Source organism: Aegilops tauschii, chromosome 1 (assembly GCF_002575655.3).
Source record: "Aegilops tauschii subsp. strangulata cultivar AL8/78 chromosome 1, Aet v6.0, whole genome shotgun sequence".
Taxonomy (NCBI): domain Eukaryota; kingdom Viridiplantae; phylum Streptophyta; class Magnoliopsida; order Poales; family Poaceae; genus Aegilops; species Aegilops tauschii.
Window position 1 is genome coordinate 389204683 of NC_053035.3, and position 72089 is coordinate 389276771.

The 72089-nt window shown below is 48.6% G+C and overlaps 1 protein-coding gene across 1 annotated transcript; it reads right to left on the reverse strand.

The window, feature by feature from the left end:
• Positions 1–10723: 10723 nt before the first annotated feature.
• Positions 10724–13086, reverse strand: LOC109782682 (uncharacterized). The gene is made up of 5 exons (XM_020341332.4): positions 12703–13086; positions 12252–12608; positions 11842–12160; positions 11617–11724; positions 10724–11536 (listed from the first exon to the last, which is right to left on the reverse strand). Exons 1-5 carry the CDS (start codon positions 12898–12900, stop codon positions 11442–11444), a joined length of 1077 nt encoding a protein of 358 aa, XP_020196921.1. The 5' UTR covers positions 12901–13086; the 3' UTR covers positions 10724–11441.
• Positions 13087–72089: the final 59003 nt, after the last annotated feature.

The following is a 72089-nucleotide window of genomic DNA, read 5'->3' on the forward strand; positions in this document are numbered from 1 at the left end:
AGTAGAGGTAAACTCTCTCCATAGATTTGATGAAGGTGATATTCCTCATAATAAGTCTGCTAGTCAATACTTGGATGAGTTTCATAATTTTATTGTTAAACAAGAAAATTTCAATGCTTATATTAGTAGACAATTGAAACATAATGCTTACATGCTTGACCAGTTGCGTGATTATATGAGTAGAACTGTTAATGATCTTAAGCTCATTAGTAAACGTGCTTCCATGGTTACAACTCAAGTAGAACAAGTACTTAAGGCACAAGATGATTTGCTTAATGAACTGAATAGTAAGAATAATGATAATGTTGTTAGGGTTATTACTAGAGGTGGTAAGATGACTCAGGAACCTTTGTATCCTGAGGGCCATCCTAAGAGAGCTGAGCAAGATTCTCATAGAATTAATATGGATGCACCTAGTCCTTCTAATAAAAAGAAAAGGAAACTGATAGGACTTTGCATGCTAGTGAACCTGCTATAGATACACCTAAGAATCCCAATGATATTTCTATTTCTGATGCTGAGACACAATCTGGTGATGAACATGAACCTAGTGAAAATGTTAATAATGATGTTCATGTTGATGCTCAACCTAGTAATGATAATGATGTAGACATTGAACCTGTTGTTGATCTTGATAACCCACAATCAAAGAATCAACGTTATGATAAGAGAGACTTCGTTGCTAGGAAACATGGTAAAGAAAGAAAACCATGGGTTCAAAAACCCATGCACTTTCCTCCTAAGCCATCCAAGAGAAAGGATGATGAGGATTTTGAGCGCTTTGCTGAATTGATTAGACCTATCTTTTTGTGTATGTGTTTGACTGACATGCTTAAAATGCCTCCTTATGCTAAGTATATGAAATATATTGTTACTAATAAAATAAAGATTCTGGAAGCTGAAATTTCCACCATGCTTGCCAATTATACTTTTAAGGGTGGAATACCAAAGAAACTAGGAGATCCAGGGGTACCAACTATACCATGCTCCATTAAAAGAAACTATGTTAAAACTGCTTTATGTGATCTTGGAGCCGGTGTTAGTGTTATGACTTTCTCTTTATATCGTAGACTTGAATTGAATAAGTTGACACCTACTAAAATCTCTTTGCAAATGGCTGATAAATCAACTGGTATACCCATCGGAATTTGTGAGGATGTGCCTGTTGTGGTTGCAAACGTTACTATCTTAACGAACTTTGTTATTCTTGATATTCCCGAGGACGACAGTATGTCGATCATCCTTGGTAGACCCTTTTTGAATACTGCAGGGGCAGTTATTGATTGCAACAAAGGCAATGTCACTTTTCATGTTAATGGTAATGAGCATACGGTACACTTCCCGAAGAAACAACCTCAAGTTCATACTATCAATTCTATTGGCAAAATTCCAAGTATTACTATTGGAGGTTTTGAATTTCCTATTCCTAGTGTCAAAAGGAAATATGATATTCTTATTGTTGGGGACATGCATATCCCCGTTGAGGTAACCTAGTGCTATTCGAAAGTTCTCCGGTTTCATGTCGTTTAGAAGAAGTTTGTTAATAAGACTTGATCAACCTTATTGATGGATTCCTTTTGATGAGCATGAGATGGATGAATTTAGAAGACACAACTTTCTGTACCTATCTTTTACTTTCTGTTATTTAGATTAAATAAAGCAAAAATAGTATTTTCTGTCTGTTTTCTGAATTATCCGTGCAATAAAAAATACCCCGAAAATAAAATTTCTCCAAACGCCCTAAAAATTTAGTATGATTTTTATAGAATATTTGAGAATTTCTGGCACTAAACACACACCAGGGGGCCTCACCAGCTGGCCACAAGGGTGGAGGGTGCGCCCTACCCCCTGGGCGCGCCCCTGTCCTTGTGGGCCCCACGTGGCCCCCATCCACTTATTCCAGCACCCATCCACTTCGTCTTACTCCAGAAAAAATCATCCCTTAGATCAAACTCGTGTTCTTGCTCATCTTGCTGCCATTTTCGATCTCCTTGCTCAAAGCTCCATTCACAAAATTGCTTCAGGGGATTGTTCTTCGGTATGTGACTCCTCCAATGGACCAATTAGTTTTTTTCAAGTGCTTTATTCATTGCAAATTTTTGCTGCTGTGGTGACCTTGTTCTTGAGCTTGCATGTCAAATTTTTATGGTCCAAAGTAGTTTTGATGCATGATATAGCCTCTAGGCACTTGTAGGAGTAGTTGCTATCAATTTTGTTGAGTTTGATTCACTTTTATTTTGAGTACTAAAAATTTTAGAAACTTTTTCAGAGAAAGAAAAATGTCCAGAAAAATGTATCAAGGTGGTTCTTTGAGGAAGCAAGCACCGAGGCGCGCGATACGCTAACCGGACCTAGAACCACCAAGGGAAGCTCAAGTGAAGCCATGTGAATGGCCATCGGAGGAATTTATGGTTCGTGCAGGTTTCAAGGATGAGTTCTATGCGTATGTACAAAATGCTGGCCTTGAGGATTTCTTGTCGGACAAGTGCCTACAATATTATTATCTCACCGATTCCTTTGTGCGGAGGTTTGAGGTTTCATCTAAGAGTAATACTCATACTATCATGTTTGATCTTTGTGATGAATCTTATACCATGGACCTAGATACTTTTGTGATGCATGCAAAATTCCACAATGGGGCCTTCTTAGTGAGCCTCACAAATCTGAATATAATGATTTCCTCGCTAGCATCACCGTTGGAGAAACTAGAAATATCACACAAGCCACCATAGGGAGCATTCATTTTCCTGCTATACATTATTTTGCTCTCTTCATAGGAAGATGCATTATTGGTAAACATGACCATAGCCACCTTTGCGTTCCAAATCTTAGTGTCCTTAAGTGTGCGGTGATAGGTGATAAGCGATATAACTTGGGGGCTATTATTGCGAGGAGGTTACATCATAATGCTAAAGATGGAGATTTATTTGGTGGGATTTATGCAACTCGTTTAGCTAATTATCTGGGTGTACCTATAAGAGGGTATGATATTGAGTTGCCACCTGCTTTTTGAGATTATGATCCTATGGTACGCTACCAGTTTCTTGAGAGGAACAAATAGTCCCTCCAGTATCAACTAATCCTTGACAGACGGCGTGCCGTCTATGTTACCCTTCCGGCTCTTGCCTTCTTTAACTTTCAGGTAAATGGGAGATATTTTATAACTAGAGAGGAGGCAAACAAGTTTGAGAGAACAGCGGAGGCTGCTCACCTTCAGGAGGCAGCTCGCCAAGCGGTAGCTACCGCAGCACAATACGACCCCAACTATGATTTTGGATATCATCCGGGCCAGTGGTGGCCGTAGACCAACTTAGGCCAAAAGCCTAAGCTTGGGGGAGTACGTATTTCTCACCGACATTACATTCATGTTCACACACTCATTTCAGTTGTCGGTGTTCATACTTTTTCATTGTATTATCCATGTTAGTTTATTTCTTTTTCCCAGCTTCTTCTTGTGTGTTTGAGAAACTTTAAGAAAAACCAAAAAAATAGTTGTAGTTAGTTTACTTTCTATGCATGCTTAATTGTAATATTAAAAGAAAACCCAAAAAGATTTCTCGTTCTTCTTTTGCTTGTTGGGAGCTTTCCCGTGTAAATAGTTTTTCTCGTTCTTGTTTTACTTTCTTCAGAAAAACAAAATCTCCAAAAATATTTCAGTGTGTTTCTTTGAATTTCTTTCCTTTTCTTTGGGGGTCGAGAGGAGAAGACCAGGATGAAAATGTCGAGTGGTTCTCATATGCATTATTGTTGATCTAACAAAGAGCCCATATTACCTTGTCTTCTCCTTTGAATAAATGTTTGCAGATTCCAGCTTAGTCCAATGCACGTACACTATTATTATTATTCACACCGTTCAGTCGTGTAAGTGAAAGTCAATAATGACGATATATGATGAGATGATTGAGATGAGGAAAAGCTAGTATGAACTCGGCCTATCTTGTTTTTGTAAATATGATTAGTTCATCGTTCCTGATTCAGCCTATTATGAATGGAACATGTTTTGCAATGACAATTAGAGATTATAGTTACTCATGCCATGCTAAATTAGCTAGGAGTTTATAATGGTTTACCTTGCGTGCCAACATGCTTTTAAAACGGTTGTGATGTAGTATGATAGGATGGTATCCTCCTTTGAATGATTCGAGTGGCTTGACTTGGCACATGTTCACGCATGTAGTTGAAACAAAATCAACATAGCCTCCACGATATTTATGTTCATGGTGATTTATATCCTACTCATGCTTGCACTCAATGTTGGTTAATCTTAATGCATGTTTATGACTGTTGTCGCTCTCTAGTTGGTCGCTTCCCAGTCTCTTTCTAGCCTTCACTTGTACTAAGCAGGAATACTGCTTGAGCATCCACTTCCATAAACCCAAAGTTGTTCCATATGAGTCCACCATACCTTCCTATATGCAGTATTTACCTGCTGTTCCAAGTAAATTTACAAGTGCCAAACTTTAAACCTTCAAATGAAATTCTGTTTTGTGTGCGTGAATCGCTCATGTAGCGACTGGGGGTTGTCAGTATCTTCCATGCTAGGTGGGTTATTCTCACGATGAGTGGACACCGCTCATCATTCACGAGAAAATGGCTGGTAACCGGTATGCCGAGTCCCATGCTCAAATCAAATCAAAACAATTGCAAACAAAAATCCCCCAGGATTGTTGTTAGTTGGACGGTACCCGTTGTTTCGGACCAGCCGTGGAGTGTGCTTGTTGGTGGTGGGGGAGTATAAACTTTACCATTCTGTTTAGGAACCGCATATAATGTATGTAGCATGGAAGATACCGAGATCTATTGGTTGTTATGTTGACAATGAAAGCATGCCGCTCAAAATATTATTTATCTCTATTTTAAAACTCGAGCTCTGGCACCTCTGCTGATCACTGCTTCCCTCTGCGAAGGGCCTATCTATTTACTTTTATTGCTGAGTCATCATCCTCTTCTAAAAAGCACCAGTTAGAGAGCACCACTGTCATTTGTATGCATTGCTATTAATTTATATCGAGTATGACTGCGACTGGATATATTTTACCATGAATTACAATGTCTAGTCAGTCCTTGATCTTTAGGGGTGCTCTGCACTTATGTTTTGCGGTCTCAGAAAGGGCTAGCGAGATACCATTTTATTATATTATATCATGATTGTTTTGTAAAAGTGTTGTCATCTGAGATTTATTATTATTGCTCGCTAGTTGATTATGTCATAACCTAAACATTATTGTGAATATAGTTAGTTCATAATCTATATTGAAAACTTGAATGCTCGCTTTACATATTTGCAACAACAAGATCAAACAGAGTTTGTAGAAGTTTTTCTTTATCACTTTCAGTTTATCAACTGAATTGCTTGAGGACAAGCAATGAGTTAAGCTTGGGGGAGTTGATACGTCTCCGTCGTATCTAATTTTCCAAACTCTTTTGCCCTTGTTTTGGACTCTAATTTGCATGATTTGAATGGAACTAACTGGACTAGCGCTATTTTCAGCAGAATTGCCATGGTGTTATTTGTGTGCAGAAATAAAAGTTCTCCGAATGACCTGAAACTTCACGGAGATGATTTTTGGAATTAATAAAAAATATTGGCGAAAGAATCAAGTGAAGGGGGCCCACACCCTGGCCACAAGGGTGGGGGCGCGCCCACCCCCCTGGGCGCGCCACCCGTACTTGTGGGCCCCCTGGACCTCCACCGACCTCAACTCCAACTCCATATATTCATGTTCGGGGAGAAAAAAAATAAGAGAGAAGGATTCATCGGGTTTTACGACACGGAGCCGCCGCGAAGCCCTGTTCTTCCTCGGGAGGGCAGATCTGGAGTCAGTTCGGGGCTCCGGAGAGGGGAATCTGTCGCCATCGTCATCATCAACCATCCTCCATCACCAATTTCATGATGCTCACCGCCGTGCGTGAGTAACCCCACTGTAGGCTTGCTGGACGTTGATGGGTTGGATGAGATTTACCATGTAATCGAGTTAGTTTTGTTAGGGTTTGATCCCTAGTATCCATTATGTTCTAAAATTGATGTTGCTATGACTTTGCTATGCCTAATGCTGGTCACTAGGGCTCGAGTGCCATGATTTCATATCTAAACCCTTTATGTTTTCATGAATATATTTGTGTTCTTGATCCTATCTTGCAAGTTATAGTCACCTACTACGTGTTATGATCCGGCAACCCCGGAGTGACAATAGTCGGGACACTTCCTGGTGATGATCGTAGTTTGAGGAGTTCATGTATTCACTAAGTGCTAACGCTTTGGTCCGGTAGTCTATTAAAAGGAGGCCTTAATATCCCTTAGTTTTCAATAGGACCCCGCTGCCATGGGAGGGTAGGACAACAGATGTCATGCAAGTTCTTTTCCATAAGCACGTATGACTACACTCGGAATACATGCCTACATTATATTGATGAACTGGAGCTAGTTTTGTGTCACCCTAGGTTATAACTGTTGCATGATGACTGCCATCCGACATAATTATCCATCATTGATCCATTGCCTACGAGCTCGTTTCATATTGATCTTTGCTTCGTTACTTTTCGGTTGCCACTGTTACGATTGCTACAAAACTGCTACTGTTACTTTTGCCACTGTTACCGCTACTTCCATACTACTTTGCTACTAAATATTTTGCTGCAGATATTAAGTCTTTGAGGTGTTGTTGAATTGACAACTCAGCTGCTAATACTTGAGAATATTCTTTGGCTCCCCTTGTGTCGAATCAATAAATTTGGGTGAATACTCTACCCTCGAAAATTGTTGCGATGCTCGATACTTGTGGGTTATCACGTAACAGGTTAGCGGCGCCCCGGTGGCACGACGACCATGATCGTGCTCTAATGCCCCTGCCGTGTGACGGCGCGTATGGGCGCCAGCTTTACGACGGCCGGCAGACGCATGGCGGCGACCGAAGGCCAAGTCCTCCTCGTCACTCGAAGGACGCCCGAGACCCGCCGTTTAACGCGAGATCCTTTCTCGCTCAGAACTTGGTCGACAAGGGGCGGGCTCTAAGGGAAGGCCTAGATGCTGAAGTGCCGAGTGGTTCCGCACCCTCCGGTCCCGAGTGCTTCAGTCGGTACATTCGGGCTGCTGAGATTCCCAACAACTTCAGATTGGCCACAGGGATCCGCAAGTTCACCGGCGAGTCCAAGCCGGAGATATTGTTGGAGGACTACCGGGTGGCTATTCAGATCGGCGGCGGTAACGATAGTGTGCCTATGAAGCACTTGCCACTCATGCTCGAGGGATCTGCCCGAGCCAGGCTCACTCAGCTCCCGTCGGGCAGTATATTCTGCTAGGATGACCTAGCACGGGTGTTCGTCAAAACTTTTGAGGGCACATACAAGCGACTGGGTGGATTGGCCGAGTTACAGCACTGCGTTCAGAGGCAAAACAAGACTCTCCGAGAGTACATTCAGCGGTGCACTGAAAGCACAAGTGCTCCCTGGGTGATTTTGATAATTAATGTCAACATTTATTTTGTTGGACTAATAGTTTTTATCTAGTATATTTCAGAAAAGTTTGACAGTGGCGTGGCAAGGACTAGAGGATGTGGAACCCCTTCAAAATGCTAAGGACAAGGATTATTGGCAAAAGCTCAAGACTCTACATTTTTTTAAGTGATCCAAGATCGCATTGAGTCCATAGGAAAGCCAATACTATTAAAAGGGGATGATGTGTTGCTTAATGGTCTTGTTGCTCAAGTTCTTAGTGACATTGCTCCAAAACCCTCAGCCACTTTCTCTATCCAAATATGTCCAAACCGTATTTCCTACCCGGATCCATCGAGTTCATCTGGACTTAGCCACTGCCAAAACCCTAACAATTCGGCCTCACTGATACGGATCTCGATCCCACCGAGATGGCCTTGACATCGCTCTGTGACTTGTTGCAATTACTTCGGCCTCACCAAGATATTGCAATCGGTCCCACCGAGTTGGCTTCACCGATTCTCTGTTACTTATAGGTTCACTTCGGTCCCATCGAGTTAATGCACTCGGCACCACCGAGATGAGGTTTTCCCTAAGCCCTTGCACATCGGTCCCACCGAGTTGTTCCCGTCGGTCCCACCGAGACTCCTAACGTTCATATTTGTGCACAGATCGGTGCCACCGAGTTTTCTGATCGGTGCCGCCGAGATGGGTCAAAAGTGTGTAACGGTTGGATTTTGTGTGGAGGCTATATATACCCCCACCCTCCTCTTACTATGTGAGAGAGCCATCAGAACGTGCCTACACTTTCACCATTCATTTTCTGAGAGATAACCACCTACTCATGTGTTGAGATCAAAAGATTCCATTCATACCATTTAAACCTTGATTTCTAGCCTTCCCCAAGTTGCTTTCCACTCAAATCCTTCTTCCACCATAGCCAAATATGTGTGAGAGAGTGTTGGGGAGACTATCAGTTGAAGCACAAGAGCAAGGAGTTCATCATCAACACACCGTCTATTACATCGCAAACACCTCACTCCCCACCTCCGCTCCCCGTCTCCTCCTTGTTTATTTAAACAAGGCCAAACGTCGGCAAGAACTGCACGACACCTCCGCTCCCCATCTCTTCCTTGCACCATATTTTGCACACTTTCCATGACATTCGGCGAGCAGGAAGAGGGGTACTACGGCATAAAAGCTGGTTGGGTGGCCCGCCGAGCCCGCCTCTTGCGAGCTAGGAAACTCGCTGCTCTACCTCCCCCCCCCCACCCCAGGGCGTCAGTACCATGGGCGAGGCTACAGGCGGGCAAGAGGAGGAGCATGCCGCTGCTCCAAGCTTTCCCCAGCAACTCGCCGCTCCAAGCCAGATTGCATAGGAGTGGCCAGTTGTTCCACGTCGGCACGCGGGGGAGCACAATGGCACAGGCACCATGGATGTTCTGGCTTCTGCCGTGTCATCACGCTCCTCCCACACCTAAGGCCGCGCCGTCCGCCGCAAACGTTGGCAAAACGGCACCCTGCCGGCAGAGGCGGCCAACATGTTCGCGGTCGCCGCTCACACCGAGGAAAAGTAGACCATGGGAGGCCACCGCCGCTCGGGTCCCATGTTGGCCATCGCCACCGTGTCGCCTGCATACACAGCCGATGTCTTGCCCGGTTCAGCGCAGACCATCGACGACCCCCACCTCGGCTTCACGGGAGTGGATTAGGGGCACTCTTCCCCTCCGGCTGAAGCATGGCCACTCCGAGGAGCGGCGCGACCGGACATAAGGAAGATATGGCGGAGGCGGAAGCCACAGAGGCTAGCCATGTCGTGGGAATGGAGATCCGCCGCGGCCATCATTAGACTAGGTGATTAGTTGAAGTATGTCCGGAATTATACCTTCAGAGTTGGACGAGCTCCGCTTTTAGCTGGAGTATGTCCGAAATGTAATGAATTTGGGACTTATTAGTTTAGGGACTTAAAAAAGCCCCTATAAGTCCCATCTAAACCAAACAGGAGGGATTTATAGGGACTTAAAGTGGGCATTTGGGACTTAAAAAGTGAACCGGCCTGAAATGGAAATAGTAGGGAGACTTCTAGCGCCACTAGTGCTGTAGCACCGGTGCGGTACTCAGCAAGAGTCGTCGTACAGCTAACCTAAAAGCGGCGGCAGCCGAGGAGTTGAGTAAGTTGCAGTCCACCCACAACGCATCTCCCGTCCCGTGCGTGCATCAAACGTGAGAACAAACCCGAGGAGATCCAAGATCCGGCGGTGGTGGTGGCCCTCGCCGCACTTCACACCGACTCACCCTCCTCCCTCCCCACCGCAACGACTCAACGTGACGGCCCACATGGCCGCTGGTTGCGCGCAACCATCTTTCCACCGATCACGACGCCCCAACTCCACCGTCGCAACCCCACTCCCCCTCTACATTGTTCGGCACAGGCCACGCACCACCCATGGCTGGCGCGGTCGTGCCCACCACCCCCAAACGAAACACACCGTCGTCAAGCCGGAGTCACGGCAGCGGCGAGTAGAAAACCTTGGGTTGGGTACCGTGCGGTTTACCCTGCTGGAAAAAGCGACAGGATCATGGTAACAGGGCCCGAGGCGATGGCTCCTTTTCGGGCTCCCGCCGGCGGAACCCGAGGAGGCCGCTTTCTCTTGGAAACACGCCTTTTTCTCCGGCGACCGATGGGTGCGCGAGCCGACCGATGGCAGCCTTCGAATTTAAAAACCGCGGCGCAGCACCGCACAGTACACACCCGAAGCGTCGCAGCGAAAAAGAAGCCAGAGCTTTGACCGGATGGAGGACGCATGCGACCAAAGCACCGCTCACCTGGCCGCGAGATGCGCTACATGCAGATCAACACGCAGCCATGCTGATAATAAGCGGTGGGGTTTTTTATACTACGGTGCATTTTAAGGTCCGGATACGTCTCAGCGCCGTTAATGGCAGTGAGAGCTCAGTGTGATGGGGGTCGGGCAGGCGCCGGAGCCACCCGTTCCTTCCAGCTATGCCTACGCTGGACCGTCCCAGCGAGCCAGCAAGGTGAGGAGAGGCCACAGGCGTCGTTTTCAGACGGGGGAGGGAGATGCAGATCCCGTGCCCCACCACCGTCGCAGATTCTCAGGCGGTTGGGCGCGCGCACCGGACAAAACCGTTCTACTCACATGCTGTCACGTACCACGCCACAGCCGCGGAAGCACAGCGCACACATGACACCCCGATTAAGATAAAACCCTAGTGCCCCTCAGATGCACACAAGCGGAGAAACACCTTGATTAAGATATGACACGCATCATTACCAAATAAATGAGACCGCCATACGCTTCCATTCATTCCGAGGAACGAGTACAATTCCATTATGATCATTAGTATTATTATAAAGCCGAGCCCAACTTTGCGGCGGTTGCCGCTAAAGCAACGAATGAAACGAAATATTACTCCAACTAGCTATTACAAGAAAAACCATGAAATTTTATTTCTCGTCATTACACAACGAACGCCCTTATTCATGGATCCCACGGCAAAGCTTCAGGCGCAAGCAAAAGGCTGCAAAAGGGGGGAACAGAGAGGGAAACCTTAGCTGGATGTGCGCTGGGGCTCCTTGCCAAAGCGGCAAAGCCATGGACGGAGACGGAGAGATAACATGGGCCTTTTATTTCTGCTTCTTCAAGATTAGCCTCATTTCACTCCCAACATTATCATCTCTAGCGCTTGCTACAAACAGCTAAAACATCTCTCGCGCCTCCGAAAGAGACCCACTTATTGCTTCTAACAAACCAACTACTACTACTAGACATGGATCTCTTGCTTGTTCATCCATCTCCACTGCTTATCGCCGGCACCCCAAAACCAATGTGTCACCAATCCAAAATACACACCTGCTAAAACTGACGCTACTGCTACTTCTATTACTAGTGCTACTACAACCTAATACAGATCACTGCTGGTACTAATTTTTATTTTTGAAATTAAATGGGGCCAAGAACACGGATTGTTCCGGCGGGCGACTGGGTTCACGAACTGTGGCAGAGCGCCGGCGGCGCCGAGCTCTCCGCAGCCCGCATCTTCTGGCTTGCGAGCATGGCGTTGCTCCGACCGATCAAGGCCTCTGTGCACCAACAGAGCTCGCTGTCAGATTAACTTGCCATTAATTAACACCATAAGCTATGTTCAGGACGAGATGCTTACCATGATCAAGAATGATGCCGCCGGCGTAGCGAGGCTGGGCGCCGAGGTCGTCCAGGTTGAGATTCAGAGCATGCACGACACGGGCGGGGACAAGAACCGTCGAGCAGCCTGCAATGACGCGAAAGACACCAAACGGGGAGAATATTTAGCCACCAACGACGAACGCCAGCCCCGGTAATCAACAACCAGAACGGCCAAAACAGGTGTTACGAGGGACACACGCACCAGACTTCTTCCTGGGCTCCGCGGGGGCGCCGGCCGGGCGCGGGAGGAAGACGCCGGTGCCGTTGCGCTCGCGCTTGGCACCGGGCGGCGTGAGGAACACGGCCCGCATGCCGGCGGCGGCGGGATGGGTGGGATGGGGTGCAGGCGTGTGCTGCAGCTGCGTCTTCAGCAGCGGCGGGAACGACGCCGGGCTCAGGTCGATAGGAGCGGCGCCGGCCCGCTTGGCTGCCGCGTTACGGCGCACGCCCCATGCGGCGGCCGCGGCCAGCTGCCGGTCCCTCTGCTGCTTGAAGAGCTGCTGCTGTTTGAGGAGATGAAACTGCAGAACACAAAAACAAACGCAGATGTTAAGAACAAGAAATCTTCAGGTAGGAGACGCAAAGAAGAGCGCCATGCAACTGAAATCTCACCCTGGCAGCCTGTATCTGGCGCTGCGTGATGAGGTGCGCGAAAGGGTGATAGTACACGCCGCCCGCGGCCGTGCCGGCCGGCGCAGGCACGTGAGGCGGCGGCGGCGGAGGCGAGGCCTTCCGCGCAGGCGGCACGAAGCCACCGCGGCCGTGCAAGACGTAGGGGTGGCCCGGCGCCGGGATGCTGTTGACCTGCCCGGCAGCCTCGTAGAGGACGTCCCACGGGTCTGCCGGCTGCTGCTCCAGCGGGGACGACGGCGGCGAGTTCCCCTGGGACGCGCCGCTGTTGGGGCTCTCCTGGCCCGACTTAGGCAGCCCACACAGCGTCGACTTCGGCGACCCCGCAGTCACCTCCTCCTGCCAAAGAACGAAGCGAACAATCAGGAACCGGCGCAGGTACAACGCATAACGAACCACGCGAACAGAAAGATTGAAGGAACAAGAAACCAACCTTGGCAGGCGTGACGGCGAGTTTGTCGCCGCCGAGGAGGCCGGCGAGGCGGCGCGAGAGGCCGGCCAAGCTGTCTTCCTCATCACTCTCGCTCCGCGCGGCCACCGCGGCCTTCTCCTCCTCGGAGAAGAAGTCGTCGTCCAAGAACTCGTCGGGAAGCAGGAACTCCTCGCCGCCGTCCGACCACTCCACCGCCATTTGCTCCACCGTGAAGAATCGTCGTCCGGGCAATCTGAGCGAGAAGGCCGTCCGTCGAATGAAAGGCAGAGGAGTGCTGTGCTTATCAGCGGAAAGAGGTTGGGGGTCGTGGGACGGAGAAGGAGAGGAGAGGGGAATGTTGATGGGTTTGAGCTGGGGTTGCAAATGCTGCTCACCCTCTCTCTCCCCCCGTTGGGTTTATAAAAGAGAGGCCAGCGGCGAGGTTTGTGGGGAAACAATCATTAAGGAGGTCTCATTTCTTTTTTATTAACCTGCCGTGCATTTGTGAGTGGAGTGAGCTGTGCGTGTGACGGTGTGTGTGAACCGTAGCACGGTACGCTCAGCTCGCATACCTCGTCTGTGTACAATTTCTAAAGTATATTCCGACTTTTTTCTTCAGAGTGAATTGTGCTCCGAACTTTTTCTTCTACACAATTCTATTTAGATTATAAATTGTGCTCCGATTTATTGCACGGACCATTTTGCACTCTGGCTGCTGTAATCTATCGTTCTACTATAACAAGTTTTGCCCGACTCTGGCGAGGAAGGGATGTTGACGGCGCTGCGCCTTCGGCTCGCTTCAGTGCTTATAGTCATCACTAGATGGTTTACGGACCTGGATATAATTTTTATTATTTCTGATGTCCTCTGTATTACCATGATTGAAGATGAATAGATTGAAAGTTTTCTCAAAAAAATCTTATATTGTATTCTAGGTTATATTACTATTACATTTATTATGTGCGCCATGTCAATGGCATTTCACCCACTCGCCAGATTGTTAAACGGTAGCTGAACCCACTCTACGACCAAAATCAGAATAGCGGGAAAGGCAAATTTTCTGTCTTCGTTAGGCACTGACCGAAACCTAAACCAGTGCAGTGCAGTGTCTTCGTCAGGCACTGACCTAAACCTAAACCAGTGCAGTGGAGTGCCTGCCGGGCGGCCGGCCAGTGCCGCAAGTGCAACTGCTCTGCCTCAGCCGAGGTTGGGTTTCAGGCCATTAAATTGGGCGGGAGTAAAGAAGCGGCGGGAGTTTTTGCGATGCGGTCACGAGAATTGCATCCTCTCGAGATTTCTGTAGATAGGCTTTGGGAATTTAAGTTGTGTTCTTTGTACTGCTGCAGCGCATTAAAGTCGCGGGCGCTTTAAAGGCGGGTGTGGTATACGGAGTGGAAAAGGGAAAGGGCGTGGGTCGATGGCGTGATGTCGGGTACGGGCTCGAGTAGAAAACTGGCCAAATGCTGAGCTGCACCCAGACCCAGTGGAAATACACGGCGCGCGCCCGGTAACCTGCCGCTGTAAAGTGAAGTGAAGTGAAGTGGGCGGCCGATGCGATCCGGTGGAAGGTACGTACTTGCGCGAGACAGCAGTACTGTACTGGTGGTCGTGGTACTGGCCCGGCGGTTCATGGCGGCGCCGGAATGGACGTGACTCGGTAACCCGACCCGGCGCTGTCGTAGCGGTGCGGCGGTCGGCCGGCGACGAGTGCCCATCCGCCGCTTGGTGGCCTAATTTTTTAGGCTTTTTCACATATAACCAGAAAAATGCTACTCGTCCGATCCATATTAATTAATACATGAATTAGAGAGAGGACTCAGTTTTTTCAAAGAAAAATGATACTCCTATATGCTGAGAGCTCACTCTTTTGATAACTCTGGATAAGAAGGACAGAGGCAAACGGGAAACTGTAGTAGTACGATGTGCAGCGCCGGCCAGTTGCTTAGGCCGGACCCCACCTTTTTTTTTAGGTAAAGGCCGGACCCCACTGTCATCGGACTGCTGGCGCCACCGGAGCGGGCTCTCGGAATCCTGTGAATCTCTGCGAACCGAACGCCGGAGATCCCCGCACCGCCAACGAGCTGCCGTGGCCCCCACCACATCGCTCTCCCCCGCGGCCCACTTTGGTCTCTCTCTCGTCTGCCGCTTCGTTGGGCCTACCCAACCGCTTCTACCGACGGGGCGGGCCCTGCCAGGGCCCCCGAGCCTCGCGGACGCCAGCCAGGAATTATCATCTCCAGTTCATTCCCCTAAAAAAAAAATCTCCAGTTCATTTTCCTCTCACTCTTGTTTTGGCGGGGAAATTTCACTCTCAATTTACTGATACTCATTTTGTCATTTTCTCAAAACTATTGTTTTTTACTTTTTTTTCTCTAGAGAGCTCGGATGGTTCTTCATGGCCAGCAAAAACGGCGCGGCGTGAGCTTGTTTTTATCTTCCTACGGCTTATATTGTGTGCATGTGTGGTGTGAGGGAGAATGGCCGAATAGACCGCCCATGAGACCTATTGTCTTATTGTACTGGCTCATTTCACTACTTTGGGTGGCGTTTGGTTCGAAGGCAAGTATGGGTTGGCTCAGGATGTCCTTAGCCACCTGGTTAAGGATAGCCACCTTTTGTTGTTTGGTTAAATGGAGTTGGCTGGGTTGGATAACCACATTTTGTTGTTTGGTTGGAATGATGAGAATCTTTGCTGTAAGGTGAGATTACCCATATACATGCATTTTTAGTTCAATTATTTTCAAATATCATCAAATCATATTCTTGTCCTAGTGCTCGTTTTGTTTACATTCGAAATCATCACCTTGTTTTTTTAACTGAAAAATTGTCACCTATGAACTGCATTTGATAGCACAATCAAGTGATGCAAGCTAACAACGCCCGATTCTCAGATTTTCATCACGTAATACAACCTCAAAAGAGCATCAGCTTCCAGTGATGTGCTAGTGCCTCTGTTTAGGAAAACAACAGACATTCTTCATACACAAACAAGCTAGCTGCAGAGAAAGGAGAGAGGTACAGATCAGGTCATAGCACAAAAAGAGAAGAGTGCTCTGCTTCTCCATGGTTGATGCGGAGAAACGAGGAGAGAGATCATATCAGAGCATAGAAAAGAACAGAGGAGAGGAGAGAAGAAAGGCCTCGCGATTCCAACGTTCACCGAGCCCAATCAACACTGCTTCCCGTCCAACGCTCTCAGATCCCCCGATTCGCCGCCGCCGCCGCCGCTGCCCCTTACTTGCCCCTGGCGCCCGCCGAGCGCAGCCGCCACAGCTACTCACTCCACGCTGCAGGATCCTCCGATTCCCCACCGCCGTGGCCAGATCCCGATCCAAAATCTGCCACACGCCGCCGTTCTTCTGTCGCTCGGGTGAGGGAGATGAAGAAAACGTTTCGGGGGCTGCGGGAGGTTACCGAAGCGCTGCGAGCGCGAGTGGCTGCCACCATCCGCCAGATTTTCGCGGACAGCGTCAACCAGATTTTCGAGGGAATATTCCGAAATTATGGCTGCCCACAACCACTCCATTCTCTCACCCAAACAACTGCTATCCCCTGAAAAAGTGGCTATCCCAGCCTAGGATAGCCACCTAACCAGACGCCACGTTGGAGGATGGGTTTTCCCCCCTTTGGTTCGCAAAAGCTCTAGCCCATCGACAAGCTCCATCCAAATTGGAGTTGATATGAGCACTTCCGGATTATTACTGGAGTGAGTGGGAGGTGTTGATGCGGTGAACGTGGGGACGTGCGTAGCATACCAGCCGGACAGCGACCGTTCTCTTTTACCCTGCTGTTTGTTATCCCTGCGTAAAAGTTTGGCGGCAAAAGAAAGTAACCCCGGTTGGCGAGTTAAACTCGAAGCATCTCCATCGACTGATTGCAACCTCCGTCGAGCGGCTGCATGGTTGGGTACTCGGGCGGGTAAAGAATATGCTACGTAGTGTCGGATCCCCACTCGCTGCTCCACGTCCCGTGACGTCGGCTGCGACAGCTACGTGCTTTCCGTTTCGGATCAACATCGACGAACAGCTCGTGCCCAGATTTTATACTTGCTTAACTTAATGCACGCTGGTTAGCAGCATAGTTTTTTTCTCTCGGTCTCTCTCTTTTTGGTAAGAGATAGCGGCGTGGTTTGTCTTGGAACGGAAATCCAGTCACGCATTGGATGCCCTTTGTTTGCTCTTTGCCGTGCGAGTGAGACGGCCAGAGCGGGACGTAGACACGTACTGTATATCCTTTCGGTAAAGCAGCTACTAGAGAGCAGGGACCCCGGGATTGTCCGGCATGCCGAGCGATTCAAGCAACCAGAGCTTCGTGGCGAACGATTACTTCGCGCTCGCCCACCGTGCTTTGTTTCCGCGCAAAACTCCAGCACGGAGGGAAGAAAGGCCGGAGCGAATGGTGGGAAAGGATTGTCAAAAAAAAAAAAGACCCGGCGAAAGTTTGAGAAGCGTTTGGGCGGGACGAGGGGTTTTGGTGTCTGTCTCTGTCTCCAGGCCGGCCTGCACGCTCCCGCTGCGCGCGGCGGCTGGCGGCTTCTCTTTCTGGGCCTCGCTCCGCCGCTGAGGCCAGACTGCGGCGCCTGCCTGCCGCCTCGTGACCTAATTACTCTAGGGTTTTGCAGTGCGCTGCGCGCGCATGGCGCTGGCCTTGCGGCCGTAGAGTCAAATTAGTTTAGTGGAGTCAATGGGCATGGTTAAAGAATCGGGCGGTGTTCTCGTGGGACAATCTGTCCCCTCTGCGCTCGGTTTAACTGCAGAGATTGGAGTGCAGACAACGGCATGGGGCCGTGGGCTAGAGAAATCGAACGGGAGACTGGCTGGCACCTGCGAGTGAGAGGGGGGTGACAGCGCAGGACGGTGTGTTTTGGAGATATTTATGTCGGCGCCAGGTAGATAGGCCACGGGCACGCCGACGGACGGTAGTTGGAGCAGCGTGCTCGTCTCGCTGCGGTGGTCGCGGGGCCAGCTGTCGCCGGTCAAACCTCAAACGCAGCTTGGCGCCATCGGGCCTCGCTTTCCCGCCATTTCTGGAGGAGCCTCGAGCTTTTCCCGCGCGAATGATGGCGCCTGCTTTGCGGTTCCGCGGGCGGGGCAGGGCGCGACGGTCACGCTCACCTTGCTCCTTTGTTCGCCGCTGCATTACACTCACAGCGTCATGATGCCTATCTCTGACTGTACATTATAGCTGACAGCAATGTGGTGTATGAATGCGTACGCTATGTGTGGATACTTGGATACGTAGCGGTAGCGCTGCCAGGATTGTACACGCATGAGTCGAATTGTGCTTGATTGGGTCATGCTGAGAACAGAGGATAACTCACTAGTTACTCAAACATGGCCTTCGAAATCAATGTGCCCGGCAGCACGGAGCCACAGATAAAAAGTTCAGAAGATAAAGGGTGGCCTGACTATTTACGCCCCAGCATGTGTGTGTGCCGTTGTACGTCCAAACCGATAAATCTGTAACTGTTCAAAGAGAAATATTATACAGACGGCATTGATTTTTTGGATGGTACTAATCATACGCATGTACAGTTCCATAGTACCAGGATGTACTACTGTTGCCGATGTTTACCCAAGATTCACGAGCTGGTTGCTGTCATTTTTTCCCTGTGTCCTTGGCCGAAGGGATTTAGGATTCAGTATTGTTTTTAGAAGAAGAAAACAGGGGTGAGCCCCGGGCTTCATTATCACGTGAAACAACAGCAGTGACACCGTAGGCCCATGTTGTTTTTCCACCAGGAGACCAGAAGAAAGAAAACATGAAAGCGTAGTGCATGTAGGCCCTGTTTGGTTCGGCTGTGGATTTCTAAAAGCAGCTGTGAAAAATCTGCTGTGGAAAATCTGATGTGAAAAAGATGTAGGTCATCTAGCAAACCAGCTGATACAGCTTTTTCAGATTTTGGCCCGCAGCGGAATCAGATTTTGGAAAGCACATCCTCGACTGCTTCCGCTTTTGGTTCAGATTTTGGCAGCGGATTTCTGTAATCGGATTCTACTGGGTCCGCCCTTTGGTTCAGATTCTGCTGCGCGGCAACGGAATCCGTCGATAAAAGCTGAACCAAACAGGGCCTAGTCAACAGAAACAGGTCGTCGGTCAATGTCGTTGGAATTACTCTGACAGTGAATACTAGGATACGAACAAGGGCTAACCCTAACTACAATGAAGATGTGACACAAGGGTTACGAGTTCAGACCCCTCACGATGAAGGTAAAGACCCTACGTCTCGAGGTCTGGAGCTGTTTGTTTCTCTTGCGTCTGGATGGTTACAATGAATGCTAACCGCTCTCTTAGAGCTACAGGGCAGCTTATATGGAGTGCGCCGCCCCTTGGACTAGCTACGTTATAGAGGGGTTTGATGAGTGGTGATTATTACACGCGTTACTCTTGGTAATTGACATATTAATGGCTACTAACTCACGACGACGTGCGTCTCTCGACGTTCTGGATTCCTTGTTGCCTAATCGTCCGAGTGGTTGCGCGGTAGCCGAGTGGACCTGACGTAGCTAAGTAACGTGCTATTTTCGGGTTAGAAGACTACAACTGCTTACCGAATGGAATGATGACCCTCGGGTCTTGACATCTGGGGTTGTCGGCCCTTCGTTTGGTCTGGAAAGTACCTCTTATAACCCTACTCGTGGTAGGTAAACCCAACATTAGCCACCGAATCGGTTAATGTTTTGTATAGCGAGTTTACTAAGAACTCGATTTGGCTCGAGTGCCGCAGGAGCACTCGGCGTCTGTTGTCAAGCTTAATGAACTGCGACTTGAACAAAACTTCAACGAATTCTGGATTCGGCGCTTCTCGATTGATCGAGTATACTTGAGTGCAAGGTAAAACTTGGTGGCACTCATTTATCTCTCGAAGGAGACTAACTAGTGATCCGAGTGTGGATGTGTCATGAAAACCCTATACTTGTGGGTCATCATCTACCCACAAGGAGAAGTGGGAGATGTAGCCTCTTCATACTTTTGTGCCCATATCCGAAGTGGGTGCGGTGGTCAAGTGGGAACTTCTGGAGGGAGGATATTCGAATCTGGAGCGGGCCGTGTTGGGAATCGTAGCATAATTTAAAATTTTCCTACGCTCACCAAGATGCATCTATGGAGTCTACTAGCAACGAGGGGAAAGGAGTGGATCTACATACCCTTGTAGATCGCGAGCGGAAGCGTTCCAATGAACGTGGATGACGGAGTCGTACTCGCCGTGATCCAAATCACCGATGACCGAGTGCCGAACGGACGGCACCTCCGCGTTCAACACACGTACGGTGCAGCGACGTCTCCTCCTTTCTTGATCCAGCAAGGGGGGAGGAGAGGTTGATGGAGATCCAACAGCACGACGGCGTGGTGGTGGATGTAGCGGCTCTCCGGCAAGGCTTCGCCGAGCTTCTGCGCGCGAGAGAGAGGTGTTGCAGGGGAGGAGGGAGGCGCCAAAGGCTGTAGTCTACTGCCCTCCCTCCCCCCCCCTTTATATAGGCCCCCAAGGGGGGTGCGCAGCCCTTGGAGATGGGATCTCCAAGGGGGGGGGCGGCGGCCAAGGGGGAAGGGGTTGCCTTGCCCCCCAAGGCAAGGGGAAACTCCCCCCCTAGGGTTCCCAACCCTAGGCGCATGGGGGGGGGGAGGCCCAAAGTGGCGCCCCAGCCCATTAGGGGCTGGTTCCCCTCCACTTTCAGCCCACGGGGCCCTCCGGGACAGGTGGCCCCACCCGGTGGACCCCCGGGACCCTTCCGGTGGTCCCGGTACAATACCGATAACCCCCGAAACTTTTCCGGTGGCCAAAACTGGACTTCCTATATATAATTCTTCACCTCCGGACCATTCCGGAACCTCTCGTGACGTCCGGGATCTCATCCGGGACTCCGAACAACTTTCGGGTTTCCGCATACATATATCTCTACAACCCTAGCGTCACCGGACCTTAAGTGTGTAGACCCTACGGGTTCGGGAGACATGCAGACATGACCGAGACGCCTCTCCGGTCAATAACCAACAACGGGATCTGGATACCCATGTTGGCTCCCACATGTTCCACGATGATATCATCGGGTGAACCACGGTGTCGAGGATTCAATCAATCCGTATGCAATTCCCTTTGTCAATCGGTATGTTACTTGCCCGAGATTCGATCGTCGGTATCCCAATACCTTGTTCAATCTCGTTACCGGCAAGTCTCTTTACTCGTACCGCAATGCATGATCCCGTGACTAACGCCTTAGTCACATTGAGCTCATTATGATGATGCATTACCGAGTGGGCCCAGAGATACCTCTCCGTTTACACGGAGTGACAAATCCCAGTCTCGATCCGTGCCAACCCAACAGACACTTTCGGAGATACCCGTAATGCACCTTTATAGTCACCCAGTTACGTTGTGACGTTTGGCACACCCAAAGCACTCCTACGGGATCCGGGAGTTGCACGATCTCATGGTCTAAGGAAAAGATACTTGACATTGGAAAAGCTCTAGCAAACGAAACTACACGATCTTTTATGCTATGCTTAAGTTGGGTCTTGTCCATCACATCATTCTCCTAATGATGTGATCCCGTTATCAATGACATCCTATGTCCATAGTCAGGAAACCATGACTATCTGTTGATCAACGAGCTAGTCAACTAGAGGCTTACTAGGGACAGGTTGTGGTCTATGTATTCACACATGTATTACGATTTCCGGACAATACAATTATAGCATGAATAATAGACTATTATCATGAACACAGAAATATAATAATAACCATTTATTATTGCCTCTAGGGCATATTTCCAACAGTCTCCCACTTGCACTAGAGTCAATAATCTAGTTACATTGTGATGAATCGAACACCCATTGCGTCCTGGTGTTGATCATGTTTTGCCCTAGGGAGAGGTTTAGTCAACGGATCTGCTACATTCAGGTCCGTGTGTACTTTACAAATATCTATGTCTCCATTTTGAACACTTTCACGAATGGAGTTGAAGCGACGCTTGATATGCCTGGTCTTCCTGTGAAACCTGGGCTCCTTCGCAAGGGCAATAGCTCCAGTGTTGTCACAGAAGAGAGTCATTGGGCCCGACGCATTGGGAATCACCCCTAGGTCGGTAATGAACTCCTTCATCCAGACTGCTTCCTGTGCTGCCTCCGAGGCTGCCATGTATTCCGCTTCACATGTAGATCCCGCCACGACGCTTTGCTTGCAACTGCACCAGCTTACTGCTCCTCTATTCAAAATATACACGTATCCGGTCTGTGACTTTGAGTCATCCGGATCTGTGTCAAAGCTAGCGTCGACGTAACCCTTTACGACGAGCTCTTCGTCACCTCCATAGACGAGAAACATATCCTTAGTCCTCTTCAGGTACTTCAGGATATTCTTGACCGCTGTCCAGTGTTCCTTGCCGGGATTACTTTGGTACCTTCCTACCAAACTTACGGCAAGGTTTACATCAGGTCTGGTACACAGCATGGCATACATAATAGACCCTATGGCCGAGGCATAGGGGATGACACTCATCTCTTCTATATCTTCTGCCGTGGTCGGGCATTGAGCCGTGCTCAATTGCACACCTTGCAACACAGGCAAGAACCCCTTCTTGGACTGATCCATACTGAACTTCTTCAATATCTTGTCAAGGTATGTACTCTGTGAAAGACCAATGAGGCGTCTTGATCTATCTCTATAGATCTTGATGCCTAATATATAAGCAGCTTCTCCAAGGTCCTTCATTGAAAAACATTTATTCAAATAGGCCTTTATACTTTCCAAGAATTCTATATCATTTCCCATCAATAATATGTCATCCACATATAATATGAGAAATGCTACAGAGCTCCCACTCACTTTCTTGTAAACACAGGCTTCTCCATAAGTCTGTGTAAACCCAAACGCTTTGATCATCTCATCAAAGCGAACGTTCCAACTCCGAGATGCTTGCACCAGCCCATAGATTGAGCGCTGGAGCTTGCATACTTTGTTAGCATTCTTAGGATCGACAAAACCTTCCGGCTGCATCATATACAACTCTTCCTTAAGGAAGCCGTTAAGGAATGCCGTTTTGACGTCCATCTGCCATATCTTATAATCATAGTATGCGGCAATTGCTAACATGATTCGGACGGACTTCAGCTTCGCTACGGGTGAGAAAGTCTCATCGTAGTCAACCCCTTGAACTTGTCGATAACCCTTAGCGACAAGTCGAGCTTTGTAGATGGTCACATTACCATCTGCGTCCGTCTTCTTCTTAAAGATCCATTTGTTTTCTATGGCTCGCCGCTCATCGGGCAAGTCAGTCAAAGTCCATACTTTGTTTTCATACATGGATTCTATCTCGGATTTCATGGCTTCTAGCCATTTGTCGGAATCTGGGCCCGCCATCGCTTCTTCATAGTTCGAAGGTTCACCGTTGTCTAACAACATGATTTCCAGGACAGGGTTGCCGTACCACTCTGGTGCGGAACGTGTCCTTGTGGACCTACGAAGTTCAGTAACTTGATCTGAAGCTTCATGATCATCATCATTAACTTCCTCCCCAGTCGGTGTAGGCACCACAGGAACATTTTCCCGCGCTGCGCTACTTTCCGGTTCGGAAGGGGTGACTATCACCTCATCAAGTTCCACTTTCCTCCCACTCAATTCTTTCGAGAGAAACTCCTTCTCTAGAAAGGACCCGTTCTTGGCAACGAAGATCTTGCCTTCGGATCTAAGGTAGAAGGTATACCCAATAGTTTCCTTAGGGTATCCTATGAAGACGCATTTTTCCGATTTGGGTTCGAGCTTTTCAGGTTGAAGTTTCTTGACATAAGCATCGCATCCCCAAACTTTTAGAAACGACAGCTTAGGTTTCTTCCCAAACCATAATTCATACGGTGTCGTCTCAACGGATTTAGACGGTGCCCTATTTAAAGTGAATGCGGCAGTCTCTAAAGCATAACCCCAAAATGAAAGCGGTAAATCGGTAAGAGACATCATAGATCGCACCATATCCAATAGAGTGCGATTACGACGTTCGGACACACCATTCCTCTGAGGTGTTCCAGGCGGCGTGAGTTGTGAAACTATTCCACATTTCCTTAAGTGTGTACCAAATTCGTGACTTAAATATTCTCCACCACGATCTGATCGTAAGAATTTTATTTTCCTGTCACGTTGATTCTCGACTTCACTCTGAAATTCCTTGAACTTTTCAAAGGTTTCAGACTTGTGTTTCATTAGGTAGACATACCCATATCTACTTAAATCATCAGTGAGAGTGAGAACATAACGATATCCTCCGCGAGCCTCAACGCTCATTGGACCGCACACATCGGTATGTATGATTTCCAATAAGTTGGTCGCTCGCTCCATTGTTCCGGAGAACGGAGTCTTGGTCATCTTACCCATGAGGCATGGTTCGCACGTGTCAAATGATTCGTAATCAAGAGACTCCAAAAGTCCATCTGCATGGAGCTTCTTCATGCGCTTGACACCAATGTGACCAAGGCGGCAGTGCCACAAGTATGTGGGACTATCGTTATCAACTTTACATCTTTTGGTATTCACACTATGAACATGTGTAGCATCACGTTCGAGATTCATCAAGAATAAACCATTGACCAGCGGGGCATGACCATAAAACATATCTCTCAAATAAATAGAACAACCATTATTCTCAGATTTAAATGAGTAGCCATCTCGAATTAAACGAGATCCAGATACAATGTTCATGCTCAAAGCTGGCACTAAATAACAATTATTGAGGTTTATAACTAATCCCGTGGGTAGATGCAGAGGTAGCGTGCCGACGGCGATCACATCGACCTTGGAACCATTCCCGACGCGCATAGTCACCTCGTCTTTTGCCAGTCTCCGTTTATTCCGTAGTTCCTGATTTGAGTTACAAATATGAGCAACCGCACCGGTATCAAATACCCAGGAGCTACTGCGAGTACTGGTAAGGTACACATCAATTACTTGTATATCACATATACCTTGGGTGTTGCCGGCCTTCTTCTTGTCCGCTAAATATTTGGGGCAGTTCCGCTTCCAGTGACCACTTCCCTTGCAATAAAAGCACTCAGTCTCGGGCTTGGGTCCATTCTTTGACTTCTTCCCGGTAACTGGCTTACCGGGCGCGGCAACTCCCTTGCCGTCCTTCTTGAAGTTCTTCTTACCCTTGCCCTTCTTGAACTTAGTGGTTTTATTCACCATCAACACTTGATGTTCTTTTCTGATCTCTACCTCAGCTGATTTCAGCATTGAATACACCTCGGGAATGGTCTTTTCCATCCCCTGCATATTGTAGTTCATCACAAAGCTCTTGTAGCTTGGTGGAAGCGACTGGAGGATTCTGTCAATGACCGCGTCATCCGGGAGATTAACTCCCAGCTGAGACAAGCGGTTGTGCAACCCAGACATTCTGAGTATGTGCTCACTAACAGAACTGTTCTCCTCCATTTTACAGCTGAAGAACTTGTCGGAGACATCATATCTCTCGACCCGGGCATGAGCTTGAAAAACCAGTTTCAGCTCCTCGAACATCTCATATGCTCCATGTTTCTCAAAACGCTTTTGGAGACCCGGTTCTAAGCTGTAAAGCATGCCGCACTGAACGAGGGAGTAATCATCAGCACGCTGCTGCCAAGCGTTCATAACGTCTTGGTTCTCAGGGATTGGTGCTTCACCTAGCGGTGCTTCTAAGACATAATCTTTCTTGGCTGCTATGAGGATGATCCTCAGGTTCCGGACCCAGTCCGTATAGTTGCTGCCATCATCTTTCAGCTTGGTTTTCTCTAGGAACGCGTTGAAATTGAGGACAACGTGGGCCATTTGATCTACAATACATAGTGTAAAGATTTAGACTAAGTTCATGATAATTAAGTTCATATAATCAAATTATTTAATGAACTCCCACTCAGATAGACATCCCTCTAGTTATCTAAGTGAAACATGATCCGAACTCAACTAGGCCGTGTCCGATCATCACGTGAGACGGACTAGTCAAGATCGGTGAACATCTCCATGTTGATCGTATCTTCTATACGACTCATGCTCGACCTTTCGGTCCTCCGTGTTCCGAGGCCATGTCTGTACATGCTAGGCTCGTCAAGTCAACCTAAGTGTATTGCGTGTGTTCCGAGGCCATGTCTGTACATGCTAGGCTCGTCAACACCCGTTGTATGCGAACGTAAGAATCTATCACACCCGATCATCACGTGGTGCTTCGAAACGACGAACCTTCGCAACGGTGCACAGTTAGGGTGAACACTTTCTTGAAATTATTATAAGGGATCATCCTACTTGCTACCGTCGTTCTAAGCAAATAAGATGCAAAAACATGATAAACATCACATGCAATCGAATAGTGACATGATATGGCCAATATCATCATGCTCCTTTGATCTCCATCTTCGGGGCACCATGATCATCTTCGTCACCGGCATGACACCATGATCTCCATCATCATGATCTCCATCATTGTGTCTTCATGAAGTTGTCACGCCAACGATTACTTCTACTTCTATGGCTAACCGTTTAGCAACAAAGTAAAGCAAATTACATGGCGTTATTCAAATGACACGCAGGTCATGCAAAATAATAAAGACAACTCCTATGGCTCCTGCCGGTTGTCATACTCATCGACATGCAAGTCGTGATTCCTATTACAAGAATATGATCAATCTCATACATCACATATATCATTCATCACATCTTCTGGCCATATCATATCACATATATCACTTGCTGCAAAAACAAGTTAGACGTCCTCTAATTGTTGTTGCAAGTTTTTTCGTGGTTTGTAGGTTTCTAGCAAGAACGATTTCTTACCTACGTATGACCACAACGTGATTTGCCAATTTCTATTTACCCTTCATAAGGACCCTTTTCATCGAATCCGTTCCGACTAAAGTAGGAGAGACAGACACCCGCTAGCCACCTTATGCAACTAGTGCATGTCAGTCGGTGGAACCTGTCTCACGTAAGCGTACGTGTAAGGTCGGTCCGGGCCGCTTCATCCTACAATGCCGCCGAAACAAGAAACGACTAGTAGCGGCAAGAAGAATTGGCAACATCAACGCCCACAACTTCTTTGTGTTCTACTCGTGCATAGTAACTACGCATAGGCCTGGCTCATGATGCCACTGTTGGGAATCGTAGCATAATTTAAAATTTTCCTACGCTCACCAAGATGCATCTATGGAGTCTACTAGCAACGAGGGGAAAGGAGTGGATCTACATACCCTTGTAGATCGCGAGCGGAAGCGTTCCAATGAACGTGGATGACGGAGTCGTACTCGCCGTGATCCAAATCACCGATGACCGAGTGCCGAACGGACGGCACCTCCGCGTTCAACACACGTACGGTGCAGCGACGTCTCCTCCTTTCTTGATCCAGCAAGGGGGGAGGAGAGGTTGATGGAGATCCAGCAGCACGATGGCGTGGTGGTGGATGTAGCGGCTCTCCGGCAAGGCTTCGCCGAGCTTCTGCGCGCTAGAGAGAGGTGTTGCAGGGGAGGAGGGAGGCGCCAAAGGCTGTAGTCTACTGCCCTCCCTCCCCCCCCTTTATATAGGCCCCCAAGGGGGGGTGCGCAGCCCTTGGAGATGGGATCTCCAAGGGGGGGGGGGCGGCGGCCAAGGGGGAAGGGGTTGCCTTGCCCCCCAAGGCAAGGGGAAACTCCCCCCCTAGGGTTCCCAACCCTAGGCGCATGGGGGGGAGGCCCAAAGTGGCGCCCCAGCCCATTAGGGGCTGGTTCCCCTCCACTTTCAGCCCACGGGGCCCTCCGGGACAGGTGGCCCCACCCGGTGGACCCCCGGGACCCTTCCGGTGGTCCCGGTACAATACCGATAACCCCCGAAACTTTCCCGGTGGCCAAAACTGGACTTCCTATATATAATTCTTCACCTCCGGACCATTCCGGAACCTCTCATGACGTCCGGGATCTCATCCGGGACTCCGAACAACTTTCGGGTTTCCGCATACATATATCTCTACAACCCTAGCGTCACCGGACCTTAAGTGTGTAGACCCTACGGGTTCGGGAGACATGCAGACATGACCGAGACGCCTCTCCGGTCAATAACCAACAGCGGGATCTGGATACCCATGTTGGCTCCCACATGTTCCACGATGATATCATCGGGTGAACCACGGTGTCGAGGATTCAATCAATCCGTATGCAATTCCCTTTGTCAATCGGTATGTTACTTGCCCGAGATTCGATCGTCGGTATCCCAATACCTTGTTCAATCTCGTTACCGGCAAGTCTCTTTACTCGTACCGCAATGCATGATCCCGTGACTAACGCCTTAGTCACATTGAGCTCATTATGATGATGCATTACCGAGTGGGCCCAGAGATACCTCTCCGTTTACACGGAGTGACAAATCCCAGTCTCGATCCGTGCCAACCCAACAGACACTTTCGGAGATACCCGTAATGCACCTTTATAGTCACCCAGTTACGTTGTGACGTTTGGCACACCCAAAGCACTCCTACGGGATCCGGGAGTTGCACGATCTCATGGTCTAAGGAAAGGATACTTGACATTGGAAAAGCTCTAGCAAACGAAACTACACGATCTTTTATGCTATGCTTAAGTTGGGTCTTGTCCATCACATCATTCTCCTAATGATGTGATCCCGTTATCAATGACATCCTATGTCCATAGTCAGAAAACCATGACTATCTGTTGATCAACGAGCTAGTCAACTAGAGGCTTACTAGGGACAGGTTGTGGTCTATGTATTCACACATGTATTACGATTTCCGGACAATACAATTATAGCATGAATAATAGACTATTATCATGAACACAGAAATATAATAATAACCATTTATTATTGCCTCTAGGGCATATTTCCAATAGGCCGCACATTGGTCCTCATGGTATCCGGCTGGCGCAAACACGCGAGATTATATATAATGCAATGCAGTTATGTAATAATGTAATGAGATTTTATATGCAATGCCTTCACGTAATGTAATGTGATTTCATATACGATGCAATTATGTAATGTAATGTGATTTCGTATGCAATGCAATTATGTAATATAACAAGAATCCATATGATGCAACGGAACTTTTTTTAATTCTGATAGACTAGATAGTGGTGTAGACACGAATTGAACGCCAGCAATCACAAAAGTACCTCCGGCATTGGCCAACGCACGCCTGTAGTTAAACGATTATCAGCGGCGTTGGGGGCCAGTGCGTGTAATACGATGTCTCTACCTGCGTTGGCGATAAACGCCGCTAGTGAGACTTATCACATGCATTATACTACCGGCATCTTGACTCCACAACGGTAACCACGTTTTCGGAACGCCGCTACTAAGCTTTTTCCTACTAGTGTGCACAACATCTTTTGTTCTACCCTTCCATTTCAGCATGATCCTAATGGAAATTAAGAGTAATTAAGGTGCTCATTTTCATAGAGAATCAGACCAAAGCATTAACCAATAGTGAATACATGTAATCCTCAAGATAAAGTCATTACAATTGATATCCCAATTATTGTTACCCTGGGTCTCGGGTTCAGACATTAACAGGTGCGTACAACTTTGTGACGCAGAGATAATTAAGCTACAGTAACCCTCTACTAATGATGCCACATAATCAGGATTACTATTGATAAACTCGCGTTGATTCAAAACCCGTTCAAATTCAAATTTCAAATCAAGTCAACTATAAAAAATTTCAAATGTCAAAACTAAAATGTTCGTCATGTGGCAAATAATCCCTAACCAATTTTGGTGGTGGAACCGACTTTTTATAAAATGATTTAATGCCCTTAAATAAATAAAACAGTGACCAAAACAAATAATTAAATGCCTTTTTAATTAATAAAATATTAAACTATTTTATTTAGTTGCCTAAATCTAATGGTCAGTGGCATAATTATTAATACTAATTTTGGGACTAGGTTTATATTTTATAAAACTAGAAAGGAAACAGAAAAGTTTTAAAAAGAAATTTTGAAAAGGAAAAGGGAACAGAGGAGGGCTGACGGGCACTGTGCACTTAGCCCTGCCAGGCCCAGTGCACAACCCAGCCCACTTGCCCCTCCTTCTTCCTACTGCTCCTATGCATGCGGTGCCGCCGACCACTCGTCCGTGGTCGCGGATGGCCACGCGGCGGCCATCCGGCGCTCCCCCCATCAGCTACTAAGGTCACCCCCAACCTTAACCCTAACCCTAGTGCCCCAGTTACCCCCTCTCGCCCCAGATCCCCATCTCCCCCCTCACCCGAACGCTCTGCTGCCATGGCCGCCATCGCACCTGAGGCCACCGCCCTTCCCTCGCCCGTCCGACGCACCCTCCAGCTCCGCCACGTCCTCCTCCTCTTCGCCGCCAAGCCACGCGGACTTGGACGCCCTCTCGACACCGCCCCGAGCTCGGCTTCCCCCTTTGCTCCATTGTCACCATCGTCGGAATCTACCACCCCGAGCCGTCCCCGAGCCCGATGTGCACGCCTACAGGGCACTGTGAGCCCTCGCATCCTCCTCTCTCCCCTTGAGCTCTGGCTCCCCCCTAGCTAGCCCCGTCGCCGCATCTGAGAACTAGCCGCCGCGGCCACCGCGAGCCTGGCTCGCGTTCGAGCATGCATGCGTGTTCCTGGGTTCACCAAGAACCCGTGGCTACCTTCCGTTTGTCCTCCCGTGCCTCCTACCGCCATCTGCGTCGAAGCCGTGCTCCACCACCAGCCCTGCTCGCCGCCGGTGCCTTTTCTGGCTGTTCCCGGCGAGCTGATGTGGCTTGAACTACGTCGATATTTCCCCCAATAGGAAGGGATGATGCAGTATAGCTACGGTAGGTATTTCCCTCAGTTATGAAACCAAGGTATCAATCCAGTAGGAGAACCAAGCAACACTATGCAAACGGTACTTGCACACGAATAGCAAATACTTGCAATCCGACGCGTCAGAAGGGTTGTCAATCCCTCCATGGGCAAAAGATAGATAAATTTGTGGTAGATTGGATAAATAGCTCTCGATAAAATGCAGAATAAAGTAAGTAATAAAAAAGTGCACAAAGGTATTTTTTGGGTTTTTGGAATAATAGATCTGAAAATAAAAGCGAATAAAAATATATCTGAAAGCAAATATGATAAAGAATAGACCCGGGGGCCGTAGATTTCACTAGTGGCTTCTCTAGAGAAAATAGCACACGGTGGGTAAACAAATTACTATTGGGCAATTGATAGAAGTTCAAATAATTATGACGATATCCAGGCAATGATCATTATGTAGGCATTACATCCAAGATTAGTAGACCGACTCCTCCCTGTATCTACTACTATTACTCCACACATCGACCTATGTCCAACATGCATCTAGTCTATTAAGTTCATGGAGAAACAGAGTAATGCAATAAGAACGATGACAAGATGTAGACGAGATCTATTCATGTAGGAATAGCCCCCATCTTGTTATCCTTAATAGCAACGATAAATGCGTGTCTTGCTGCCCCTTCTATCACTGGAAAAGAACACCGCAAGATCGAACCCATCACAAAGCACCTCTTCCCATGGCAACAAAAATCGAACTAGTTGGCCTAACTAAACCAAAGATTCAAAGAAGAAATACGAGGCTATAAGTAATCATGCATATAAGAGATCAAAGAAAACTCAAATAACTTTCATGCATATAGATCTGATCATAAACTCAAACTTCATCAGATCCTAAAAAACACACTACAAAGGAGTTACATCAAATAGATCTCTAAGAGACCATTGTATTGAGAATCAAAAAGGGAGAAGAAGCCATCTAGCTACTGCCTACGGACCCGTAGGTCTATAATGAACTACTCACGCATCATCAGAGAGGCACCAATGAGGATGATGAACCCCTCCGTGATGGTGTCTAGATTGCATCTCGTGGTTCTGGAACTTGCGGCGGCTGGAATTGTTTTTCGTCGACTCCCCTAGGGTTTCTGGAATACTTGGGAATTTATAGCGCGAAGAGGCGGTGCAGGGTGCCTCCGAGGTGGGCACAACCCCCCTGGGCATGCATGGGCCTCCTGGCGCACCCTGGTGGGTTGTGCTCCCCTCGGGCTCCCTCTCCGGTACTTCTTTCGCCCACTGGATGTCTTCTGGTCCAAAAAAATCTCCAAAATTTTTTGCTGCGTTTGGACTCCGTTTGGTACTGATATTTTACGAAGTAAAACAAGCAAAAAACTGCAAGTGGCACTGGGCACTATGTCAATAGGTTAGTCCCCAAAAAAATATAAAGTTGCTATAAAATGATTTAAAACATCCAAGAATGATAGTATAACAGCATGGAAAATGAAAAATTATAGATACGTTGGAGATGTATCATGAGCCACCACCCCCCACTCGACTCGGCACTCCACGGTGGTTTGAACACGCCCCCACGCGCTCGTTTTCGTCCACCGCAGCCAAGTCCCGACGCCGCCCGAGCCACTCCGCCGTGTTTTCGGCCACCGGCGGCTAAACGTCGGCGTGCCACCGTGTGTGGCGCACTGCCAGGTGGGCCCAGCCCAATTAACCACTAACCAGGACCTCTAGCACTCACTGACAGTGGGTCCCGCAAGGCTTAATTAACCGACTAAGTAAAACTGTTTAAATTAACGAAAATTACTCACTCACAACTGGGGCCCACCTCTAAGTAATCCATGTTTAATCTAATTAAACTCTAATTGCTCTACTGTGTATGACATGTGGGCCCTGTCCATTGTTCCAATGGATAGGGTTGACCGAGTGAGCCTGGTGACTGGGCAACTAGCCCCACCGGTGAGCCTCTGCTGACTTGGGTGCTGACCCAGTCAACAGGGCCCACCAGTCAGCCCTTGTGTGTGTTGACTGGGTACAACTCTGGGTGCAAACAACATTTACTGTTTGGATAATTCAAATTTAAATATTTAAAATAAATTTAGAAAATATTTAGAACTTTGAAAATTAATATAAAATAATCCGTAACTCGGATGAAAATAATTTATATATGAAACTGATCAGAAAAATGTGACAATTCTGAATATGCCTTGTGTTCGTTTGTCATGTGCCCCTAGCATAGCGAACATGGAACCGCCCCCTCCGTTTCATTTCTTCGAAAATGCCAAACTTTGAGAGAACATTCTCGGATGTTTTCCCCCTTCACCTATATCATGTAGCCCTATGTTAGAACACCCCTCGTTCTAAGTATTGTGATGTCATGCACTTGTTTGATGTATATTTATTGTTTCTTCCCCCTCTTCTCTCCGGTAGACCCCGAGACCGATGCTGCCCGTGTGATCGACTACGTCACCGACGACCCTTCTCCCTTTTCAGCAGAGCTTCCAAGCAAGCAAACCCCCCTTGATCATTTCGATATCGCCCATTCTATTCTCTCTCATGCTTGCATTAGATTTTGCTATTGTACTTGATTGCTCCTATTCTGATGCATAGCCTGCTTTTGTAACCTGCTGTTGTACCTTACCTGCTTATCCTAAACTGCTTAGTATAGGTCGGTTAGTGATCCATCAGTGACCCCTCACCTTGTCCCAGTTGCCTCGGCTTGATGACCGATGACTCGATCAACGTGATCGACGTCCAGATGCTCGACACATCACATCACACCCCCTAGTTGTATGACTCTGCTGAGCTACTATCGAGTGCCGAGGTTGATAGCTCGTAACGCACTCCTGATGATAACTGTGTAGTGTAGCTATTCGGTCGTGGTCGCCGAGGGTGATTTCTCCTTTCACCACTCCCGATACGACTCTGTCATGCAACACTTCATGTGTGAACCTCGAGGGTGATTCCTCATTAAAAGGATCGATATAGTTGACTAGAGGGGGGGGGGTGAATAGGCAACTAACAATTTTTAGCTTTTCTTTACCAAAATAAACTTTGCATCAAAATAGGTTGTCTAGATATGCAACTAAGTGAGCAACCTATATGATGCAATGACAACAAGCATGCAAGCAAATAAGAGATATAACACGAGTAAACTTGCGAAAGTAAAGGGACGAGATAACCAAGAGTGGAGCCGGTGAAGACGAGGATGTGTTACCGAAGGTCCTTCCTGAAGTACGTCTCCGTTGGAGCAGTGTGGAGGCACAATGCTCCCCAAGAAGCCACTAGGGCCACCGTATTCTCCTCACACCCTCACACAATGCGAGATGCCGTGATTCCACTATTGGTGCCCCTGAAGGCGGCGACCGGACCTTTACAAACAAGGTTGGGGCAATCTCCACAACTTAATTGGAGGATCCCAACGACACCACAAAGCTTCACCACAATGGACTAAGGCTCCGCGGTGACCTCAACCGTCTAGGGTGCTCAAACACCCAAGAGTAACAAGATCCGCTAGGGATAAGTGGGGGGAATCAAATTTCTCTTGGTGGAAGTGTAGATCGGGGCCTTCTCAACCAATCCCGAGCAAATCAACAAGTTTGATTGGCTAGGGAGAGAGATCGGGCGAAAATGGAGCTTGGAGCAACAATGGAGCTTTTGGGGGAAGAGGTAGGTCAACTTTGGGGAAGAAGACCTTATATAGTGGGGGGGACAATCCAACCGTTACCCCCCACACCAGCCCCGCAGAGAGCGGTACTACCGCAGGAGGCAGCGGTACTACCGCTGGGCCCAGAGCGATACTACCGCGGTGGTCAGGGCGGTACGTACCGCATACGAGCGGTACTACGGCCCCCACTGCCGCGACAAGTACCGTAAAATCCGACACGAAAAAAGACCCCTCGAATCGAGGCAGTACTAGCACGAGACCGCAGCGGTACTACGGCTGGGGCTACCAGCGGTACTACCGCTCTAGAGCGGTACTACCGCTTGTAGCACCCAAGCGGTACTACCGCTCCGGCCCGCGGTACTACCGCTGGGACCAGAGAGGGCACATTGAGAAGGGGAACGAGCCCATCATAGAAGCGGAAAGGCTCGGAGGGGGGCAAAGGAAGTGTACGTGATGATTCCGCCCTAGCCTTTCCAAAGCGGACCCCCTCTTGATAGTACGGTGATCCCTATGAAACTAGTCCACCAAACTAATTTAAAAGGACTACACCGTCTTCGCTTCAAGCTCCGAGGGGAGGGAATCGTCTCGTGCCAAAAGGATGAATCTCTGAAAACACTCAATGCACACGATTAGTCCGCAAAAGCATTGTCATCAATCACCAAAACATCTTCGGGATAAATATGCCCTTACAATCTCCCCCTTTTTGGTGGATTGATGACAATACGGGATTTGCACAAACGGGAAAAGACAAAGGACATAAGCAAACCCCAAATCTCTAAAATATAGACGGGCTCCCCCTAGATGTGTGCCATCAAGATAAGTGCTTTGGACTGCACGACACACATACTAGGATCAACACTCCCCCTGTATTTTAGAGACCAACAACCTAAGCGAGATACAAGAGAGCAGGATATATAACATAATAAGCATGCAACTCATGAGATACCAAATGACTAGAGACATATATAAAGATATGATAAGGATAAGGTAGCATATGTCTCACACCATATGACTGGAACTAAGGTCTCACTGAACACAAAACCAAACAAAGCACAAGGTAGCAAACACAACGAAAGCACAAAGACAAAGACACACTCGCAACACAACGACGCAAATCCCTAAACTCTCTCCCCCTTTGGCACTGAGACACCAAAAAGGGGCAAAGAGCTAACCTACGGCTCCAGGTGAGAGCATGCTGAGGATCTCGAACATCAGGAATCTGCGTGATCATCTGCACCGCCGTCCTCGGCCAGAAACTGCTCGGCATCTGAATCGGTCCACGGACAGTGCTGCTGGATCCACTCCTCCTCCTCAGTGATCTGACCCTCAGAACCGCTGGTGACTGTCGCACCCAACTGACGCATAAGCTCCTTGTGACGTTCCCTTGCCTTCTTCTTAGCCACATGAGTCATGTACTGACCGTGAGACTCCATGCAGAACAGCTTCTTCATCTTGTGTTTGAGCTTCTTTGCCCAAGAGGGCTCTGCCGCAGAAGGCTCTGTCCCAGAAGGCACATAATCCTCATCGTCATCATCGGCATCAGTCTCGCCCTCGGTCTCCATGGCAGCAGCAGAAGATGGAACTCCAGATCTAGGAATGCCCCAATTATCCTTCTTCCTCAGACGCTTGATCTCATGAGAAACCAACTCTCCAGTTTCCAGCTGCTCCTCAGGATAGGTACGTCTCCAGGCCTTCTCAATGAGCAACATAATGAACAGACCATAAATCGGGCACTTGCGCTCAGAAATAGCAGCAAGAAGTTCAGACCACATAACATGAGAGATGTCCAGGGACTCGCGAGTGTTTGCTTGCTTCTCACGCTGGCAGAAGAGAAGCATGTCCACGAGATAAGAGTGTACCATGTCCAGATTCCCGATACGAGGGAAGAGAGTCTCGCGGAAGATACGGTGAAGGATGTCCAGATAGGCAGACAACTCATAGTTTCCTTCCTGGTCTCAGGGTTGACCTTCCGAGTACAGTAGGGCCAGAGGGCTTGCTTGTGAGTGGAGGTGACATTGTGGTGAGGATGAAATCCGACTGGAGTCTCGAGCCCTTGATCTTCCACCTCAAGCAACCCCATGAAGGCCTTCCACTTGACAGCTAGCAACTTCCCATTAGTCATCCAAGTCAGAGTCCTGTCTTCATCAGTTCCTAGGTGGACAGTGGCAAAGAACTGAGCCAGCAAATCTGCATCAAAGTCCTTGTTGAACTGCATGATCTTGAGAATGTTCAACTGAGAGCACATCTGAAGGGCATCACCAAAGTACTCAGGGTCCTTCTCCATAGCATCCGTGTTGATGGAATGAACATTGACAAAGAGGTTCTTCTTAGCCTTGATCACGTCAAAGTAGGTGGCATACTGAAACCGGCTCCAGAACGGGCGATTGACAAGGTTGGATTCTTGGTCTTCCTCATATGGGTTGCGGCGACGCCTGTCCCAGAATTCCTTGCTAGTCATCTCAGTCACCTTCTTGCCACTTGGCTTCGGCCTATTGGCAGTCTTCTTCTTGAGAGAAGGATTAGCACTTGAGGAAGCACCCACTGGCGGCGGTGGAGCACTTGAAGAACCACCTGCAGCCTCAGATGAGCGGTACCACTTTGACGTTGAACGCCCGGGGTTGACACGGCGGACTTGCTGCTCAGGATGTTCATCACCTGGAACCAAACACACGGACACACGAAACAACCAGAAGGAATGATCAAAACCAAATAAACACAACAAATATGGATCAACATGTGGTAGGAAACGGTGGAACTGGGCAACTGGCGGTAGTACCGTGCCTGCACAGCGGCAGTACCGCACCAGCGGTAGTACCGTGCCTCCACAGCGGCAGTACCGCTCCAGCGGTAGTACCGCGCCAGATGGGCGGTAGTACCGCCCGAGACGGGGCACGGAGGATACCTACTGCCATGGTCAGATCCGGCACTACCGGGGATGCCAAATTCAAAAATAAACCTACCAAACATCAATCCAAAGAGTCTAGTTGCCTTCTCCAACCTACTCAAGCCTAGATTTGGCCAAAAATCTAGAGATGCAACCACTATTGCCCCTAAAACGCGAGATCTGAAAACTAGACAAGAAGAGAAGAGGAACGGGGGCAATACCGACATCCATGGCAAGAGGACGAGGTGGGGATCGACTCCACCGAAGGAAATGGAGAGGAACGGTACGGAGACGGAGGGCCGCCGGAGCCCTCCCGCGGCGAGATGGCACTGGAGAGAGAGGAAGAGGAACGAGGGGACGAAGCAAATGGGTATGGGGGGAGGAAACCACCCCTGCCCACGACTTAACCCCCTGGCCCCGCCCCTCAGCGGTAGTACCGTGGTGATGGTCGGTAGTACCGCTCCAGCGGTAGTACCGCTCCTTCACAACGGTAGTACCGCCCAGCGCAACTCAAAACAAGACTCAACACCTATGGCACAAAAAGAAAAGAAGGGAAACGACGCCAAGAAGAGAAAACCAACACAAAGCAACAAGAGCACCAGCACGAGAACAAGAACCACACACCTCTATACGAGAGGGCGGTGGCCGAGGCCACCTATGTTTGAGCCAATTGGTATGGCACCGCGAAGAATTATCCTTGGGCCCATGACCAAAACTAGTCTTTGAAGCACAAGTACCATAAAAAATGGCTAATGTGAAAGAGTGAGATTAGTTTATGCATTATGGGGGGAGGAAGAGTTCATTGAGAGAACAACACTCCCCCTAAGTCCATGCCTACACCTAGACAAGAATGCATGATGAATGTGAGGGGTGTGCAAAGGTTCAAACCACATTGCTTGAATCAATGATATTTAGCTCATGCCTTAACTCGCGAAATCTTGCTTCATCCAATGGCTTCGTGAAAATATCTGCAAGGTTATCATGAGTGTTGACATAGTTGAGCTCGATCTCCCCTCGCCTAATATGATCCCGGATGAAGTGATATCGAATCTCAATATGCTTCGTCTTGAAGTGTTGCACCGGGTTGAGAGAAATCTTGATGGCACTTTCATTGTCACACCAAAGAGGCACTTTGTCGCAAATGACACCGTAATCCTTTAAAGTTTGCCTCATCCATAAGAGTTGTGCACAACAACTCCCGGCCGCCACATGCTCCGCTTCGGTGGACGAGAGAGACACACAACTTTGCTTTTTAGAAGACCAACTTACCAAAGAGCAACCAAGAAATTGGCACCCTCCGGAAGTGGACTTCCTATCCACTTTGTCTCCCGCCCAATCGGAGTCCAAATAACCTACAAGCTTGAAGTTTGCTCCTCTTGGGTACCACAAGCCAAAGTTTGGGGTATGAGCCAAATATCGAAAGATTCGCTTGACCGCCACAAAGTGGCTTTCCTTAGGTGCGGCTTGAAACCGTGCACAAATTCCCACACTCAACATGATATCCGGTCTAGATGCACAAAGGTAAAGCAAGGATCCAATCATGGAGCGATATACCTTTTGATCCACCGCTTTACCATTGGGATCAATGTCAAGTTGGCACTTGGTGGGCATTGGAGTGGAAGCCGGCTTGACATCACTTAGCTTGAATCTCTTTAGCATGTCTTGAGTGTATTTGGCTTGGTTGATGAAGGTTCCTTCTCTTCTTTGTTTGATTTCGAATCTGAGAAAGAACTTCAACTCTCCCATCATAGACATCTTGAACTTTGAGGTCATGAGAGCGGCAAATTCTTCATTGAAGGCTTTGTTAGGGGAACCAAAAATAATATCATCAACATATAGTTGGCACACAAACAACTCCCCTTTGACCTTCTTAGTAAAAAGAGTGGGGTCGATTTTCCCGATTTCGAATCCACGATCTTGTAACAACTCCGTAAGATGCTCATACCACGCACGTGGGGCTTGTTTAAGGCCATAGAGCGCCTTGTGGAGTTGATACACATGATCGGGAAAATAGGGATCTTCGAACCCGGGGGGTTGTTTGACATAGACCAACTCATTTATGGGACCATTAAGAAAAGCACTCTTCACATCCATTTGTTGCAACGTGAAATTATGATGAGAAGCATAAGCAATCAACAAACGAATAGATTCAAGGCGAGTGACGGGGGCAAAGGTTTCACCATAGTCGATACCCTCGACTTGGGAGTAGCCTTGTGCCACCAAACGAGCCTTGTTGCGAACAATGATCCCATGAGCATCTTGCTTGTTCTTGAATATCCACTTGGTTCCAATGACATTATGGTTCCCGGTTGGCCTTGGCACTAATTTCCACACTTGGTTATGTTCAAAGTTGTTGAGTTCTTCATGCATGGCATTGAGCCAATCCGGGTACTCGAGCGCTTCATAAACCTTTTGGGGTTCGACATAAGAAACAAATGCATGATGTTCACAATAGTTTGCTAATTGTCTACGAGTGCTTACCCCCTTTCTTTGGCTTCCAACCACATTCTCCATGGTATGACCTTTGGTGGTGAGCTTGGAAGCGATCATAGCGCCACGACGCTCCAATTCCTCCTCGGAAGTGAAACGAGGAGGGGTTACTTGATCATCTTGAGCGTCGTCTTGAGCTTGTCCTTGATCTTGAACTTGCTCGAGGGGGAGAACTTGACCTTGGGCATCATTTGGTGGATCACCACCATCTTGAGGTTGATCTTGCCCTTGATCTTGTTCATGAGGTTGAGAGCCTTCACTTTGTTCTTCGGAAGCGTGTGGGTCTTGGGTTGGTGATGGATCCACTTGAGTGGAGCATTGTCCTTCTCCTTCAGCCACAAGGGGTTCCTCAATGGGTAGGATATAACCAACACCCATTCTTCTTATGGCTTGGGGAGGAATTTCATCACCTACATCACAAGTACCACTTTGCTCCACTTGGGAGCCGTTATTCTCATCAAACTCCACGTTACACGTCTCCTCAATAAGTCCCGTGGACTTAGAACACGGTAAGCATGTGAGTTTGTAGCATAACCAACAAATATGCCCTCATGAGCTCTGGTCTCAAATTTAGACAAACGAACACCTTTCTTGAGAATGAAACACTTACACCCGAACACCCGAAAGTACTTGAGGTTGGGCTTGTTACCGGTGAGTATCTCATATGAAGTCTTGTTCAAGCCTTTGCAGAGATAGAGCCGATTTGAAGCATGACACACGGTGTTGATGGCTTCGGCCCAAAAGTTGTATGGAGACTTGGACTCCGCCATCATGGTCCTTGCCGCATCCATCAACGTCCGGTTCTTCCTCTCCACAACACCATTTTGTTGAGGGGTGTAAGGTGCGGAATATTGATGCTTGATCCCCTCATCACTAAGAAACTCATCCAAGGTGTAGTTTTTGAACTCGGTGCCGTTGTCACTTCTTATTGTCATGATCTTTGCATTATGTTGACGTTGGGCTTCATTTGCAAAGTCAATGACGGTTTGTTGGGTCTCACTCTTCCTCTTGAAGAAATACACCCAAGTGTATCTTGAATAGTCATCCACAATTACCAAGCAATACTTTCTACCCCCAAGACTATCAAAGGATGGAGGCCCAAAGAGATCCAAATGAAGGAGCTCCAAAGGCCTCTTCGAGTAAATGAGAGTCGTGGGAGGGTGAGCCTTCTCATGAAGCTTTCCTTTGATACAAGCACTGCAAGCACGATCTTTAGCAAAACTAACGTTCGTTAGTCCACGGACATGGTCCCCCTTGAGAAGACTTTGCAAAGATCTCATATTGACATGGGCTAAATGGCGATGCCAAAGCCATCCCACGTCAACTTTAGCCATTAGGCATGTCGCGGTCTTAGTGGGTCGCTCCGAAAAGTTAATCACATAGAGACCGTTCTCGACATGCCCAACAAAGGCTACTTTAAGAGTCTTTCTCCACAAGAGGGCCACGGTATCAATATCAAAGAAAGTGGCAAAGCCCATGGTAGCAAGTTGACGAACGGAAAGTAAATTGTATGCAAGGGACTCAACTAGCATGACCTTCTCGATCATGAGATCATGAGAAATGACAACTTTGCCAAGTCCCAATACCTTAGAAGACGAGGCATCACCCCACTCGACATTGGTGGGCATAGATGGAATCTTGTGCACGTCCACCACCAAGTCCTTGCTTCCGGTCATATGATTTGTAGCTCCACTATCGAGCAACCATGATCCCCCACCGGAAGCAAACACCTACAAGAGATCAATGCTTGGTTTTAGGTACCCATTTTGTAATGGGTCCTTTGATGTTAGTAACAAGGGTCTTAGGAACCCAAATGGACCATTCAATATACTCATGAGGAGAACCAACAAATTTGGCATAAACATGCCCATCACTTCCACGGCATAACACATAAGAAGGATTAAAGTCACCGGCTTTGTTGGATGGGGTGGTATTTCCCTTCTTGACACCGTCACCCTTCGCATTGTTCTTCTTCTCCTTGGAAGCACCCTCTCCCTCCTTCACAAAAGTTTGCTTGAGAGGAGGAGGTCGTTTGGTCTTGTCATTCTTCTTCTTGTTCTTGGGCTTGGGTGCGAACCCAATCCCCTCCTTGGCCACAACTTCCTTTTGGTTTCTCAAAAGGTCGTTGAGGTTCTTCTCACCTTGTATGCATGACACAAGGCCTTTCTCAAGTTGCTCCTTCAACTTAGAATTCTCCTCAACAAGATGCACATGCTCACAACAAGGGTTAGTAGCATTTGCATTATCAATTAACACCATATGAGGAAAGGTGGCTTTCTCCTTAGTTAGCTTTACTTGGAGTTGATCTTGAGACTCCTTGAGGCTAGCATGAACGCCCTTCAAGACTTTGTGAGCCTTGTCGAGAATGTCAAACTCCTCTTTAAGTCTAGCAAGATCAACCCCAAGTTTTGCCTTCTCGGAGTTTAGCACACGAGACACAACAAGAGCATGATCAAGATCTTTCTTTAACTTAGCATGATCATCGTTGTATGACTCCTCAAGAGCCAAACGAAGACCACGCTCTTCGTCAAGAGCATTGGAAAGATCCGAAATCTCATCGGCATAGTCACGACTATGCCCCTCCATCTTAGAGATGGTATCTTCGTGAGCCTCGATCATGTCATTGGCTTCACCAAGTTGTTCCAAGAGAGCAACGAAGTGCTTCTTGGATTTACCCTTGAGTTTACCCATAAAGGTCTCAAACTCATTTTCCTCCACATTTGTCCCCTCATGTTCATCAATGCTATCCGTCGAAGAAGGATGATTAATGATGGTAGTTTTGATGTTGGAGGTTACCTTATTGGTGGCTTTAGCCATGAGGCACTTGGCGGTGATGTTCTCATTGGGTGAGTCGAAGAGAGACACCCGTGGAGTCTTCGCAATGGCAACGGAGGCCATGGCAACCGACTCACCATCTTCATCATCGTCATCATCCTCATTGTACTCTTCTTGTACCACCAATGCCTTGGGAGGAGTCTTCTTGGTGAAGTTGCTCTTGTTGGGGAACGACTTGGCCTTGTCCTTTCTAATGAGCTTGCCACCATTGTCTTCCCTCTTTTCGTAAGGGACTCCGCAACAAAGTGGCTCACATTGCCACAATTGAAGCAAGTCCTCACTCGTTGCTTGCCCTTTGCGCCACTTGAATTGCTCTTGTTGAAGTTTGGCCTTGTGTTCTTCTTGCTCCAAATCTGCCTTGAAGCAAGAGCCATGTGTTCATGATAGGCATACTTCGTATCTTCGAGGTTTCCCTCCTCTTCTTCCTCTTCATCCTCTTCCTCCATACTAACCTTGGCCTTTAGAGCAAGGTTGGGCTTCTTTACTCTTTGAGAGCGAAGAACCGCATTGTCGGCGGTCTTGTCAGAGATGCTCATAGCAACAAACTCATCCAACACTTCACTTGATGACAAGGTGTGGAAGTCCGGCCTTTGACAAATTACGGAGGACATGGCTTTGTGGTAGGGCATCATTGCCTTGAGGAATTTGCGCTTGATCCAATTGTCATCTGTGTCCTTACTTCCATGATCTCGGAGAGAGACCGCGAGTTTGGTTACTCTCCGAAAAAGCTCACGTGGTTCTTCATCTTCTTTCATTGCAAACTCGTCGGCTTCATCTTGCACCACTTCATAGTTGGAGCGTTGAGCATTCTCATTGAATTGATGATCCACAACTTCTCTAGGAGTGAAGTTACTTCGGTCATGCGGATAAAAACCTTCTTCAATGATTCTCCAAAGGTTAGTGTTCTCATGATTTAACTGACGCTTAAAACGATAGACCCAAGAATCAAAATCTACATTCTTCTCAATCTTAGGGGCCGGGCCGGCATGATTCAAATGAGTGGAAGGGAGCGGTCCACCATAGACAGGTGGAGGTTCCACATGGGCAAAGATGCCGGTACCATTTTTACCACTAGAAGAAGGAGCTTTCTCGCTAGTAGCTTCCCCCTTGTCGGAGGTAGCATCCGTCACCTTGTTAGCGGGATCACCCACTTTCAACGGTGCGGTGGTAAGTTTAAGCCCTTCTAAGAATTTATTAAACATGCTTTCGACCTCGGTCATCATGGAGGTTTTCAATGTGTCCAACGCCACATTGAATTCCTCACGAGAGACCGCGGTTCCCCCATCTCCCGTAGACGAGACCGGATTCACACCGGAGTGCTCCTCCACACCGTCTACGACGTCAACCATACTCTTTGGATGGTAAAGTCCTTAATAAAGAGATGAGGCTCTGATACCAATTGAAAGGATCGATATAGTTGACTAGAGGGGGGGTGAATAGGCAACTAACATTTTTAGCTTTTCTTTACCAAATTAAACTTTGCATCAAAATAGGTTGTCTAGATATGCAACTAAGTGAGCAACCTGATGCAATGACAACAAGCATGCAAGAAAATAAGAGATATAACACGAGTAAACTTGCGAAAGTAAAGGGACGAGATAACCAAGAGTGGAGCCGGTGAAGACGAGGATGTGTTACCAAAGTTCCTCCCTTTTGAGGGGAAGTACGTCTCCGTTGGAGCGGTGTGGAGGCACAATGCTCCCCAAGAAGCCACTAGGGCCACCGTATTCTCCTCACGCCCTCACACAATGCGAGATGCCGTGATTCCACTATTGGTGCTCGTGAAGGCGGCGACCGGACCTTTACAAACAAGGTTGGGGCAATCTCCACAACTTAATTGGAGGCTCCCAACGACACCACAAAGCTTCACCACAATGGACTATGGCTCCGCGGTGACCTCAACCATCTAGGGTGCTCAAACACCCAAGAGTAACAAGATCCGCTAGGGATAAGTGGGGGGAATCAAATTTCTCTTGGTGGAAGTGTAGATCGGGGCCCTCTCAACCAATCCCGACCAAATCAACAAGTTTGATTGGCTAGGGAGAGAGATCGGGCGAAAATGGAGCTTGGAGCAACGATGGAGCTTTTGGGGGAAGAGGTAGGTCAACTTTGGGGAAGAAGACCTCCTTATATAGTGGGGGGAACAATCCAACCGTTACCCCCCACACCAGCCCCGCAGAGAGCGGTACTACCGCAGGAGGCAGCGGTACTACCGCTGATCACAGCGGTACTACCGCTCCCCCGGGCGGTACTACCGCGGTGGTCAGGGCGGTACTACCGCATACGAGCGGTACTACGGCCCCCACTGCCGCGGCAAGCACCGTAAAACCCGACATGAAAAAAGACCCCTCGAATCGAGGCGGTACTAGCACGAGACCGCAGCGGTACTACTGCTGGGGGCTACCAGCGGTACTACCGCTCTAGAGCGGTACTACCGCTCCGGCCCGCGGTACTACCGCTGGGACCAGAGAGGGCACACTGAGAAGGGGAACGAGCCCATCAAAGAAGCGGAAAGGCTCGGAGGGGGGCAAAGGAAGTGTACGTGATGATTCCGCCCTAGCCTTTCCAAAGCGGACCCCCTCTTGATAGTACGGTGATCCCTATGAAACTAGTCCACCAAACTAATTCGAAAGGACTACACCGTCTTTGCTTCAAGCTCCGAGGGGAGGGAATCATCTCGCGCCAAAAGGATGAATCTCTGAAAACACTCAATGCACAAGATTAGTCCGCAAAAGCATTGTCATCAATCACCAAAACATCTTAGGGATAAATATGCCCTTACACTCATATGTTCACCTTGATGGTTACATCGAGTGGGAATCCATTGAGGGAGATTTCTCGGATTTCCCCCTTGATGACACAGACACACAATTACCTTTACCTATAGCCCCCATGTATTGTTACTGCGGGACTGAAGGGACAGGCGGTACCATCCCGGTAGAGGTGGACCTGAGTTCCCGACAGTCTCTGGTTAGTTGGGTCGGCCCTGAGGGGTACCCGCGAGTTGATGTGAAAGTCGGGCGGGCCCGAAAAGCACCCGCGAGATAATTACGAGGCACGACCGGGCAGGTAGACCGCCCTAGAGTGAGAGGGTTGGGCCTGGCCCTTGCCGTACTTTTCTCGAGACGGGGTGACGGGGTCATATGATTGTGAGTCACTGCTCGTCACCTCGAGCTCCTAATACACTAAGGGTTTGGGTATTTGATCTGAGTTGGCCACTGGCCTTTATGCACTAACCACCACGCGGGTACAATTATGGGCACTCAGCGTCGTACGTTTCTTCCGAAAGCTCTGTCAGACGTCCAATTTAGGATTGTGGCATGGTCGAATCATGCCATCCACTACACGGGTGGCGCTAGTATTCACCCTACGCACAATGACCCGGAGTGCAATGGGCGATGGGCCCAAGACTCCGGAGGGCTTAGGATGTAGACCACTGCTCCACCACCCCGATAGGGCAGATCCATCTCCCCGTCACCTTCGGCAAGCGTGACAACTACCGCACTGAGCTCATCGACTTCGACGTTTCCCACATTCGCCTCCCGTACAATGCCATCCTTGGGTATCCGGCCCTGGCCAAGTTCATGGCTGCAACACATCATGGCTACAATGTCCTCAAGATGCCAGGAAGCTGCGGCACCATCAGGGTCGCCTGCGACAAAAAAATGCGGTGTACTCCCTCGAGTGCGCCTACCAGGCTGCGGCAGTCGAGAACCCAGATGACGAAGGCACCGCCTACCTCCCTAAGGTCATCCCCAAGAAGAAGAAACAGCTACTCTGCCAAGGATCTCAGGAGGATGGGGCATCTGACGATCATGCCTCAGGACCTGCGCCCACTGATGCGGCGCCTTCCCCTCTCGCATAGGAAGGCGCGCCCGGCGCCCCTCTCAGGCTGGGCTTGGGGGCTCTCCTCTAGAGGGCCGCTAACCTGGCCAGCGTCACGAGAGAGGCGCTCGGGCACCATGTGGAGGCGTGCTTCAACGCGCGTTTCCGCGAGGAGACCAGAGGGCGCGAGGCGCCAGGCGCTGAGGAGTTCATCACCAAGGTAACTAAGGGAGTTCTGGATTAAGGGGTCCTCGGGCGTCAGGACTATGTAACGTGGGCCGGACTGATGGGCCGTGAAGATACAAGATAGAAGACTCTCTCCCGTGTCCAGATGGGACTCTCCTTGGCATGGATGGCAAGCTTGGCGTTCGGATATGAAGGTTCCTTTCTCTGTAACCGACTTTGTACAACCCTAGTCCCCTCCGGTGTCTATATAAACCGGAGGGTTTAGTCCATAGTGGCAATCATAATCATACAGGCTAGACTTCTAGGGTTTTATCCATTACGATCTCGTGGTAGATCAACTCTTGTAATACTCACATTCATCAAGATCAATCAAGCAGGAAGTAGGGTATTACCTCCATAGAGAGGGCCCAAACCTGGGTAAACATCGTGTCCCCCGTCCCCTGTTACCATCAACCTTAGACGCACAGTTCGGGACCCCCTACCCGAGATCCGCCGGTTTTGACACCGACATTGGTGCTTTCATTGAGAGAGCTGTGACGTCGAAGACATGATTGATGGCTCGCCTTGTTATCAAGGACAGTATCACCTCCGGAGGAGCCCTGGCCCTAGGCCAAACCCTCCGGCTGGGCGGCTTCACCATTACCGCCCATCCGGCCGCTAGGCCGACGATGACTTCTCGGGTCATCGAAAATCGCCTCCGTATTGACTCCGAATACTCCAAATAGATGGATTCAATGGAGTTGTCGTCTTTAAACGAACTCCTGGATCACATCAATGCCTTGGGTGTCGCTACAGACTACGATCGGATTGGGCTTAAACCCGACCAGAGAGAAATCAAATCTGCACCGATCACCCATCAGAAAGCGGTAGTAGAGGAGCAAGACAACCACTCTTCCTCTATATTGAGGCCGAACTATGTTCGGATTTCCGAGCTCGAAGAGCCGGATTCATGTCTGCGGAACGACACGCCCTGCCCTCCGAACCTAGAATCGGACGACGGGCCTGAAAAATCAGCTGGTATCCTAGAGCCCGAACTATTAAGTTCGGAAGTCTCTCAAACTCCGGATCCCAAATTGGGTCAGGGTTCGGATTTAAAGCCACCCACCCACCCAGATACACGCGATCTCATGTACATACGACAACAGACTCAGGAAACAGTCCATCACTTTTGAGCCAGATTCCTCCTTGTCAAAGACAAGATTAAAGATTGCCGCGATGAAGACGCGATCTCACTATTCTGCAACAATTGCACGGACGAAGGAATCCTCAACGCCATCAACCGCCGTCGCGTATTACACTTTGCTGACTTGGCAACCATAGTACAGAAGTACTGCGCAATGGAAAGCCCCTGGAAAACTCAGGCAGCTCGCTGGGAGCCACCAGTTTCCACTCAACCCCTCGTCCGGGAAAAAAGGATGTACCCTCATGGGGCGCCCAACCCAATAGTAAAGAAATCTAAGCCCATTACGGGGCGCGGGACCGTTCTAGAGGGATGGCTCGATAGGCCATGCAAAATACACACAACACCGGATACCATACCAACCCACAACCTTAGAGCATGTTGGATACTCCGGCAAGTGGCCAAGAGCGGCGAGGATATCCTCACCAAAAAACCCTCAGAGCAACACCCCCCAGAAGACAACGACCCAGAGTATTGACGGTCTTCGAGACTTTCGCTTCAAACAATAGGCACAAAAGGGCACTCTGTGACCTCGCCGAAGTCTGCCAAGTCGAAGCAATAAACCCCTGGAACGACACGGCTATAACTTTCAATGCCACTGATGAACCAAAATTCAGGACAGTCCAAGCACCAGCCGCCTTGGTCCTCAGTACAATCGTGGAAGGCTTTCGGCTTACCAAAGTGCTCATGGACGGCGGCAGCGGATTAAACCTCGTCTACGAGGACACACTCAACAAAATGGAAATAGACAGGAGCCGCATCGAGCAAAGTAGCACGACCTTCCGAGGAATCATTCCCAGTCGGGAGGCGCGATGCGCGGGAAAAATCACACTCGACGTGATATTCGGCACGCCAGAGAATTATAGGTCCGAAGAGATAACCTTCGAAGTGGCCCCTTTCAACATTGGATATCATGCCCTATTGGGGCGAGATGCATTTACACGCTTCCAAGCTATACCTCATTACGGGTACATGAAGCTCAAGATGCCCGGGCCCAATGGTATTATCACTCTTGCCAGTGATCCGGACATAGCACTCCGCGCCGAAAACAAAACCGCGTCCCTGGCCCTCGATGCATTGTCTGAAGCCCTTGCGGCCGAAGAGTTAACCGCACTACACTCCACGGTGGATAGGGACGACGTAATCCTGGACAAGCGACCCAAATCCACCTCCTTTAAACCAGCAGATGAAATAGTCAAATTTCGAGTCCACCCAACGGACCCCAAGAAGACATCATCCATCGGGACACAACTGGACCCAACGGTTGATGCCGCGCTACGAGAGTTCCTGCATGAGAACTGGGACATATTTGCCTGGCACCCTTCTGATATGCCAGGAATCCCACGCAGGTTGGCCGAACACAGCCTCAATATATTGAAGGGATATAAACCGGTCAAGCAAACACTGCAGCGCTTTTTCGAACCCAAATGTCAAGCTATGGGGGAGGAGCTAGCCAAGTTAATCAAGGCCGATTCATCAGAGAAATAAAACACCCGGACTGGCTAGCAAACCTGGTGACGGTGCCAAAGAAGGATAAATACTGGCACATGTGCGTCAATCAAAGACCTTAATAAGGCCTGCCCTAAGGATCCCTTCCCCCTCCCCGCATCGACCAGATTATTGATGCTACCGCAGGACACGACTCACTGTGTTTCGTCAACGCATATTCCGGATACCATCAAATCAAAATGAAGGAGTCCGACCAAGCCGTAACGGCATTCATTACCCCATATGGGCCATTCTTCTTCAACACTATGCCCTTCGGGCTCAAAAACACCGGGGCAACCTACCAACACATGATTCAAACATGCCTGGAGAAATAGATCGGCAAGACAGTTGAAGCATATGTGGATGACGTCATCATCAAAACTAGGCACGTCGAGTCATTGATAGACGATCTGCGTCTCACATTCGACAACCTCCGTACATATGACATCAAGCTCAATCCGGAAAAGTGTGTTTTCGGCGTTCCCGCGGAAAACTGCTAGGCTTCATTGTTTCCAATAGAGGAATTGAGGCAAATCCAGCCAAAATCCGAGCTTTGTCACAATTGTCTACACCAACAGACCTTAAACAGGTCCAAAAACTAGCTAGATGTGTGGTAGCTTTAAGCCGCTTTATCTCCAGATTAGGAGAAAAAGCATTGCCACTTTATCGCCTTCTCTGACGCACCGACCACTTCAAGTGGACGGATGCGGCAACGGCCGGACTGGAAGAAAAAAAGGCCCTTTTAGCGAGCAACCCAATCCTGGCCGCGCCGAACGTCGGCGAACCCATGTTATTATACATATTGGCAACTCACCAGGTGGTGAGTGCGGTGCTCATCGTTGAGCGAGAGGAGGATGGACACAAGTTCCCGCTCCAGAAGCCGGTATACTACGTATCCACTGTCCTCACACCATGCAAATCCCGATACCCTCATTACCAAAAGATAGCATGCACGGTCTTCATGGCATCCCGGAAGGTACGACACTACTTTCAAGAGTGCTCGATCACGGTGGCTTCCGAGGTACCACTCAATGACATAATAAACAACCGCGATGCCACAGGCCGGATTGCCAAGTGGGCCATTGAGCTCCTTCCATTCAACATAACATACAAACCGCGCCGAGCCATTAAATCCCAAGTACTGGCTGACTTCGTCGCCGAATGGACAGAGGCCGAACTCCCTAAAGAGTACGACACATATTCCAACTGGGTCATGGACTTAGATGGCTCCAAAATGCTGGTGGGCTTAGGAGCAGGCATTGTCTTAACGTCCCTCACTGGAGACACAGTTCAGTACGTACTCCAAATATTACATACAGACTCCAACAATGCAGCCGAATACGAGGCCTTATTGCATGGTCTTCAGATGGCTGTTTCCATGGGAATCCAATGCCTGGAGGTGCATGGGGATTTGAACCTCGCAATATCCCAAATAAATGGAGATTTCGACGCCAAAGATCTGAAGATGGCGGCCTATCGTAACGCTATTCTCAAAATGTCGGCTCGGTTCTAGGGACTCGAGTTCCATCATGTGGCTCGAGAAAGTAATCAAGCAGCAGATGTCCTTGCTCGCATTGGCGCCAAGCGTGACCCTGTCCCGCCTAACATCTTTCTGGAAAGGCTCTTCAAGCCATCCGTGGTGTGGCAAGGGGAGAGCGGCAACACCAGTTCGGATCCGATTATACCCCCAGATTCCGAACACGATACCAATATCATCGGGGGCTCAGCCACCGAAATAACACCATCGGCCCATCTTATAATGGCGGTAATTGCCCCATGGACCGAACCCTTCTTGGCCTACCTTAATAGGCGAGAGCTCCCTGAGGATCAGAATGAGGCTCGCTGCATCTCCGGCGCTCGAAAGCCTACAAGGTCCATGACGGAGAGCTCTACAAGAAAAGCGCTACCGGAGTACTTCAGAGGTGCATCTCCGAAGAAGAGGGGCGGCAGCTCTTGGCTGAAATCCATGCTGGCCTTGGTGGTCACCTGGCCGCAGCTCGGGCTCTTGCAAGTAAGGCCTTCCGTACAGGTTTCTATTGGCCGACGGCCTGAGCAAATGCACATGACCTTGTCCAACGTTGTGTCGGATGCCAGCTTTTCGCCAATCAAAGCCATATGCCACCCACCGCTCTGCAAACAATCCCCATTACTTGGCCTTTCGCGGTCTGGTGGCTCGATATGGTCGGACCACTTAAAGGAGGAAGCCATAAGAAAAAATATCTGCTGGTCATGGTAGATAAATTCACTAAGTGGATAGAGGCCAAACCAGTTAAAACGGCCGAAGCCGGACCAGTAATAGACTTCATATCCGGTGTTTTGCTCCGTTATGGCGTCCCACACAGCATCGTCACTGATAACAGCTCCAATTTTACAGTCGATGAGGTGAAAACCTGGTTTGCTAATCTGGGCATTAAGCTCGATTACGCCTCCGTCTACCACCCACAAACAAATGGTCAAGTCGAACGAGCTAATGGTCTTATTATGAGCGGCATTAAGCCTAGACTAGTGCGGTCTTTGAAAGAATCAGACAAGCACTGGGTTGAGGAGCTTGACTCCGTACTCTGGGGGCTGCGGACCACGCCCAATCGTACGACCGGATACACACCGTTCTTCATGGTGTACGGCGCAGAGGCCGTGTTGCCCCGCGACATTATTCATGACTAACTCCGAGTGCGCATGTATGAAGAGAGAGAGGCCGAGCTTGATCGGCAGGACAGTTTAGATGCCTTGGAGGAGGAGCGCGACGTTGCAAAAGCCCGTTCCGCATTGTATCAACAACAGGCTCGCAGATATCAAAGCAGAGAAGTGCGGGCCAAGACTTATAATGTTGGCGAACTCGTTCTACGCTTGCCAGAGAAGAAAAAGGACAAACTCAAGCCCAAGTGGGAGGGTCCCTTCATCATTGACGAAGTTCTCACTAGAGGAGCGTACCGCCTGCGTGATGCATTAGACAATCGCTTAGAGTCGAACCCATGGAATGCTGCCAGACTCCGAAGATTCTACGCCTAGAGCCGGACTCTTTGTTCGTCTTCTTCTCCCTTTGCTTCTATTACTTTTTCCTCTCTTTCATTTTTTTGTTCTAGCTTTAAGCTCTTGTGCGGCTAAACCGTGCACCTATGATGTACATATCCTTAAATATGTACGTCCATAATACCTGGGGGCTTCTTGCACAGAAGCTTATTATTATTATTTTCTGAGCATCAAGCTCACCACATATGTGTCTCTTCCTCATATGTACCTTTTCTTCGCCATTATATGCATTGTTATGACTTAATTTTTCGCCAAGCTGGGTTGCCTGGCTCCTGTTCTTATGCCCTACGTTCCCGTTAGTTCGGCTACGGCATAAAGGGAGCACCTCTGCGATTGTTACTACCGGGTCATCTGGATGTGTACCTCAGACTGGGTGAAGCCGAAAGCTAGCGTTCTTAAGGTAATATTCGGTCGGTGGACTAAAGATGTTTTTTACACTCATTACACTATGAACCCCTAGATGTTACGTATACTGTGATTTTTTAATCGCAGTTCGGGTATGCACATTCATGCATGTTCACCCAGGGAAAGGAACCCTTAACGGAACTATTCTCTCTGGAAGATGTTTCTTACACTCACAATGTAATATAACATAGCTAGCCGGATACAACTTGTCTGTTCAAGCAACTATGACCCCTACACCTAGTTTCCACGCATACCTCGGCCTATTTTGCCGCTCAGGTATTCGGAAACACTCCGCACCTTCGGGTCCAGAGATCAAAGCGAAAAGGTCTACCATGACAATCGTTTCACGATCCGGCTAGGGACAAATACGTCAAGGAAAGTACATAGTCACTTGGACTCAAAAATTTCCTCCTCTATACCGTCTAACAGGTTGTCTAACTTACAATCATGTTGGGAATATTTGGCGGCTAATTTTACTTGGTCATACACCAAACTAACGGGAACTTCTTTTCCATCTGACCGTAGAGGTCCGACCCGGGCCATATGATTCGGATCAAGCTTGGTATACCGTGTTTTCACCATGGCCCAGGCCTCTCGCACACCTTCTCGGCAGGCCTATATCTTCCATAATCGGAAACGCCTCCGCGCTCCTCTAAATAGCTGCACAAGCTCCTCCATACTTCCTGGAGAGGAGGCGGATGGCCACAAGGCCTTGGCAACACTCCGCATTGCCTGCCAAGCTCGCTCGTGCATTTGCGACAGCTCTTGTAGCAGATCGCCTGAAGATCCGGACATTTCCTCTTCGGGACGGCCAGTCAGCATACATGCAAACATAAATCTGTCAGTTCCTTTCCTCACTGAATTCCACAGAGGTTAGTTTGAAAGCATACTAAATATGCCGCCTCGTAGCCTTTTATTTTCCTTCACGGAGTCAGTTAGCTGGGCTCGCACATCTTTCAGTTCTTCGCCCAGCAGGGTGTTGGAATCCTGCAGCTTGTTTTTCTCCTCCCTAACCCGTGTCAGCACACGTTCGCCCGCGGCCCGTAGCCTTTTGGCTTCTTGTTCACCCGCTTGCGCGACTTCTAGTGCCTCCTTCAGTTTATCTGACAATCCTGCCATGAGATAGGCAACACTGTTAGCATTGCTGGTATATAATTATATTTTCTCGATGGAGGGAACATTACCAGGCGATGCCTTCTTGGATTTCTCCAGTTCGGCAGTAGCAGCAGTTAGCTGGGTCCGACACTTTTCCAGTTCTTGAGACAACAGGTTGTTCTTCTCCATAAGCACCTAGTTATACAACGATCCTTAAATTAGTTGTATCAACTACTTCAAGTCTCGGGGGCTACTGGTATATAATTATCAGATTCGTACAATGCGAACTTACCCGCATATCTTTCAAATGCTGGTCAGTGGCTCTGGTAAGCCCGTCTCGAGCAGCTCGGATGTATGCATCAGCCGAGCTGAAGGCATTGAATGCCTCTTTTGTAAAGCCGGGGTCACGAAGAGCGGCCCTCCGGCACCGATTATTCATGGCGCTCTCCACTTCTGAGTTTGTGACGGTACATCATCTAAATCCTCTGCCAAAGGACAATCCGGCGTCACTCCCGTATCAGCCCTCGTCTTTACGGCGGGGTTTGGAACCTGACTGTTGGGAGTGTGACCGGCAGGACCCCCGGACATAGTCCGGCGAACGCTCTTCCTGATAAGACACAAACGAACAATGTCACAGTTGGATGTGACTGCCAAGTGGCATATTTATAGAGCCATACTTCTTTGAAGGCTCGGTCGTATCTTCGTTCGCCTTCCTCTTTGAAGGCTTACCCGGGGTGGGCGCCGCTCTCTTTGGAGTCGCCTCTGGTACAACATGGCGCGCCGAGCGCCTCCCCTTTGGAGCACGAGACAGTGCGATGGGTGAGGCAGAATGAGGAAGCTCTTTCGGAGGAGATGTCTCCCAATTACTTACGTGTGAGGCAGGTAGAAGGCAGGGATAGTCGGCTATAATGGCCACTTCTGTGCCATCGTAGCTCGCCTGGTAAAATACTCCCTCTTCCAGCTCCACAAATATGTCCAGATCCTCTTCGAATCCAGGGTCAAGGTCCCGGTTATGGTCCTCCGGCTGTGGAGCGGGGCTATAGATCCCCGTGATGACCTTTCGCCATTCCTATCACAAATGCACGGGTTAGTGTCAATTAAAAGTGACTCAGGGAAAGGATTGAGTAAGGTGGTGGGATTAGAACTCACCCAGCTGGGAGGATTGTACATGGAAAATCCCTCTCAGCGCTTAAGATGAGTGAACTCCTCTTTCTCCCCTTTATACAGATCGACCAGTATTGCGGCCGCGGTGGTGAGAGAATCCGGACCCTTTCGTCCGCAGCGTGAGGCGTCATCTTCCCCATTGAACTGCCACAAGGGAGCCCCCTGTATTGGAGCGACTGAACCCCTCGTGCTATGGAAGTGGCCATTACCTCGATTATTGATAATCCGGACTGGGCGAGCGTCTTTATCTTGCCCATCAATTGACGGACTTCTGCCCTATCTTCTTCCTCGAGGCTCCGAGGGCGCCAGCTGTGGCGTTTCTTCAACGGAGCACTTGAAATTCGAGGAGACCCATCCGGATTGGGTCAGGGAGAGCGACGTCCTCGATATAGAACCACTCTGAGGGCCACTCTTCGGATGCCTTCTTTGGTGTGCTGGACAGATATCCGGTCCCGACTATGCACCAAACCTCGGCGCCGCCCACCTCGAATGTAGATCCCTCTTGGGTGCGGGGGACGAGGCAGAATAGTTTCCTCCATAAATCAAAATGAGCCTCACAGCCCAGGAAAAGCTCGCAGAGGGCAACAAAACCCGCGATGTGCAGGATAGAGGCCGGCGTGAAGTTGTGCAGTTGGAGGCCATAATACTCCAAGAGTCCTCGGAGGAATGGGTGGATTGGAAAACCAACGCCTCTTAACAAGTAGGAAACGAAGCACACCCGTTCCCCCTGGTTGGATTGGGGAAATTCTCCACCTGAGCTCCGCCGTTGAAGGAATTTAATCCTGCCCGAACAGGGACTAGATCGCGCGGGGGGAAGAAATCCCTGTGTTTGTAGCTTGATCAATTGATCATGGGATATATAACATCTTTCCCAATCGCCTTTTTCGGAGCCGTGGGGGCGGGAGGAAGAACTAGGAGCACTAGCCATGTTGGAATGGTTTCTCCTAGCAAGCTCTGAGGATTTCCCGCTTGGCGTGGAATGGATCTGAAGATCCAATCTCTTTAAATAGACGCCTTTCTTATATGGTCAGGGTGATATGTGCAAAAATACCCCGACCTCTCGTATTCGCTCGACACGTGGAAGCTGAAGTCATGAAGGCGTGGAAGCTGATGGGCGAGACATTAAATGGAAGGCCGAATACTGCTCTTTAAGTCAGGTACTTTGAAGTAATCCGAGGAGGAACCCGCCTTGCAATGCCGAAGACAATCTACGTGCCGCACACATCGTCATTGAAAGCCTGGTTCGGGGGCTACTGAGGGAGTCCTGGATTAAGGGGTCCTCGGGCGTCCGGACAATGTAACATGGGCCGGACTGATGGCCATGAAGATACAAGATAGAATACTCTCTCCCGTGTCCAGATGGGACTCTCCTTGGCGTGGATGGCAAGCTTGGCGATCGGATATGAAGATTCCTTTCTCTGTAACCGACTTTGTACAACCCTAGTCCCCTCCGGTGTCTATATAAACCGGAGGGTTTAGTCCGTAGAGGCAATCATAATCATACAGGCTAGACTTCTAGGGTTTTAGCCATTACGATCTCGTGGTAGATCAACTCTTGTAATACTCATATTCATCAAGATCAATCATGCAGGAAGTAGGGTATTACCTCCATAGAGAGGACCCGAACCTGGGTAAACATCGTGTCCCCCGTCTCTGTTACCATCAACCTTAGACGAATAGATTGGGACCCCCTACCCGAGATCCGCCGGTTTTGACACCGACAGTAACCAAGGAGCTTCAGGAGGCAAGAGCCATGCGAGGCAAGCATCACCCCGCACCACCCGGCGCGGCTCCCTCCCCTGACAAGGGTAGCGAGCTGCGTGTCTGCCTTGACATCCCATGCCTCAACAGAGCCGCGTCTCAGGAGCTTTTCTAGCCGTCCCACGTTGGCCGGTGCGAGGGCCCCCCTCATAGCTATGTTCACATGCCTTTCAGCCTGCCGAACGCGGCTGCACTGCACCAGCGCCACATGCGGGACGTCTTGGCGGCTCATTGAAGGAAATATGCCCTAGAGGCAATAATAAAGTTATTATTTAATTCCTTATTTCATGATAAATGTTTATTATTGATGCTAGAATTGTATTAACCGGAAACATAATAGTTGTGTGAATACATAGACAAACAGAGTGTCACTCGTATGCCTCTACTTGACTAGCTCGTTGATCAAAGATGGTTATGTTTCCTAGCCATAGACATGAGTTGTCATTTGATTAACGGGATCACATCATTAGGAGAATGATGTGATTGACTTGACCCATTCCGTTAGCTTAGCATTCGATCGTTTAGTATGTTGCTATTGCTTTCTTCATGACTTATACATGTTCCTATGACTATGAGATTATGCAACTCCCGTTTACCGGAGGAACACTTTGTGTGCTACCAAACGTCACAACGTAACTGGGTGATTATAAAGGTGCTCTACAGGTGTCTCCAAAGGTACTTGTTGGGTTGGCGTATTTCGAGATTAGGATTTGTCACTCCGATTGTCGGAGAGGTATCTCTGGGCCCTCTCGGTAATGCACATCACTTAAGCCTTGCAAGCATTGCAACTAATGAGTTAGTTGTGGGATGATGTATTATGGAACGAGTAAAGAGACTTGCCGGTAACGAGATTGAACTAGGTATTGAGATACCGACGATCGAATCTCGGGCAAGTAACATACCGATGACAAAGGGAACAACGTATGTTGTTATGCGGTCTGACCGATAAAGATCTTCGTAGAATATGTGGGAGCCAATATGAGCATCCAGGTTCCGCTATTGGTTATTGACCGGAGACGTGTCTCGGTCATGTCTACATAGTTCTCGAACCCGTAGGGTCCGCACGCTTAACGTTTCGATGACAGTTATATTATGAGTTTATATGTTTTGATGTACCGAAGGTTGTTCGGAGTCCCGGATGTGATCACGGACATGACGAGGAGTCTCGAAATGGTCGAGACATGAACACTGATATATTGGATGACTATATTCGGACACCGGAATGGTTCTGGGGGTTATCGGATATATACCGGAGTACCGGGGGGTTACCGGAACCCCCCCCGAGGCTATTGGGCCTCATGGGCCCAATTGGTGGAAGAGGAGAGGCGGCCAAGGGGCAGCCGCGCGCCCCTCCCCCCCAAGTCCTAATTGGACAAGGAGGGGTGGCGGCGCCCCCCCTTTCCTTTCCCCCTCTCTCCTTCCCTCGCCTCTCCTAGTCCAACAAGGAAGGGAGGGAGTCCTACTCCCGGTGGGAGTAGGACTCCTCCTGGCCGGCCGCACCTCCCCCCTTGCTCCTTTATATACGGGGCAGGGGGCACCCTAGAGACAACAATTGACCGTTTGATCTTTTAGCCGTGTGCGGTGCCCCCCTCCACCATAGTCCACTTCGATAATACTGTAGCAGTGCTTAGGCGAAGCCCGTCGGTAGAACATCATCATCGTCACCACGCCTTCGTGCTGACAAAACTCTCCCTCAACACTCGGCTGGATCGGAGTTCGAGGGACGTCATCGGGCTGAACGTGTGCTGAACTCGGAGGTGCCGTGCGTTCGGTACTTGATCGGTCGGATCGTGAAGACGTACGACTACATCAACCGCGTTGTGCTAACACTTCCGCTTTCGGTCTACGAGGGTACATAGACAACACTCTCCCCTCTTGTTGCTATGCATCACCATGATCTTGCGTGTGCGTAGGAATTTTTTTGAAATTACTACGTTCCCCAACAGTGGCATCCGAGCCTGGTTTTATGCGTTGATGTTATATGCACGAGTAGAACACAAGTGAGTTGTGGGCGATATAAGTCGTATTGCTTACCAGCATGTCATACTTTGGTTCGGCGGTATTGTTGGATGAAGCGGCCCGGACCGACATTACGCGTATGCTTACGCGAGACTGGTTCTACCGACGTGCTTTGCACACAGGTGGCTGGCGGGTGTCAGTTTCTCCAACTTTAGTTGAACCGAGTGTGGCTACACCCGGTCCTTGCGAAGGTTAAAACAACACCAACTTGACAAACTATCGTTGTGGTTTTGATGCGTAGGTAAGAACGGTTCTTGCTAAGCCCGTAGCAGCCACGTAAAATTTGCAACAACAAAGTAGAGGACGTCTAACTTGTTTTTGCAGGGCATGTTGTGATGTGATATGGTCAAGACATGATGCTAAATTTTATTGTATGAGATGATCATGTTTTGTAACCGAGTTATCGGCAACTGGCAGGAGCCATATTGTTGTCGCTTTACTATATGCAATGCAATCGCCCTGTAATTGCTTTACTTTATCACTAAGCGGTAGCGATAGTCGTAGAAGCAATAGTTGGCGAGATGACAATGATGCTACGATGGAGATCAAGGTGTCGCGCCGGTGACGATGGTGATCATGACGGTGCTTCGGAGATGGAGATCACAAGCACAAGATGACGATGGCCATATCATATCACTTATATTGATTGCATGTGATGTTTATCTTTTATGCATCTTATCTTGCTTTGATTGACGGTAGCATTATAAGATGATCCCTCAGTAAATTATCAAAGTATAAGTGTTCTCCCTAAGTATGCACCGTTGTGAAAGTTCTTCGTGCTGAGACACCACGTGATGATCGGGTGTGATAGGCTCTTCGTTCAAATACAACGAGTGCAAAACTGTTGCACACGCGGAATACTCAGGTTAAGCTTGATGAGCCTAGCATATAACAGATATGGCCTTGGAACAAGGAGACCGAAAGGTCGAGCGTGAATCATATAGTAGATATGATCAACATAGTGATGTTCACCGTTGAAACTACTCCATCTCACGTGATGATCGGACATGGTTTAGTTGATTTGGATCACGTGATCACTTAGAGGATTAGAGGGATGTCTATCTAAGTGGGAGTTCTTAAGTAATATGATTAATTGAACTTAAATTTATCATGAACTTAGTCCTGGTAGTATTAGCATATCTATGTTGTAGATCAATAGCTCGCGTTTTGCTCCCCTGTTTTATTTCGATATGTTCCTAGAGAAAACTAAGTTGAAAGATGTTAGTAGCAATGATGCAGACTTGGTCCGTGATCTGAGGATTAACCTGATTGCTGCACAGAAGTATTATGTCCTTGATGCACCGCTAGGTGACAGACCTATTGCAGGAGTAGATGCAGACGTTATGAATGTTTGACAAAAGCTCGGTATGATGACTACTTGATAGTTTAGTGCACCATGCTTTACGGCTTAGAATCGGGACTTCAAAAATGTTTTGAACGCCACAGAGCATATAGGATGTTCTAAGAGTTGAAATTGGTATTTCATACTCATGCCCGTGTCGAGAGGTATGAGACCTCTGACAGTACTTTGCCTACAAGATGGACGAGAATTGCTCAGCTAGTGAGCATGTGCTCAGAATGTCTGAGTACTACAATCACTTGAATCAAGTGGGAGTTAATCTTCCAGATAAGATAGTGATTGATAGAGTTCTCTAGTCACTATCACCGAGTTACTAGAACTTCGTGATGAACTATAATATGCAAGGGATAATGGAAATGATTCCCAAGCTCTTCGTGATGCTGAAATCGACGAAGGTAGAAATCAAGAAAAACATCAAGTGTTGATGGTTGACAAGAGCACTAGTTTCAAGAAAAGGGCAAAGGGAAGAAGGGGAACTTCAAGAAGAACGGCAAGCGAGTTGCTGCTCAAGTGAAGAAGCCCAAGTCTGGACCTAAGCCTGAGACTGAGTGCTTCTACTGCAAAGGAACTGGTCACTGGAAGCGGAACTGCCCCAGGTATTTGGTGGATAAGAAGGATGGCAAAGTGAACAAATGTATATTTGATACACATGTTATTAATGTGTACTTTACTAGTGTTTATAGCAACCCCTCAGTATTTGATACTACTTCAGTTGCTAAGATTAGTAACTTGAAACGGGAGTTGCAGAATAAACAGAGACTAGTTAAGGGTGAAGTGATGATGTGTGTTGGAAGTGGTTCCAAGATTGATATAATCATCATCGCAGACTCCCTATACTTTCGGGATTAGTATCGAACCTAAATAAGTGTTATTTGGTGTTTGCGTTGAGCATGAATATGATTTGATCATGTTTATTGCAATATAGTTATTCATTTAAGTTAGAGAACAATTGTTGTTCTGTTTACATGAATAAAAACCTTCTATGGTCATACACACCAACGAAAATGGTTTGTTGGATCTCGATCGTAGTGATACACATATTCATAATATTGAAGCCAAAAGATGCAAAGTTAATAATGATAGTGCAACTTATTTGTGGCACTGCCGTTTCGGTCATATTGGTGTAAAGCGCATGAAGAAACTCCATGCTGATGGGATTTTGGAATCACTTGATTATGAATCACTTGATGCTTGCGAACCATGCCTTATGGGCAAGATGACTAAAACTCCGTTCTCCGGAACAATGGAGCAAGCAACTGGCTTATTGGAAATAATACATACTGATGTATGCGATCCGATGAGTGTTGAGGCTCGCGGCGGGTATCGTTATTTTCTGTCCTTCACAGATGATTTGAGCAGATATGGGTATATCTACTTGATGAAACATAAGTCTGAAACATTTGAAAAGTTCAAAGAATTTCAGAGTGAAATGGAAAATCATCATGACAAGAAAATAAAGTTTCTACGATCTGATCACGGAGACAAATATTTGAGTTATGAGTTTGGTCTTCAATTAAAACAATGTGGAAAAGTTTCACAAATTCGTGCCACCTGGAACACCACAGCATAATGGTGTGTCCAAACGTCATAACCGTACTTTATTGGATATAGTGCAATCTATGATGTCTCTTACTGATTTACGACTATCGTTCTGGGGTTATGCATTAGAGACAGCTGCATTCACATTAAATAGGGCACCGTCTAATCCGTTGAGACGACACCGTATGAACTATGATTTGGCAAGAAACCTAAGCCGTCGTTTCTTAAAGTTTGGGTTTGCGATGCTTATGTGAAAAAGTTTCATCCTGATAAGCTCAAACCCAAATCGGAAAAGTGCGTATTCATAGGATACTCAAAAGTTACTGTTGGGTGCACCTTCTATCACAGATCCGAAGGCAAGATATTCGTTGCTAAGAATGGATCCTTTCTAGAGAAGGAGTTTCTCTCGAAAGAAGTGAGTGGGAGGAAAGTAGAAATTGATGAGGTAACTGTACCTGCTCCCTTATTGGAAAGTAGTTCATCACAGAAATCTGTTCCTGTGACTCCTACACCAATTAGTGAGGAAGCTAATGATGATGATCATGTAACTTCAGATCAAGCTACTACCGAACCTCGTAGGTCAACCAGAGTGAGATCCGCACCAGAGTGGTACGGTAATCCTATTCTAGAGGTCATGTTACTTGACCATGACGAACCTACGAACTATGAGGAAGCGATGATGAGCCCAGATTCCGCGAAATGGTTTGAGGCCATGAAATCTGAGATGGGATCCATGTATGAGAACAAAGTATGGACTTTGATTGACTTGCCCAAATGATCGGCGAGCCATTGAGATTAAATGGATCTTCAAGAGGAAGACGGACGCTGATAGTAGTGTTACTATCTACAAAGCTGGAATTGTCGCAAAAGGTTTTCGACAAGTTCAAGGTGTTGACTACGATGAGAGTTTCTCACTCGTATCTATGCTTAAGTATGTCCGAATCATGTTAGCAATTGCCGCATTTTATGAAATCTGGCAAAAGGATAAACAAAACTGCATTCCTTAATGAATTTATTAAAGAAGAGTTGTATATGATGCAACCAGAAGGTTTTGTCGATCCTAAAGGTGTTAACAAAATGTGCAAGCTCCAGCGGTCCATCTATGGACTGGTGCAAGCATCTCAGAGTTGGAATATATGCTTTGATGAGTTGATCAAAGCATATAGTTTTATACAGACTTGCGGTGAAGCCTGTATTTACAAGAAAGTGAGTGGGAGCACTACAACATTTCTGATAAGTATATGTGAATGACATATTGTTGATCGGAAATAATGTAGAATTATTCTGCAAAGCATAAAGGAGTGTTTGAAAGGAGTTTTTCAAAGAAAGACCTCGGTGAAGTTGCTTACATATTGAGCATCAAGATCTATAAAGATAGATCAAAACGCTTGATAAGTTTTTTCAGTGAGTACATACCTTGACAAGATTTTGAAGTAGTTCAAAATGGAACAGTCAAAGAAAGAGTTCTTGCCTGTGTTACAAGGTGTGAAATTGAGTAAGACTCAAAGCCCGACCACGGCAGAAGATAGAAAGAGAATGAAAGTCATTCCCTATACCTTAGCCATAGGTTCTATAAAGTATGCCATGCTATGTACCAGATCTATTTTATACCCTACACTGATTTTGGCAAGGGGGTACAATAGTGATCTAGGAGTAGATCACTGGACAGCGGTCAAAATTATCCTTAGTGGAATAAGGATATGTTTCTCGATTATGGAGGTGACAAAAGGTTCGTCGTAAAAGGGTTACGTCGATACAAGTTTTGGCACTAATCCAGATGACTCTAAGTCTTCATCTGGATACATATTGAAAGTGGGAGCAATTAGCTAAAGTAGCTCCGTGCAGAGCATTGTAGACATAGAAATTTGCAAAATACATACGGATCTGAATATGGCAGACCCGTTGACTAAACTTCTCTCACAAGCAAAACATGATCACACCTTAGTACTCTTTGGGTGTTAATCACATAGCGATGTGAACTAGATTATTGACTCTAGTAAACCCTTTGGGTGTTGGTCACATGACGATGTAAACTATGGGTGTTAATCACATGGTGATGTGAACTATTGATGTTAAATCACATGGTGATGTGATCTAGATTATTGACTCTAGTGCAAGTGGGAGACTGAAGGAAATATGCCCTAGAGGCAATAATAAAGTTATTATTTATTTCCTTATTTCATGATAAATGTTTATTATTCATGCTAGAATTGTATTAACCGGAAACATAATACTTGTGTGAATACATAGACAAACAGAGTGTCACTAGTATGCCTCTACTTGACTAGCTCGTTGATCAAAGATGGTTATGTTTCCTAGCCATAGACATGAGTTGTCATTTGATTAACGGGATCACATAATTCTAATGATGTGATTGACTTGACCCATTCTGTTAGCTTAGCACTCGATCGTTTAGTATGTTGCTATTGCTTTCTTCATGACTTATACATGTTCCTATGACTATGAGATTATGCAACTTCCGTTTACCGGAGGAACCCTTTGTGTGCTACCAAACGTCACAACGTAACTGGGTGATTATAAAGGTGCTCTACAGGTGTCTCCAAAGGTACTTGTTGGGTTGGCTATTTCGAGATTAGGATTCGTCACTCCGATTGTCGGAGAGGTATCTCTGGGCCCTCTCGGTAATGCACATCACTTAAGCCTTGCAAGCCTTGCAACTAATGAGTTAGTTGTGGGATGATGTATTACGGAACGAGTAAAGAGACTTGCCGGTAACGAGATTGAACTAGGTATTGAGATACCAACGATCGAATCTCGGGCAATTAACATACCGATGACAAAGGGAACAACATATGTTGTTATGCAGTCTGACTAACAAAGATCTTCGTAGAATATGTGGGAGCCAATATGAGCATCCAGGTTCCGCTATTGGTTATTGACCGGAGACGTGTCTCGGTCATGTCTACATAGTTCTCGAACCCGTAGGGTCCGCACGCTTAACGTTTCGATGATAGTTATATTATGAGTTTATATGTTTTGATCTACCGAAGGTTGTTCGGAGTCCCGGATGTGATCACGGACATGACGAGGAGTCTCGAAATGGTCGAGACATGAACATTGATATATTGGATGACTATATTCGGACACCGGAATGGTTCCGGGGGTTATCGGATATATACCGGAGTACCGGGGGGTTACCGGAACCCCCCCGGAGGCTATTGGGCCTCATGGGCCCAATTGGTGGAAGAGGAGAGGCGGCCAAGGGGCAGCCGCGCGCCCCTCCCCCCCAAGTCCGAATTGGACAAGGAGGGGGGCGCCGCCCCCCCCTCTCCTTCCCTCTCCTCTCCTAGTCCAACAAGGAAGGGAGGGAGTCCTACTCCCGGTGGGAGTAAGACTCCTCCTGGCGCGCCTCCTCCTGGCCGGCCGCACCTCCCCCCTTGCTCCTTTATATACGGGGGCAGGGGGCACCCTAGAGACAACAATTGATCGTTTGATCTTTTAGCCGTGTGCGGTGCCCCCTCCACCATAGGCCACCTCGATAATACTGTAGCGGTGCTTAGGCGAAGCCCTGCGTCGGTAGAACATCATCATCGTCACCACGCCGTCGTGCTGACGAAACTCTCCCTCAACACTCGGCTGGATCGGAGTTCGAGGGACGTCATCGGGCTGAACGTGTGCTAAACTCGGAGGTGCCGTGCGTTCGGTACTTGATCCGTCAGATCATGAAGACGTACGATTACATCAACCGCATTGTGCTAACGCTTCCGCTTTCGGTCTACGAGGGTCCGTGGACAACACTCTTCCCTCTTGTTGCTATGCATCACCATGATCTTGCGTGTGCGTAGGAATTTTTTTGAAATTACTACGTTCCCCAACACTCATGAGGCCAGGCACCAGGTGACCCTAACGGAGATGGCGCCGGATCCTCGTGAGCCTCCCGGGCCTCCAGAGCCTTGCGAGGTTTAGGACCTGGGTGAATCGTGAGGAGCGACTTCTGCAGCACGCGTCTTCAGCTACATCAACACTTCTCCAGCAATGGTGCCAGGTGACACTTTTTGGTTTGTTAAGTTGGGGGTGCCCGTCGGGCTGCATTATCCCCAAGCCGCATGGGTCCGTCCCTGCGGCATGTATCATTCATTACATCTATCAGAACTGGCTTTACCTCTTCCATGAGTTGCTTTATGATTATCACCTGCCTGTCCGGTGCTTCATCGTCTTCCGCGGCCTCCGCGCGTTGCTAACCCGCCTTTTGCTCATCCTGCCACGGGGGCTGCTGGCACGGTGCCTGTGCTTGGGTTCGTCCCTGCAGCGCTGATAAATCTGAGAGATCGAGCTCTGACTCGCGGCCTGCCCCGCGCACGTCACCTCAGTGGGTCCTCAGTGCCTTCACCTTCTTGCGGAAGGATCAACGGCAGGACAGCAAGCGCGACTGTGTGTTATGATCTCTTTTTTTGACTAACTCGCTGGAACCTCCGGAGCCAGACTACGAGTGGCCCCGCCGGCCACTCCTTTTTCATGCAATTCGCTTGCACGTTAAAGGGGGGCTCCTGAGCATCGCGTCTCAGGAGCTCCTACTGGCTCTCAAGCCCTCACCCCTGGCCTTGACCACGGCATCGCAACCTGGCATACCAGCAGCGGCTGAGCCTCGCTCGAGGGCCGGGACCCAAGGACGTAGAGCACCTAGATGAGCGAGAAAAGGGGGGAATCGGTGTGAGCTTCGCCTAGGAACGCCATCACCAGGGCACGGTCAGGCATCGCGCAAGGGAATCACCGCGAGCTCGCCAAGATAAGTCACACCATACATGTTGGCGTGAACCTCACGACTCAGTATTTCGACTCTCGCGATCTTGCTCGGGCAATGCCGCTTTCCTTTTCGGCCTTCAGGCAGCCGCTTGCACGCTAAAGGGGAGCTCCTGAGCATCACGTCTCAGGGGCTCTTACCGGACCTCGGGCCGCTCACCTCCTGGCCTTGACCACGGCATCACGACCTGGCATACCAGTGATGGTTGAAGCCTGCCTGGGGACTGGGTCCTGTCGGCGTAGAGCACTAAGCTACCGCGAGAACGAAAAGAAGCACCGTGCCGAAGCGAGATACACAGTTGTAGCACCGAACTAGGAATGATAACATTGAAGCAAAAGCATTACAGTTCCTTACATACCCCCATGGGGCTTGTCACGATTCCGCGCAGGGAAAGCAAAAGAAGAAAACCTGGAAGAACCCCATCCACAGGGCGTCACCGACGACGCCGGGCGGACGATGCTGCTGTGCTCCGGGCGCGGTGAGAGCTTGGCGGCTCGTAGCTGTCGTCGTCGCTCGACACCGGAGAATCGCTGGATTCCGGGGAGTCGCTGCTGCTGCTGGAGGAGCTGCTGGCAGGGCCAAGGGCAAGTTCAGCGCCCAAGGCCGCGCCGCATGGATCGCCTCTTCCGGAGTAGCACTCCAGCCGTCGGCCGTCTTCGTCGAAGACCTTGAAGAAAAGCGTGGAGGCTCTGTCGTCCTCGAAGTGGATGGCGAGGGCCCCCTCCGGACAGCAGGCGCGGGCGATCTCGCCCCATCCTCGAGTCATGAAGACGTCGCTTGGGGGGATGACCTCGACCTCCGCCTCCATGGCTTGGCTGCAGCACCCGGCATGTTGCAGCCACAGCTCGGCGGGCCCCCTCAGCGGTATCTCCTCGGCGAAGAACCTCTGGAGCCCGATCCACATGCGCGGTGGCATTGCCGCCCACACCACGAACTCGCGCGATGTGTCCTCGGCGTGAGTTCCCAAGCCGGCTGGCCGTGCGGCCACAACCTGTCCTCCGCCACCCTGACCCGACCGGCGCTGGGCGGTGCCCCCCCCGCCCAGAGCTCTATGCGCGGGTGTACATAGGGATTGGGAAGCCAGGCAGAGGCCGCTCGTACCAAGGCCGCGTCACCTCTTGCCCCTCGCCGGCATCGCGGGAGCGGCCAAGCCTTTTCTTCGGCGGAAGTGGCCCAAGCTCCTCCCGAGGATCTTTTCCCTTCTTCGCCGCGGAAAACCTCCTTATCGGTGCCATGGATGCTGTGGCAAGATGGCAAGACAAGGAAGAAGAAGGAAGATCCAGCAGCGAGAAGACAAAGACGAGCAAGGGGGGCTCTGCCCCTCCCCTCATTTATATCCAGAGGGAGGCCAACCGCCGGCCTCCACGATCCCCGGTAATGATCTTTTTGCATGCAGCGGGCTCCAATCAAGTCGAACGGTTGCCGAGGATGCATGAGGAAGCGGAGACGCCCACGTCCCATCAGACGCCACACGTCGACCGGGTCCACAGGCGATTGGGGCCCACACAGCTCCGCCCTTGCCCTTTAGCTTCGCCTCAAAGCCAAGTCCGAGCTCGCCTTGGGCCCGAGGGCTATTGTCAGCGTTCTAGGAACCGGGGTACCCAGACTTGCCTGCCTGCGGCCCACCGCATGGCTTCATCGATGGCCTGGTATGGCCCATCTTCAGCACCAACAACACAAGATCCTTGCGAGGCAGATGACGCCAAGACCTCCGGAAGGAGCTGCCTCCTTAGGCTGGCTCCTGAGGAGCGGAGATTTCTATGCAGGCCCTCACCTCATGAGGTTCGGGTGACACAAGCCATGACGTCCAAGGCCATGCGGTCGCCAGCGGGCGCAGTACAGCAGGCTTCCTCTTTGGTGCTAAAGAGGCAAGCGCAGGCGCAGAGTCCCGAGGAATCAACCAAAGGCTTCCATTTCCATGAAATAAGACCAAGACCGCCAGGACTGCTAAACCGAGGTCATCATCGAGCCCACCACGGCGTCACGACCAGAAGCTTTGCAGGCGAAGACCACCTTTCGTCAGGATAAGATGTACTAGTTGTCTCCCTTCGAATTTGGTCGTTGTGGGATCCCTTCCCGCCTTCATTTTGGGAAGAGGACCAAGGCCACTATAAATATAGCCTAGCCACCACCATAGAGGGGGGTCGGGATCCAGTCGATCCTCACCCTCACCAGCTCACCCGAACACAAGAACACACCTCCTGAGGTTGTTCTTCGACTGTACTAGTTCATCCTCAGCCCACCTCGAGGCTAATCCACCACAAAGTAGGAGTAGGGTTTACACCGCAAGGTGGCCCGAACCTGGGTAAACTGACTTGTCCCATTTCCTTCCAGTTCATCGAGCTAGGCCGTGAGATCGACGAGTTGGCATACCAGGGAGGTTGAGTTCTTCGCACGTACCCCAGAGTTCAAATCTGTCTTGGGTCTGCGGAGCCCGGAATCCGACAGCGACAGCATCTAAAACCAGCGACGTACCAATCACTTGCAATATGAAATGCGCTGACTTAGAAAACATGGGCCCCCAAACATGCAGGCCCACCGGCCTGTGGCCCAAAGGGTCCAGAACCGTCAGCCTATCTGAGTATTATATTCTCATCTGAACCCCCTATTATGTTACATATATTCCCCTCGATTTTTCTTATGTATAAAGTTATGTGATACTAGTTACTCCTGCCTTTCTACTTCCTTTCGCTGATATGTGGGGCATCCAGTTACTCGTGCTGTATGGGATATAAAATATTTTTAAATTTCTTTACAGAGGGAGTATCTCTCTATCAAAAATATAATTATGTGTAACTAGTTACTCTTGCCTTTCTACTTTCTTTCGCTGATATGTGGGGCATCCGGCTACCACAGGTGCACAGACCTGCTATACAAACGGTTTTTAACCCCTTTCCGTGACGTTGTTTGGAACCATCACCAAGTGAGTGTGGGCGATAGGGGGGTCCTTCCCACACGACCTAGAAACCGTCGGGGATAGGCCCTCCTGGCACACAGGCTGGGGCAAAATGAGCTCGCGTGCGATCTAGCGGCATCGAAACCCAATCATTTCCGTTCGTATGTACATCCCACACGGCGAATCCCGGAAAAATATTTCCGTTCGTATGTATATCACACACAATTTTGTGTGTGGAAACGTTTGTGCAAGGTGGCCTAACGCAAACAGTTCTCTGCCGGAAGCCATGTGTGATTGTTAGTTGATCGAACATGCCTACTTTCTAGAAACCGTGTGGGTTGTTTGAGTTCATCGCTCACGGTGCTGTCTGAGTAACCGTCTGCAATAGAAAACCCCAATAAGCAGGGTAATTAGCCTATTATTAATAATCCATGTACTAATCAAATTGATATTTCTTATAAAACACACCCGATATTTCATATTCGTATAACGGCAACCAGGATTTCATAATCGAGTTACATCAGATAGCTTCAGCACTCAGTTACGCCGTTACACAACAGCACCAAGTTTAACATGCAACATCGAAAACCTTTGGAAAGTAGCATCATACACGGTAAATAGACAAATGAATCTCATCTGGGAAACTGCAGAAGCGGAAGGCAAATATTGAGCCTTCGGTGATGTTAAATGTCCTTGCAGCTTTAGGCCAGTGGCTATGGATAATTGCCCGCCCAACCTTCGTCCTCTTCAGGAAGACTTCAATATTATACCATGGGTGTTGAATGAATACCTTCCTCGCCTCTTGACCATGCAGGTGGTTTGAGAGGTAATCATCGGTGAACTGCTTTGAAAAGTACTGAAAACAAAGATATGCATAAATCGCTGTTATAAATTTTGAAATGGCGCAAGGGGTAAAAACAAGGTAAAAGAGTTAGTACCATCCTATAGTTGACTGATATCTTCTTCATTGTGCAAACAAAGATCTTGCTGTTATTCGTCGCAAGTTTCTTCATCCTAACAATCTTTCTGAGTTTCTTGACTTGATTGATATTCATGGACATCTCATTTCCCCATATGCAAGATGGGTCGAACAGTGGGTCTAAGCCTCAGACAACAGGAGCTACATGTGCAAGACCAAATTGTAAGAAACCTAAATATTATAATGATTCCTGCAACTGCACAATAATGTGCTATTGGAGAAAAGACCATGCATGAGCAAACCTCGATGGTAAACCGCAGTGTCTCCCATTGTTACCCTACAACACACATAAGGAACATCTTGATCAGGTTAACTGAGAGTTGCCATACTATCAGTAGAATATGTATTAGGTACAACCAAATTCGATTTATTTCACATGCATAACAATACAAATTGTACCCATAGCAAATGAAAATCAAATTACAGAATTGAACCAAACAGTTAAATGGATAGCAGACCAAATGAACCAAAAAAGTTAACTGAGCACGACATTGCAGAATAGAAACATGTACTAGAAGATAAGATAGTTAACAAAACAAAGAATGCTTGAGAACAGTACTACGAAATGTAGCAATTGTTGGACCAAACTGTTAACTGAACATTACATTTCAGAGGACCAAACTGTTAACTGAACATTACATTTCAGAGGACCAAACTGTTAACTGAACATCAGATTGCATATTAACATTACAGAGGACAAATCACTAGAAGGCACTGGCGGTGGCCTCGAGAAAACAGCACGAACTGTATTTTCGAGTAGACAACCGCGTGGCAGTGTCGAAGGTGGCCTCGAAGACGAGGTGCTCCTCCAAGATCAGGCGGTCGGCACGCATGGCAGCCATAGTAACCTCGTGCGCGCGTGCGGCCGCGATTTGCTTCTCCGCTGCCAGATGCTACTGAGCTCCATGTTATACTGTGTGCAAAATGGCTGTGGGCAGCGCTTAATTGGAGGAGGGGGACAGTGATTTCGGCGGAAGGTGTCGCGTCGTCGGTCGGGGCATGTGGGACGGGCAAGGAGGAGGATGGTGTGGGTGGGGTGGGGTGTGAATTACCTGACCATATCGACAAGGCCGCGCAGCAAGAAGAAGGGTCGGCAGCGAGGAGGCCGTGCAGCAAGAAGAAGGGTCGCTGGCAAGGAGGCGGCGCTACAAGAAGAAGGGTCATCGGCGAGGAGGCGGCGCTGCAAGAAGAAGGGTAGCTGGCGAGGAGGCGGCGCTGCAAGAAGAAGAGTCGCCGGCGAGGAGGCTGAGCTGCCAGTAAGCAGCAGTGAAGGTTTGAACTTGGAAAGCAAGGAGGATCAGTGGAAATGTGGCTTTTGGTGGGAGGGAGGGGGCGGGGAGATAGATATTTCTGCGGTGGCAGAAAAATCGCTCGGTATCGCGAGAAACTGGTGCGCAAGTGTGGTTCAAGCGGGGGCGGTGGACTATAGACGACGAAGCTTCCTGCGTAAGCCAGACAAGACGGTGCGCCAAGATATTTTATATCGCATCCCACACGATTCTTTCTAGTAAACTGTTTGTGGTATACCTGATTTTTTCATTATGTTTTGAAAGACAAAATGGTGTTACGGAGGGAAAGGATGGTGTCTGAATTGCTAGAACATTTATGTACAGTCAACATGCAACTACATGAGTGTCGTGTTTAAATTTGGAATTATTCCGGGTTCGTTCGGCATTTTTATGCATTAGTTGAGTTTCTAGGCATTTAATGTGCATAATTCAAATTTGAACTACAAGCAGATGCTCCAGTGCACCAAAGTTTGTTGAAAAATCACATGTGTGTCTTTGGGTGAATTTATAGGTCCCATGCAAGTAATGGGAATGAAATTCAAACATCTGGGTGTCGTGGCTCCGCCGGGAACATTGAGAAACTTGGTTTTTAAATTCCTGGAAATTCAAAACTCGCCTGAAAATCATGAAACTTGGCATGGTGTCATTTCATGGCACCAACATGCTGTGGTAAAAAAATTGGCCACATTTGGACAAGTTTTTGGTATAAGCTTCTTGCAAACCGGAGCTTCTCTCAACAAGACTCGTGGTTCCCGAGGGGGGACGTGTCACCTTTGTGTGCGAAACAATATACACCGCCTCCCC

Excerpts from the sequence above, each read along its gene's own strand:
- LOC109782682 (XM_020341332.4), bottom strand. The coding sequence starts at position 12,900 with ATGGCGGTGGAGTGGTCGGACGGCGGCGAGGAGTTCCTGCTTCCCGAC. Across the intron at positions 12,609-12,702 it reads TCGCCGTCACGCCTGCCAAG|GAGGAGGTGACTGCGGGGTC; the intron begins GTTGGTTTCTTG and ends GTTCTTTGGCAG. Across the intron at positions 11,725-11,841 it reads GGAGCCCAGGAAGAAGTCTG|GCTGCTCGACGGTTCTTGTC; the intron begins GTGCGTGTGTCC and ends GCGTCATTGCAG.